The sequence below is a fragment of the Pristis pectinata genome, chromosome 4, assembly GCF_009764475.1.
Source record: "Pristis pectinata isolate sPriPec2 chromosome 4, sPriPec2.1.pri, whole genome shotgun sequence".
In the NCBI taxonomy this organism is placed as follows: Eukaryota; Metazoa; Chordata; class Chondrichthyes; order Rhinopristiformes; family Pristidae; genus Pristis; species Pristis pectinata.
Window position 1 is genome coordinate 92,101,379 of NC_067408.1, and position 64,250 is coordinate 92,165,628.

Below are 64,250 nucleotides of genomic sequence, written 5' to 3' on the forward strand. Positions count from 1 at the left end.
GCAGCGGCTCTAGTAGCTGCACCTCTGTTCCAACCACCAACTGCCTGGGGTAGTACATTTAAATTCATAAGCTATGGGAAATCATGTGCACTAACCAACACTCCATCACTTTGTCATGTGGTGTGTTGAAACATTCCTGAGATAGACCCTTGAGCAAGACACTGCTCAGTACGACAGTCCTTTATACAAACATTGCTGTATGCTTGATATTTTTGAGACATTTGAGAACTATGTGAAGACACATCACAATTCTTCCAGCAGTTTGTTTTTTGCTCCAGATTCCAGCATCTTCAGTCTCGCGTGTCTTAATTCACAATATTCTTTGAAAACTCATTTAAAACTGAAGCAGTGATATATTTTACATTGTGCACAAAACTGCTCCTTCAGAGAACTTCTGAAAAGGTTACCATGCCTGAATCTATTAAGGAAAGTCATAGCAATGGAGCAAGTTACATACTTTCCATGATTTAATTTGAAACTCTTTCAGAAACTATGGCAAGCATTGTGCAATGTTGATAGTCACCCAGCCATGTCAAAACTATTGCCTAATGCAGTGCACATTTTATATTATTACGTTATTAGATAATATGTTTACATACATGTAACAATTAATTGGCTACCACTCAATGTGCTTTTTTACTGACATCTGTATCAAAACAATATGAAAGCTGTGATTTTCTTTTCAATTCATGTTGGACATGAAATAGTTTTCAAAGTATTACATATTTATTTATGAGACGTCAGTTGTAGCTCAGTTGGTGAGGCTTCCTCCTCTGGGTCAAAAGGTTCTGTGTTGAAGACACATTCATGAGGTTTCAGAGTCACCACTCCAACACAGTATTGCAAAGGTACTGCAGGTGACCCCCACATTATGACTGTTCAGGTAACAGAAATTCGCCCTTACAGGATTCACAAATCACTGCCCAAAAATTTGAGATACGGAATAACATTTGCTCTTACAGAATTTACGTGCACAAAAACTAAATAAATAAATACAAAACTTTATTTTTTATTTCAACTAGCGTTTCTTTAGGGAATGCCAGATGATCCAGCTCTGCTTTGTGGAAAATCACGATATGGACAGCTTTCTAGGAATGCAATGCCCCCCGCCCACCTTCCCTTGTAAAGCAGAGGTCACCTGTACACTCTTGGATGTACTTGTACTGTTTGTACTGTCTTTCAGGTGGAACACCAAACTGATGTCCAACATGACCTAATATATGGATTTACAGGTCTATGACACTATTTTAAGAAGAATTGATGGACATTCTCCTGTTGGGAACATTTTTTCCTTCAAGCAAAAGGTTATCTAATTATAATCAGATTGGTATCCTGAAGTCATGTATGGTAGTAAAGTATTTCCATTTAATTTTTGCTGTTGCTATCTGTAACACAATTCAAATCCACTAATTGTGCTAAAGTGTTATATTGCATTCCTGGTTTGTTCCTGTTTGTAAAGAGATTTCAGAGTATTTCTTCCCACATTTTTAATCATGTTCAAATATTTCTTTTGATTCAGTGTTTATTGCTTTTGTTTAATTTAATTTCTTCAGGTCCAGTGCAGCTCAGTGAGTTAAGTAATTTCAGAACAAATAACTTTCCAACAGCACTGCTGACAGGAAACATTGCCGTTGGCAGTACATATTGGAAATTCTGGTGCACAGAGTATATAATGTTCCAATCATTCCAATTAAGAGCTTGTGTTTCTATAAAGCCCTCTGCACTCCACCAAAGTTGAATTTCATACTCAAACCAGCTTATTCACCAGTGCATAATATCTAGGTGATAAAGATAAAAATGTACTCCTTTCGCCATGAGCACCACAGGATGCAATAATGTTGCAAAGAGGTTTATTTTTGTGCTCCTGTATTGATATCTTAATTAAATAAGTCAATCGAATTAATTGCAAAAGCAAAGTACAAAGCAGGGCATAACTATATAGTATGTTTAGTGCTACTATTGGGATGAATTTCAAGCCAAAGAACTATATTTTCCCGAGCTTGCTGCTCAATAATGGAAAAAAGATCTTTGAGAGTGTTAAAAATACAATGTCTTAGTTTTGTGTGTATAAGAAAGTTAGAGCAACAGGCCCTTGCACAAAACTTGAGTTGACCTGCTACACGCTATACTAAGACACATTTCCAACCCAAAGAATTTCAAGGCCTAGTTGTCTGCCTAACCCAGATGCCTGTATTTTTACTTTTATTGATATTCAGCTTTCCTTGCATGAAATAATATTCCTGCATAACTACAGTCAACATTCTCCAAAAATAATTCTCTATAGAAAACATATTGAGATGCTTCCATACAATAAAATGCTGTACAATTGTTAGTAATATTATTATTAACAAATTAAATGGATAGCAAAAGTATGCCAACTTTCTTTGTTCAATATTGTTTAGGTTGATTGAACATTGAGCCATATGTAGAACTACCCCAAGGGCGAAGTCTTTAACTGAGATCCTACTGTATTATATCTATAATAAAGACTCTCACAAAGTATTCCAAACCTCTGGTGATCTCCCAGGGTGGCTTCAGCCTCCCAGTTCCAGCCAGATGTCTGTCAATCAGGCCCACCCTGTCAACCCAAGAGTAAAGCTCAAGCTTTAGATATTGTCTGGCACAAGATGGTGTCAGGTCTGTTGTGCATTAAGCGCATGCACAAGGGTATCAGATGCCTCTATTGGACGTCTGACTCCGTCAAATGGTTATGTTTGTGCAGGTGGTCGCTCCCCACCAGATTCTGAATAATTTAGATGGCGAAGACAGCAAGGTTCAAAAACTGTGCACCAAGGAAGGTCAGATTGGTGAGTGACATGTTTGTTTAGATATTAATCCCTTTATCCAGAACTAACCCTTTGAGAACTAAATAGCTGGCACAAACTCTCTCTTAAACCCTTTATCAAGTAACATATGAAAAAAAATGGAATTACAAATATTTTAAAATAAAGACGAACGGATACATATTAATGTGATTTAAAAACAATCACTGTGGCCCATTGTGGTACATGTAATGTATGAGGGCAGTGCAGTAGAGTAAAATGACCAACTTTGTATTTTGTAGCCTTTGTAAATTTAAGGTCTGCACAGCTGATTCCAACAAGTTGGGTATTACATCTTTTGTCTTATTACTAGTTGATTCAAACAAGATGTGCAATGTACAGTGCCATACAAGATCATCTATCTTCGTAATAGCTTTCATGTCAGCCTCAAGCAGAGACACAGATGGAAGGCTGTGCGCTTCCCAACATAGAGATATAAATAAAGAGAAACATTTTGCTTTGTCTTTTTCTCCTTTATTTCCCTCCCTTTCAGGCATTGAAAGAAAAGAGGGCAATGACAATTGGGAAACCTCTGTAAAGCTACATAAGGTAAGCACTGACCTTTATTTGTGCAATCATTCTGTTGAACACAACTTTACCTCCGCAATTATTTTTCCCTTTTATAAATTTCATCCTGTCTTCTGCAGACAGCAACTTATAATGATCAGAAATTTATGGTTGCTAGTATGTCAAGTGTATCTCTCAAGTAGTCGTTATTTTAATGTAGATGTGGATAATAAACTATTTGGACTATTTCATTATTGAATCCAATGACTTCCCTCAATCACTGTCTACACACATGTACTTTCCAAGGAAGAAGTCATCATAGTAATAATGAATCTTGACAGACTCTATCCTCTAACTGCTAGGAATTATCGACCAAGGTAGCATAGTGTTCCACAGGTCATGATGACTAGTTGGCACATTCAGCACATTCTATAACTGAATTTGGATATTCTCACTTAGTTAAACAGCCTAGTTAGTGCAGGAGTTCTGAAAACTTAGTTGGCTAATCTGCTCCCAGATTTCTGTAACTGGCTTTTATGGGTGTGGCCTCACCAAGGGTCTCTATTTGCCATTCTGCCCTTCCAGTGACACAGCTTTAAATAAGAATTCAATCATGTGGAGGATAGAATCCCCATACTGGTTTCTTAAATGATGCAGTGTAATGTGTTGCAGTTTCAGGGCACCATTAGACCAGCACTCTTTTGTATTTGCAAGGTAAACATTCATCATCTCAACAGTCTAAAGTACAGTATAACAAACTCATTCACAAGATATATAAATGTAAGTATGTAGTAAGGGTTCATACTGCACAAGGCCCCTTGTTATTCCTTACCACTTTCCTTTCCTTTGAAATGGGTTTGTAAATGTCTTCTACATCTTGAATTTTGTTTTGAAGTCTTGGGTTTATATTCTACATTGGTTTCATCACCACCAAGTAGGGTCGACTAATTAACTTCTTCCAAATCATCTAGCATTTTAGTCAAAATTCCACTCTGGTGAAATCAGGTACAGGCTGTAGTGGTTTAGTATCTTTGGTCAAATGCTGGTCTGTTGGCCAGGATTTCCCTCATGTGGAGATACAATCTTAGATTCACGAGGCAACTGGCTTGCACTTCCACACCTTAAAATGAAGAGAGCAACAAAAATGTTACAGTGAACCAATCTACTTGGTTGGAATAAGATCATCCTCCAAGAGTTGTCACCAAGGTATTGGTATTAATACTGTCACTTGTACCAAGGTACAGTGAAAAACTCGTCTTGCATACTGATCGTACAGGTCAATTCATTACATAGTGCATTTACATTGAGTTGGTACAGAGTGAATTGAGGTAGTACAGGTAAAAACAATTACAGTACAGAGTAAAGTGTCACAGCTACAGAGGAAGTGCAGTGCAGGTAGACAATAAGGTCACAACAAGGTAGATTGTGAGGTCAAGAGTCCATCTCGTCGTATAAGGGAACTGTTCAATAGTCTTATCACAGTGGGATAAAAACTGTCCTTGAGCCTGGTGGTATGTGCCCTTAACCTCCTGTATCTTCTGTCTGATGGGAGAGAAGAGAGAATGACACAGGTGGGTGGGGTCTTTGATTATGCTGGCTGCTTCACCAAGGCAGCGAGAGGTAAAGACAGAGTCCATGGAGGGGAGGCTAGTTTCCATGATGCCCTGAACTATGTCCACATCTCTCTGCAGTTTCTTGCGGTCCTGGGCAGAGCAGTTGCCGTACTAAGCTGTGATGCATCCAGATAGGATGCTTTCTATGGTGCATCGATAAAAGTTGGTGAGCGTCAAAGTGGACATACTGAATTTCTTATAACATGAACATATAAAAATGTTTTCTAATGGAAAATTAATTAGTTTCAGATCCTGCCCTTGTGATTATATAAAAAAAGGTATGTTGCATAACATGAGCAGGCATTGCAGTTCTGTAAACATGAGTGAATAGTTTTTAATCACTTAAGAAAGTTGGCAGTTTAAGAAGACTTGGGTCATGTAGAACAGATCCAGCATTAGCTACACTGAGCAGAGATTAAATTTTATTTATTCATTTCATCTTTAGCTCTCTGGTACTGTACATCATTACCAGCCATGTTGTGTGTGAATGTAGCCCCTGTTCTGTAAGGTAGTTTCTAGGTATCTGGGATTTTCCTTACAATCTACAGGCACCCAAAGGGTTGTTTTTAAGTAGGCTGGCACAGTGAATCACTGGATATTTGTGCAGTTATTGTGTAATTGCAGTTAAATGTTGAAAGTTAAGGAAGTTCTATAAAAATAATCTTATTAATTAGGGTGGAAATCCAATTAAAGCAAGTTTATACCATTTCTAGATATTTAAAGAGGCTCCTAGATTTCTAACAACTCAGAATTAGCAGCAAATGAACCAATTTAGTGCTGAAAATAGCCATCAGATTTTCAACACAGGAATTGTATTAACCTTATAATTGAGAAGTATCAGTAATGATGGATAGGTAGATGACCAACCAGAGGTCCAAGCTGGATATGGTAATTCTGGCTGCCTGCATTCTTCCATGATTTATACCATGTCTCAGTGACTGAAGAAGAATTATCCTGTGACCATTGAATGCAGGAGGCCCTCAATGTCCAGAAGGAACTACATACAAAAAACTATGGTACATTGTGTGCACTTTATATATTACTTAGTTTAATGCTTCCCTTCATAGTTAAGTTCTTTAAAAAGTGAGACAGATTTATTATTGATTGATTGAAGTCGCTGTGGTGACCTGGTGCAACTTATAAATTATTTGGACAAAAGCACGAGGCTAGAAGTTTAAAGTGATGAAATATCAGTTAGCTTTAAGGTTAGGAATTTTTTTCAAGTAGTGAGTACTTGTCAAATATATAAATGCAAAGCAAACAGATGCTGTGGGAATTCCTCTTTGATGAATAGGGTCAGAATGGTTTTTCTTGCTTCAATTTTGTGATTTTAAAATAACTCAGGCTGATATTACAGTTTTCACATATTGAAACTGAAACAGTGAAAGATCTTCTGGAGGAATTCGGGTCAAGCAGCATCCGTGGGAGGAAAGGGATTGCCGACGTTTCGGGTCTAAACCCTGCATCAGGATTGACAGTGGAGAGTCCATCTCATCTCCACTCTCAGTCCTGATGCAGGGTTTCGACCCGAAACGCCGACAATTCCTTCCCTCCCACAGATGCTGCTCGGCTCACTGAGTTCCTCCAGCAGATTGTTTCTTGTTCCAGCTTCCAGCATCTGCAGTCTCCGTGAAAGATCTCTGTTTTAAAGCGAGAGCCTGTTCAATGTGCACAGACACCAGTGACAGTCGTGCCATCAGTCCTGGCACCAGAGGAGTGTTTAACCGCGGTGGTGCAGCAGCAGCCAGTCTCCAGCGCAGCTCCCCACCCGGATCCGACGGACGAGCGAACAGGGGCAGCGGCCGGGCCCGGGGCCGCGCCCTGACAACCAGCAGCCTCGGCCGCCGGCTGTAAGTTAAACTCGGCCGCTGCCCTTACAGTTTTCCACCAGGCTCACCTCACCCGTGAGGAGACGCGGCAGACGGGCTCTCCGAGGCGTCCCCTCACGTTGCGTCCGCCGCTGCCGTGCCGACGTCATCCGATCCCGGGCGACCTTTCACCTCCAAGATGGCGGCGCCGGTAGTGAGGAGGATCCTCAGGTTGCCAGCGTTTACCCCTGGGTACCGGTCCTGTAGCGGGGAGACCGGCCCCAAGGTAACTAACTGCCCCCGGGCACCGGTCCTGTAGCGGGGAGACCGGCCCCAAGGTAACTAACTGCCCCCGGGCACCGGTCCTGTAGCGGGGAGACCGGCCCCAAGGTAACCAACTGCCCCCGGGCCCCGGCCTCAAGGTAACTAACTGCGCCCCCCCCCCCCCCGGCTCCGGTTCTACAGCGGGGAGACCGGCCCCGGCCTCGGCCCCAAGGTAACTAACTGGCCCCGGTCCCCGGTCCTACAGCAGGGAGACCGGCCTTGGCCCCAATGTAACTAACTGCCCCCGGGCCCCGGTCCTACAGCGGGGAGACCGGCCCCAAGGTAACCAACTGCCCCCGGGCCCCGGCCTCAAGGTAACTAACTGCCCCCAGGCTCCGGTCCTACAGCAGGGAGACCAGCCCTGGCCTCAAGGTAACTAACTGGCCCCGGTCCTGTAGCAGGAGACCGGCCACGGCCCCCGGTCTGGCTCCAAGGTAACCAACTGCCCCCGGGCCCCGGCCCCAAGGTAACTAACTGCCCCCCAGGCTCCGGTCCTACAGCGGGGAGACCGGCCCCAAGGTAACCAACTGCCCCCGGGCCCCGGCCTCAAGGTAACTAACTGCCCCCGGGCCCCGGTCCTACAGTGGGGAGACCGGCCCCAAGGTAACTAACTGCCCCCGGGCCCAGATCCTGCAGCGGGGAGACCGGCCCCAAGGTTATTACACCCGCGACTTCTGGTCCGAAGGTGTTTAAACCCTCGCCCCCGCAGCGATGCCTCCCTCAAGCCCCTCTGTGTCCACTCCCCCCAACCCCTGGTAACCTCCGGCGCGGACGCCGTCCTCCTGGTCTCAGTGGGAGACGCCCGAGCGCTGCCCAACAGGCGGTTGCGCTGCTCTGGATCCACAGGCTGATTTCTTAAATTATAAAGTCTCAGATGGTTGAATCGTTTTGCTGAAATCCCTGTAAGTCTCAATGGGTTCATAAATTGCAGGGGGTTTGTTATCTATATAATCTGGTCCAAAGCTGCCACCAAAACGCGCGTTAAGGATTCACAATGACATGAATGTAAATGGCATGGACTGGATGGTCAGCATGCCATTTTTACTGCAGCAATTCTAGCGTCCTGTGTGGCTCCTGTTTTGAACTTGCGTGGAGTGTGATGGATTAACTTGAGGTTTCTTAAAATTAATATTGGAGATCCGACTTTGGCTTTGTTGATAAATATTAAGGTCTGTGTTGCTCTGATTTTCCTTGGTGAAATTGATGTAGTACAAGAGGGCTAGCAATTAAACAGATGACATGGTGATACCTTTTTTTTAAAAAAAGGCACTTTACAAAACTCATGCAGAGTAGAGATTTCAACCACTTCTAATAAACACAATCTTATGTACAATACCAACCCTTTTCAGTTAAAGCAAACATGCTCTAAGACTTTGTGTACATCGCAAAGGATTGACCTTATTGACATGTATAAAATCATGATGGATGTGGATAAGGTGAATGCCCACAGTTGTCTTCCCAGGGAAAGGGAATCAAAAAGTAGAGGGCATGGGTTTAAGGTGAGAGGAGAAGATTTAAAAGGGAGCCAAGGAGCAACTTCACACTGAAGATAGTGTGTATATAGAATGAGCTGCCAGAGGAAGTGGGTGAGGCAGGTACGTTAACAATATTTAAAGGACATTTGGACAAGTACATGGATAGAAGAGATTTAAAAGGAAATGCCGAATGTGGGCAAATGGCATTAGCTTAGATGGTCATCTTGGTTGGCCTGGAGGAGTTGGGCCAAAGGACCTGTTTCTGTGCTCTGACTGACTCCATGATTAGATGGTTGGTTTACTTGGTTGCCTTATCGTATTTAGTCCTTCCTGTAAGGTATTCCTTAAAGAGAATATTTCTGGTTGTGCTTCTGGCCCTTGGAGTATACCTGTTTGTAATACTCAAGTCTTGGACAGCTCCTTCAGCTGAATTGGACTGTCAAATTGGATTACTTGTAGGTGCTGTTTGAGGATGCTGACACTTGCATCCAAAGTTGGTGTGGATGGGAGTGTTCCTTCACTGCAGTCCAAAAAAGCCCAGTGATGAAGTAGGTGATGCACGTTTACTGTATGTAAACCCTTTTGCATGTTCCCCATAACACTGTTGTTATTAACCTTTTGTTTGGGGGTCCAGTATCGTGTATATTCACAAGAACACTACGTGCATGCCCCCAGACAAAATGTTACTGCACGATATTCTACCTCTCCCCTACTGTGAAATCTGGGTCTGGCTGCAGTGGATAAGCAGTTGCAGAATGTTCAGTCAAGCTGGACCAACCTTCTCATCTCTTAATTGGATAATCTTTTTACAAGGAACACATTTGACCACAATGCTGTCAGGCAGCTGTCAACCTGAAAAGTGCTTGGAGTCTTGAGGAAATGGGAAAGATCAGATCCCACCAGACATTTGTTGCCATTTGACAAAATGTTTCCACTGGAACTGCCCAACAGGCATGAGGATATAGTCTGGACTGTGGTGAGGAAACGCAGGCATGGTGCGGTTTGTTCAACACGCTCTGCAGCACTGCATGCTGACCTTGAGGCAATGGTGGGAGAGAAATGCATCGGCATCGATTTATCCCTACAACTCAGTAACTCAGGATTCTGTGGACTGTTCCCTGGAACAAACACCAAGCTTTCCTATCCAGCTGGATGAAGATCAAGTCAGTCAGAAAGGCTTTAGTCTGCTTAAAGAAAAGCAAAAAAAATGAACAGTTTGTTATGTTAAATTATTAAAGTTAGTCAGTTTGCACATGACACCAAAATTGATGGTGTGGTGGACAGCAAAGAGGGTCGTCTAAGGTTACAGCAGGATCTAGATCAACTGGCAAAGTGTGCAAAGGAATCGCAGATGGAGTTCAACTCAGACGAGTGAAGTGATGCATTTTGGGAAGTTAAACCAGCATAGGATATGCATGGTGAATGACAGGACTCTGGGGAGTGTCGTAGAACGTAGATGGTGGTGGTAAAGAAGGCATATGGCACGCTTGCCTTAATTGGACTGGGCATTGAGTATAGTAGTTGGGACATCATGTTACAGCTGTATAAGACATTGGTGAGACCACATCGGGAGCACCGTGTGCAGTTCTGGTCACCATACTATAAGAAGGATGTCATTAAGCCAGAGAGGGCACAGAAGAGATTTAAAAAGGTGTTGCCGGGACTGGAGGGCTTGAGTTATAAGGGAGAGACTGGATAGGCAGGGACTGTTTTCCCTGGAGCGAATGAGGCCAAGGGCTGACCTTATAGAAGATTATAAATGCAAGAGGGGCATAGATGAGGTGGATGGCTATTTTCTTTTTCCCAGGGTAGGGGAGTCTAAAACTAAAGGGCATAGGTTTAAGGTGAGAGGGGAAAGATTTAAAGGGGACCTGAGGATCCACTTTTTCTCACAAGGGTGGTCAGTATATGGAACAAGCTGCCAGAGAAGGTGATAGAGGCAGGTACAATTCCAATGTTTAAAAGACACTTGGACAGGTTTAGGATAGGAAAGGTTTAGAGGGAAACACGAGATTGCTGAAGCTGGAATCTGGTTCGGCAGAGATGCAAGAGACTGCAGATGCTGGAATCTGGAGTAGCAAAGGATCTGCTGGAGAAACTTGGAAAGTTGAGCAGCATCTGTGGGAGGCAGAGGAATTGTTGACGTTTGTGGTTGAAACCATACATCAGGGATACGGGCCCAATGCAGAAAATGGAACTAGCTCAGGAAGGTACCTTGGTGGGCAAGGACAAGTTGGGCCAAAGATGGACAAAGGAATAGCAGTATAACTCTAAATTAAGGTGTTGATTGAAGGTGTAACATTAGAATATAAAAATAGAAGCAGGAATAGACCATTTGGCCTCTTATTGCCAGCTGTTCTCTTAAATAAGATCAGGGTTGATCTTTCCTGCACCAATCCCATATCCCTTGATTCCATTAATATCCAAAACCTCAAGAGGGCAACTTTTTAAAAAGAAACACACAAGCAGTCATTCACATTTTGTTTGCTAAATTGCAAAATATTCCATAAACACTTCAATGCAGATGAATATTTTCTGTAAGTATATTACAGTTGTGACAGTTGTATTAATATTACTTGTTAAATTTAAGCCCTTTTCTCTGATTGTAATTTGAATAGTAGCTGATTCTCGTAAATCTTTTCTGCAACCTCTCCAAGGCCTCTGCACCCTTCCTATAGTGTAATGACCAGCTGTGGTTGAACCAGTGCTTTATAAAAAATCATCATAACTTCTTGCTTTTGCAATCAATGTCTTTACGTATAAAGCCCAGGATCTCGTGTGTTTCTTCGATCATTTTCTCAACCTGTCCTGCTACCTTCAAAACTTGATGTCTATTTGGACCCAGGTGTCTATTCATATATTCTTCCCAACAAAATGCATCATTTCAGACTTTTCTGTGTTGTCTCATTTGCCACATCTGCATCCATTCCACCATCGTTGTCACGTGAAGGCTATCACTTTTCTCATCATAATGTTCTCATCATGCTAAAGCCATTTTGTGCTATCTGCATATTTTGAAATTGTTTCCTCAAATGTACATTCAAATCCAGATCATATTGGATAGAGCAGTAGTTCTACCACCAATCACTGGGAAACACCACTGTATATTTTCCTCAAGTTCAAAAATCAATATTTCACCACAGCAATTCATTTTTTGTCCCTTATCCAATACATCTGTCCCTTCTATTTAACAAGCTTCAGTCCTTCTGACAAGCTTGTTATGTGGCATTTTCTTAAAATATATTTAAGTGACTTATAGATGTACTTCTGATTTAAAAGCTGTCTAATATTTGTACAGCTAGTGAAATCTGACATTTCTTTAAATTACTAATTTTTAAATAAAACTAGATAAGACTTTAAAACAAATAGTTTGTTGGGAGGGTTCAGAGGCGGGGAAATTTGTAAAGTTAAAGAGAGAACAAGGCAATAGTGCAGGGTACTGAAATGGGTAATGAAAATTCAAGTCTGTCAGGGAGAGTCAGAGCATACAAACAAAAGTCTATCTCCAAGTAGAGTCAGAGCATGGAAAAATCCGTAACAAGAAAGGCGTGTATAGAATCAAATGGCTACAATTTAATAGCCACTACAAAGACATAATTGCAAGGTGGCCAAGGCTGGAAATTCTAGGATACTTAAAATTTAGAAGAGACATGAAAAATAAAACAATGCAAAGGGTAGTCCAGATAAAGATGATAAAGAAAAAAAAATCAAAGCATGTAAAAGTCAAATGGAATCAGTTTGGATAGGACTAAGATACATCAAGGGGCATAAACATTGGGAATTGTCTTTAGGCCCCCATACAGTGGTGATGTAGGGTATGCTGTAAGTGGAGAAACTGGAGGTGTATGAAATGGGTAATAGAATAATCAAGGAGACTTTATATAAAGAAAGTGGTTTTATTCAATCTGAATCCAGGTTCTTCAAACTAAACTGAACAAAGCAAACTACAAAAGTATGAGCTGAAAGTTGGCAATAGTATATTGGGAAACTAAATTTAAAGGTATGACAGTGAAAAAGCAGTGAAAAAGTGAAAAAAATAGCACATCGTGTAAAACAAACATATTCCTTTAAAGCATAAAGACCTAACAAGCTCCAGCTAACAAGGAAAGTTAAAGCTAGTGTTAGATCAAAGGAAAGGCTGATAATGTTGCCAACATGAGCAATAAGCCTGAGGAATGGGGTGATTTCAGAATTCAGCAGAGGAGGAGGATGGTATTGGTAAGGAAAGTAAAAGCAAAATACAAGAAGGATCAGAAGCAGATTGTAAAAGCTTCTACAGATCTATAAAAAGAAAAAGATCAATAAAAGTTAATGCAGGTCCCTTACAAACTGAGACAAGAAAAATTATAATGGGGAATTAGTAAGGAGCAGATAAATTCAATACTTTGTGCTTCATGAAAGAAAACATAAAATACCACTCAGAAATAGTGCAGAACAACAAAGGTAACAGGCTTAGATTTTTATTGTATGGTAGAATTACCATGTGCATTAGAATGCACAATTCCTGCTTCTGTTTGTTTTCACATTCTTGTGAATATCCCTGAATAGCATTTAGCTGTCTTCTCTTGGAGAACCACTGGCTTATTTCTGTTTCTGAAGCTGATTTTTTTTTGAAAAATGATTGAAGATTAATCTGTAATGGAAGTGAAGGAATGCAATTTCAATGAGTACATATGGAAATATTTTTAAGGGCAAACAATCAATGGAAAATATAATAAAGATTTGCATTTTTCAAAAGTCCATAGTATCCACGAAAACTGAAAATTGGCTCAAATTTATATTGCATTAAAACAAATAAGCAATAATTCCTATTCAATATCCATTTTAAAATGAGGAACCGATTGTATCCCCGATGGTCCTATTGGGAAGTTGGTGTATTACCACATATTACAATCTGTACAAATTTAAAACAAAAACACACACATTTGTAAAATAAGTGTGTTTAAAAATATTAATTTAGACATGGAGGAATCAACTTGCCTCTAATTACATAATCCACTATGTCCAGCAACACTTTCTAACCCCATCATACATACCCCTAACAATATTCTCAATCATGAGGTCATATGAAGACTTAGTTATCTGTTGCTTTTCTGTCCCTCAATTATACTTTATGTTTTCCCATATTCCTAGAGTCCAGAAGTAACTGAGTATAAGTGAAAAGAGTGAAAGAAAAGAAATAAGATCAAAATCAAAACATGCAAACTGAGTACTATACCAGAAAACCATGAGGGTGGAAACAAGGCAGGGTTGAGAAAAAGCTTTGAGAATAGAGTCATGCTTTTATTTGTGCTGCAGAATATATGAACTAGATGCAACTTTGCACTTAAGCCTTGATTCTTTAATTAGGCCCTCCTATGCTACTGTCTCTGTACTACGTGCTATCCTCTTACCATTTTAGTTTTGCTGTCAACTTTCAAATTTAAGAAAAATGGTCAGCAACATTGCATGAAATGTACAGATAATTGTCAAAACTGCTAAATACAGTGCCTGAACTTGCTCTAAAAGAATTAAGGCAGACTGATGACAAATAGAGTAGGCACAGAAGGTGTATGTGTTCCAAAATACTTAAGCTTCACCGTTATAATTCTGCAGGGAATTTGCCATAGACTGTCTTTGCTCTACAGATTTAAGTTTAACATAAAGCCTGATATTCTGTGTGTAAGAAAGTCAACCTCTGTCAAATTTATATGGATAATGGTTTTAGCATTACCAACATTTTGAATAAAATGTTAGGATTTTTAAAAAAAAAACTAAAATCTAAAACAAGAAATACATTTGCACGGAGTGAAAGTCCACTGTTCAAATTTGTTCAGAGTAAGCATTTCAAAGTCCCAGCTTTGGTCTTTTCAGAACTATGATTTTAAAAAAACTACAGTAACAGATTGAAGAAATACTGCTACCATATTGAATAGACTTTCTCATCTGTCTTGTATTCTGTGGGGGGAGGGGGCGTGGAGGAAAGAGCTTTCTGTTTCCAACAACCAATGATTGTAATGAACTGCAAAACAATATTCAAGTATTTACTGATTTCAAAATTGACCGTATGTTTTACTGGGATATATTTGTATATTAGTAACTGGGTTTGTATAAGGATAGCAGGTTATTTTTAAACTTAAGTATTTGAAAATGTGTACAATATGTGTTTGATCACAGTGGGACACTGCTATTAACTAGCCACTATTGAAAGAGTTATATATACTTTGAGTATTGGACTGTACTCTTGCTAAATGCCGTTGAGACTAGTTCAACTTCGGTTTTGTGCATATGATACTTTCAGTCCTCCACATTCATCTTTTTTGTTGTGCATCTCTTTTTATTTTGTATTTCTGCCTGGAATGTTTTTTTTCTGTCATTTCCTTTTTGTTATTTAACAATTGTCATTTTGCTTGCCAAAATAATTTAAAGAGCCTGTCTTTGCCCTCTCTCCCTCCCTCCTTTCCCAGAATTATTTATATGAACATTTAATTACAGCCAGATCTTAAGGTTAAAATAAAAAGTGGGTCTCCCCAACACTATAACAAGTACCAAATAAAACATCAACCCTAACATTACCAGGCTTTTCAATTTTGAGACCTTTTATTTATTTACTGTAAATTTGACTTAAGAATGAAAAAATGTATGTTTACTTGTAACTTAAAATCTGTTAGGCTAGTGATATTGCTTGACATTAGCTTTCAGGAACCATGTGTTGTACAGATACTTTTGAGGACAATATGGGAAGTATTGTACATCCCACAAAAAGGAATGTCTTACAGTTCACCAGCCATAAACAGTGGGTATTTTCCTCATAGACTGAAGAAGTTGTACATCCAGAAAATTGGACATGTACAAGTTATCTTTCTACTTATAGCAGGCAGTCTTTTTTTTAAGGTTTTCTAAACTACCTGAACACACATTCCAAAGGTATAAGGTTGTTCAGGGTGCTTGCTCTCCCGGTTATGGATATAATAAATAGACAACAAGCAATTATTTGTCTTGAGTAAATAATTTATGTTATTGCAAGGATTCTTAGTAGATGAGCATTAGGAGACCCATATGATTGATCCAGAAACAAGTCTGGATCCCACCATCTAGGCAGTTTAATTCAAGTAATAAACTCAATCTGAAATAAAAAGCTAGTGCCAATAGTAGTAATCCTGAAACTCCCAGACTATCGTAAAAACTCATCTGGTTCATAAATAGTCTTCAGGGAAAGAAATCTGACATCCTTGCCCACTCAGGCTTGTGTGTGGTTGATTCTTAACCGCAGCCTGAAATGGCTGAGCAAGCCATTCAGTTCAGGGGGCCATGAGGGACTATTAGTTCTTCAGTTAATTGTTGTTCAAACAGCCAAGAGATTGGACTTCAGTGTTATACAAGGATTACACCTCTAATAGAATGAATGTGTTGTGCACACACTGGTAAGCATCTTTTTGTATTTGAATGGAGTTTACAATTTGCACTGAAATAATAACTAATTTTGTTAAATTTCTTATCGCATGTAAAAGTAGTATTTTACTGCTGTAATTATTATATTAAAGTTCAATAGCTCAGAAGCAATAGTGTTTGTAAATGAATAATCTACAAAATATGTTTTCCCTCTGGTATTTATGTTATGCTCAGTTTTCTGTACCAAACTACTTTTAAAACAAAAACATTTATTTCCTCTCTCTCTCTCATTAAAAAAAAATTCTAGAATGTTGAATCATGAAACAACACAGGATCAAACCATGAACTGTAACTCAATGTAATATTAGAAACACCAGGAGAGCTGTCCCAAGTGTCTTGGCATAATGGGAGGAAAATCTGGTAATAGGTATAAAATGAATATGGTATTGTTTAGGAGCATGCTATAATATTGTAAATTCAATAATTGGACCACTCTCTGTCCTTCACAAATCAAATGAAATTCAGTTGGAACAGGAAAAAATATGCTCTTGACAATAAGATTTAGAAACAAATATTTCTAATAAATGGGAAACTGATGCTGAGGAATGCTTGCTCCTTCATGAGACCAGACCTGCCAGTGCAGAATCAAAGGTGAGGTTGGAACTGATGGTACAACTTCAGATTTAACTTGTGACATTTTAGCTATTGGTTGAATTGTAAAGCTCTAAGAAGTAGTTAAAACATTGATATTGCCTGGTCAGGATATGAGTTAATTGTGTATCTTAAATGTACTTTATTCTCTGTTACTGGAGTATTACTTAAAGTTCTGTCCCGTTCCATAATTGTACTGAATCTGGTGCTGTATTTAGAAGCTGAATGAGTATCTCACAAGTGCCTTAAAATGTTATAGATGCCTATGTCTCATTAGCTTCCAATAGAGGGGTTATTTCGTTAAAAAGACAGATATTTCAAGTGCCACAGCTGTTTTTGGAATATTTCAATACCTCGTTTATGTGAATGAACTCACAGAGACAACTATAAAATTAATAAAAAATCAAGATTATTTAAATAGGCTAGCTAAATTTTGATGTTTTTTAAACTTGAATTTGGGTAAAAATCTCTTGCAACATGTACTTCGTCAGTTTAATGCTAACGTCAGATATTTATTATTATAAAAGTAATCAGCTATTAATTGTTAAAAAAGCAAACAAAAATGCTGAGTAATGATGTAGAATTTGCTGGAACAGAGGCTCTCTCATCGCGGTAGTTCAACTTGTTCTTTCATCCTTCAGTTCAATTTTTATTAAGTATAATGTGGTGAGGAGAGCACACCTCCTGGGACTTTGGTGAATGACAGAGTCAACCCTCCTCCTCCTTAAGCAATAAAATTCAAGAATGGAGAAAAGAAAGCTGGTATCTTGGAGGAGGGTATATGGCAAGTTAGAACATAATTAGGAGTAATGGCTTTCTGGGAAGGAAATCTGCCATCTTTGTCCTATTAAGCCTATAAGCAACTCCATGCATACTAAACTTGACTTTTAACTGCCCTCAGAAGTAGCCAAGATGCCGCTCAGTTAATTGACCTATTAGGAATGGACAATAAATATAGTTGTACTTTTGAACAAATAAGGAGAAAGTGAATTTGAAAGAGGGAAAGACAAAATTGTGTGGAGAGGGGAAAAAAGAACGATTGAAAGAAGTTTAAACATAATGTTAAAAAAACTATGCAAACTATTCATTACCTGCAAGAATGCAATTCCATAATTTCAGTTGTGCCCTTTCTAAGCTGGCAAAGCCAGCACTTATTGCCAATCCCTAGTTATTTTTGAGGAAGTAGGAGTCAGCAACCTTCTTGAACAACTGAAATCCTTCTTGTGAAGGTACTTCCAACAATGCTATTGGGATGAGAATATTGGAACTTAGACCCAGCAATGATGAAAGAACTGCAACATGTTTCCATGTTAGGATGTGTATGACTTGGAGTGGTGTTCCCATGTGCTTGAAGACCTTTTCCTTCCTGATGATAGGGGTCACGGGTATGAAAGCTGCTGTCAGAGTAGCCTTGGTGAGTAACTGCAGTGCATTTTGTAAACAGTATACTCTACAGCCATCGTGTACCAGTGGGGGGAAGCGAATGAATACTTGGAAAGATGAATGGGGTACCAATCAAGCAGGTTGCTTTATCCTGGACAGTGTTGAGCTTTTCCTTGAGTGTTGTTGGAGCTGGAGTCCCATAACACTCCTGACTTGTATATATTGGGAAGTCTTTGGGGTGTCAGGAAGTGAGTCACTTGGTGCAGGGTAACCAGCTTCTGACCTGCTCTTGTAGCCATAGTATTTATATGCTGTTCCTAACATTTTGTATATAAAACAGCATTTTTCTTAACAGTTATTAAAGTCTTGCTTATTGAGGCTAATGGTAAATCAATCAGCAAATTGTGAAGCACAAATTGCAAGCTATCTGTTTCTCTTCACTTTTGATGTATCGCTACACAGTTATAATGACTGCACATGAATTTGCTGTTATTTTTGCCCATGATTTCTGGGCCAATGAATAATGACGATTCACAAAGTATAATGCTAAAAAGATTTTAAGGCATGCTCAACTTCAGTTGGTAGACAAGGGATGTGCTCTTTGTAGAGATGTGCTACAGGATGTAGAGGGACAGGTGCATCAGTTCCTATATCATGTCTGTTACACTAGATTTGCACTATCCTTGTTTTAATGTTTCTGAATGTTATCTGTTTTTGTTTTGCTAACTTTTGAATTTAGCTTCAGGAGGTTAGTGCATAAATTTAACCATAGCTTCAGGAGGACAATTTATAAATGCACATTCACATACATCTACCTTTTCCACATTGTGAATTGCAGTGATCCTGATGGTGCTGAAGTGATTGCAGCTGTTCAGAATGAAATGTGGTATGATGCTGGCTCGAATTGACTTGAACCTACTCTTTCTTCCATTGCTAAATGTAGTTGGACTCTCAAGCCTGTCACTCCCACATTCACACTACTGACCACTTTCAAAGTTAGGAACACTGTCAGCCATTTTCAGATTTTCTCCTGCAAATCCAGTAGCTAATTGTCTCTGAAATATTTCTGCCACACCAGAATGGTCGTGCGTGGGCATGGTGTCAGTGCAAAATAATTTATTTCAGCAATATGATAAAAATGAGTTAAAATCTCTTACCATTTAGAAGAAATAGTTGTAATCATTTATATTTCCTCCTGAATTGTACTGCCACTTCAAGTCTTATTCTGCATTAGTATTCACTTCTTTCTGTCACACAAGATTAGCTCCAGGGTGTAATCCAGAAATGGGTCATGTCAGAAATCTGTTCTGGAGAGGAGCCCATGTTTAAATGGGAAATGCTGGAAATAGATAACAAAGTTTGCCAGCATCTGGAAAGAAATGGCTGGGTTAGTGCTTTGGATGTGAGCCCTTTGTCACAGAAATGAGTTTTACCCAGCCTCTTTAGATTGACCCACTGTACATTGCCAGTATTTCTTGTTCTTGTTTTCTAGTTTGTATAGTCTGGAATTTCTATTGTAATATTGTATAAGGTGGAAGTTAAGTAGGGGCAGAAAATAATAGTATGCTATTTAATTTCTTCGATTGTACCATCGCTGCTTTAGAACTTGCACACTTTCTCCAGATTGTGAATTTTTAAGTTATCCTTTTTTGTAGCATTATAACTAAACTTATCCTGTGAAATTTCATAGCAATCTTTAGATTAACTTCTTTCCTTGATGTTTGAAATTTGTTCAAGACTTTGTGACACTCAATTTGCATTGAGACAACATAAACCAAAAATGTTTGTAAGCCTTTTTTTTGGTGCGTTAAATAAATTAAAGTAGTCCCAGCATCTAAGTAACAAAATCAATCTTGTGTGCTGGAGCAACAAACAAATGATGCAGAGTTTCAACTCGAAACATTGACAATTCCTTTCCTCCCACAGATGCTGCTCGACCTGCTGAGTTCCTCCAGCACATTGTTTGTTGCTCCAGGTTACAGCATCTGCAGTCTCTTGTGTCTCCTGTGTGGTGTATTGCTGAAGGCACATTATAGCTGCTGAGTTTTGTGTCCAGAATTCCAGTGTTATTTTTGTTTTCTCTCTCTCCTCTGTTCTCATTCATCTCCTATTTGCATCTCCTGCAGACATATCAGCTGGGATCAACATGCTTTCACCACCCTCTCAGCAGACACCAGCACGTACATGTGCAGTTGCTGCTGATTCTCTAGGGAAATTATAACACTGAAATACATTAAGAGTATCTTGTGGTTGAATACTGATTGTTATAAGGCAAATATCAATGGTGGGAGCAGTTTGTGGTATTGTTTGCATTATATTGCACATCACTGAACCTATGCCTGCACTATTTAAAAAGTAATTGAACTTTTAATTTTGGTTATAAGTAGTTTCACATCTGCAACAGTTTCTACTGAAGTCAGAAGAGGTCTTTTAACTTCAAGGTCAGATATATTGTGATTTGCTAATATAAACATTAGTACTGAACTTGGCTTTTTCTTTGCATAGAAAAGCTTTCTACAGAATAATCAAGCAATAGTCTGATAAAGTTGTCCTGTTAGTATTATGCATTTTAAATAATGTCTTCCACCATAATCCTTGGGCATGACCTGCACAACTGGCAGTGTGATCTAGAAGAGGTGTTACTGTAGTGGAATAGCATTAGGAGGGGGCAACCCTGGAAATCTTCAACATTGACTCCAGACTCCTTTTTTATTTACGTGTAACATTTCAATATACCTTTATCATACTTTGAATTTTTGTAATGCATGCTCCATAGCTTTCCATTTCTCTACTCTATTATTGTGACTACTGCTATGACACTGAAGTGTTTGGCCTGTGGTCTTGTGGTATGGGCCCACACATTTTCCTTGCAGCATTTTTCCACTCTTGAAAAATGCAAATGAACAGAGGTACTGTTCTAACCAGGTTTTCTAATGTGAGAATGTACAAAGAATAGAGATGAAAAGAAAAATACCAACTGACAAAGTGCTAGCAATGTGAAGCACCTGTGTCAACACTGGAAACAGAAAAGTAGGTGAATATTTTGGGTTGGAATCTTCATCATGTGAAGATCTATCCTAAACTGTTGATGAGCCTGTTCCACTTCAACATGCTTTGAGTTGATAACTTGATCTACCAACCTTGCCTTTTAGTATACTTTCTTTCAACAAATTGGACATTTCATGGATTGTTTTATTTTTTTTTGCTGGTTTATAAATGTTGTCCTGTAATTCTCTGAAGGTTAATGCATTCCAGTGACTCTGCCAGATGAGGCATGTGACGCCAGAAATTTATGGAGTGCTAACTTAAATCACAGTTCCCTAGGTATATATAAAAATGAATGATTTCATTTAAAAAAGCAACTTTGCTAATTGTGAATCAGTCCATTTGTCGTAATGTAATTTGGGGTTTCATCAGCACACAATGCAGAGTTTTAAGCCATTGTCAGAAACTCCATTAGAAATAAGAAAAATTGCAAATAATAGTGGTGCTATTCAGGATTTATTACAGAAGCTTAACCAGGGGACTCTTAAACCTCATTAGAAACTGGTTTGTGAAGATTTTGAGGTAAGTTGTTCTTGTTGGCAGCAGGGTTCCTGGAAGATTGCCAAGCACATTCACTGCAGCACTTCATTACAACAAGAATGACAAAGTCCAATTTGTGATTCTCCTTCCAGTCTAAAGCATGAATCAAGTCGGGGTGCTGATTAATTAAAAAATTTACACATAGTAAAATCTCTTTCTATGCTAGTTGGATCAGTCCAAAGTTCTTTTGGGGTTGATTATCGTCCTATTCATGTCAGTGGTCCACATAAATGCAAGTCTCTGTGGACATAAGATTAGTATTTAGCCACCGGGTGTTATTCTTTTTAATGGGCAGGTCAAATGGTTTCAATGAACTGTAAAAGTCAAGTTTAGTACTAAAATTTATAATAGCAAATCACAGTAATTCTGACTTTAAAGAGTTGAAAATAAGAACAGTTTTGCAGACTTGAATTGAAAATCTGAAATAAAAAATAATGTTGGAAATGTTCTCCAGCAGATTTAACTGGCCATTCATCTCATTGCTATCAAGAACTAATACAATTGGCATCCATGTTGTCACTTGTTTACTAAACGTAAACACTTTGCCCTGTCTACTAATCTCTTCTCAGCCTCATCAAGCCTAACTTTATCCACTTTTGCTTTCCAATATGCTTCCTACTTTCCTTCATCCTGGGCCTTCTGTATGTGGCCCTGTTTCTCTGACCTTTCACTGGCAATACAACCTCATATGGAGCTCCCTTTATAAATCCTTATGACCTGCTTTTCTCTCTCCAGCTTTAAAATTATTTTCTGAACACAATCTAACCCCTTCGGCACGTATTCCCTTCACCGCTTTCTGCCAAGTACTATGGATAGTTTCTCCATTAAATATATTTCTGTCCAGTTGTGCTTTTTAATGAAGGCTACATTTTTATCTGATGTCAGTGTAATTGGTGCAAAAGTTTGCAGAATTTAATGTGCCAATTATGAAATGCATAACTTAGATTTCTTTTGCATTAATTTTTAGACAAAAAATGCACTATAGGCAGACCCAGTCCACAGGTCTGCTATAACAGGTCACACCCCCAAAGTGAATTTGTCACCCCTGACTTTCTGTTAATTGTGGTTAATTGTAGGCCTCTGGAAATTATCTTGGAACTTATAAATTCAAGGATGGTAATGGGTACATTTTGGTTGAAAGAATTTTTTTTAACTTTACAAAGAAACTGTTTATTGTAGCTAGCAAATAGTCTTATACGTATTTTGGAAGCCATTTTCAATCTTTTTAAAATCTCCTTGCTCTTTGGTGACAGATTGACACAAAGATTTACATGATAACCCCATTTTTAGCTCCTTGCCACTTTGAAATATATCAAGGATTTTCTTTTCATAATATGCACTTTCAAACACAGCCCTATTTGTGCTGGTTCATGGCAGATTTTATACTCAGCAATGCGCAAATTAGTTACAGCAGACATTTAGCAAAGAGAAAACAAGCTAATCACACCAAGGTAGAAACCCCATTCCATAAAGTCTGAAGACTCGTGCCACAGGAAAAAAAAGTGCTCCAGATAAATGTTGCTTCTCTTGTGGGGTTTTGAGGGTGCAAGGGCTTAAATGAGCACTTGTAGTGTTATTATGAACTTAGGTCAAAAGCATCCCATAAGGGAGAATTCTACAGTTTCTTATATAGGTAAAATTTGTTAAGATGTATAAACTCAAATATTTCTAGTTTTATTTTAGAAGTAAATTACATGCTGATGGTCTGGTGTACTGCATTAACAATGTACTTACGTTATATAAGTGAGTCTTACCTTAGTGGTGGGCAAATTACTGGAGAAGATTCTTAGAGACAGGATTTATGGGCATTTAGAGAAGCATAGGCTGATTAGGGACAGTCAGCATGACTTTGTGAGGGGCAGGTCGTGCCTCATGAGCCTGATTGAATCCTTTGAGGATGTGACAAAGCACATTGAAAGTAGGGCAGTGGATGTGGTGTACGTGGATTTTAGTAAGGTGTTTGATAAGGATCCTCATGGAAGGCTTATTCAGAAAGTCAGGAGGCATGGGATCCAGGGAAACTTGATTCTGTGGATTCAGAATTGGTTCGCCCTTAGAAGACAGAGGGTGGTGGTAGATGGAGTGTATTCTGCCTGGAGGTCGGTGACCGGTGGTGTTGCGCAGAGGTCTGTTCTGGGACCCCTGCTCTTTGTGATTTTTATAAATGACTTGGATGAGGATGTGGAAGGGTGGGTTAGTAAGTTTGCTGATGATAGAAAGGTTAGTGGTGTTGTGGATAGTATAGAAAGTTGCTGTAGATTACAACAGGATATTGATAGAATGCAGAGCTGGGCTGAGAAGTGGCAGATGGAGTTCAGCCTGGATAAGTGTGAAGTGATACACTTCGGGAGATCGAATTTTAAGGCAGAACTGAAGGTTAATGGCGGGACTCTTTGCAGTGTGGAGGTACAGAGGGATCTTGGGGTCCATGTCCAAAGATCCCTCAAGGTTGCCGTACAGGTCGATAGGGTTGTTAAGAAGGCATATGGAGTGTTGGCCTTCGTTATTCAGGGTATTTTCAAGAGCTGTGAGGTGATGTTGCAACTCTATAGAACTCTGGTCAGACCACACTTGGAGTATTGTGTTCGGTTCTAGTCGCCTCATTATAGAAAGGATGTGGAAGAGGGGGTGCAGAGGAGATTTACCAGGATGCTGCCTGGATTGGAGAGTGTGTCTTATGAGGATAGGTTGAGTGAGCTAGGGCTTTTCTCTAGAGAGAGGGAGGATGAGAGGTGACGATAGAGGTGTACAAGATGATAAGAGGCATAGATCAAGTGGACAGTCAGAGACTTTTTCTCAGGGCGACAATGGCTAACACGAGGGGATGTAATTTTAAGGTGATTGGCGGAAGGTATAAGGGGGATATCAGGGGTAAGTTTTTTACATAGAGAGCGGTGGGTGCGTGGAACGCTCTGTCGGCAGAGGTTGTGGGGGCAGATACATTAGGGACATTTAAGAGACTCTTAGACATATGAATGATAGAGAAATGGAGGGCTATGTTGGAGGGAAGGGTTTGATAGATATTAGAGCAGGACAAAATGTCAGCACAACATCATGGGCTGAAGCGCCTGTACTGTGCTGTAGTGACCTATGTTCATGTTCTATGTAATATTTGCATTTTCTCTTTGCAACAAAATTAATTCCTCAGCTGAGGGCGAGCCTCTCTCAGAATGAGTTGCAATGATGCCCTATTAAAGGAGCTTTGCTGCAGGGCTGCAATATACTCAATACAAACTCAGGTCTAATTTACACAATAACAGTAGTGCGAATGCAAAGCAAAATTCTGCTCCATCACCAATCTTTACTGCAATTGTAAAGAAAAATACATAAAATTATATTTTGGAATGTTACTAGTTTAACATTTTATCAGTTATTGAGTTTTAATTAGTAACATAAAAAAAACTTAATTAGGAACTGTTGTGCACTGTCCTTTTGTGGAGTCATTTCTAGCCTTGTGTACAGCATTCTAGTCTTCACTTTTAAATAGTTCTTGGTTAAGTGAATTTAGTTAGGCCATAGATAACACACGTGCTTACCTTGAGTACTTGTAATGCACAGTAGAATCATTATGACAATGGACTTTAGGGATAGGAATCAATGTTAGAGTTTTTAATCTTTTGGGATGCAGGTATCCCTGGCAGGACAGCAATTATTACCCTTCCTTATTTTGTGGTAAGCCATATTGAACTGCTGTAGTCCTTCTGGTGAAGCTACTCTAACAAAGCTGATGGGTAGGCGAAATTGAGGAATTGCAATACATTTCCAACTCAGTTGGTGTATGACTTGGAAGGAAAATTTACAGGTGGCGGTGTTCCAATGCGGCTGCTGCTGCCCTCCTCCTTCTTGGTAGTGGTGGTTGCAGGTTTGGGGAGTGCCTTTGGAATGGCCCTAGTGAGTAAATACAATTCATTTTTTAGATGGTGAATGCCACTTGCAGCTGCTGTGCACTGGTGGTGGAGGGAGTGAATGTTTAGTGTGATAGATGGATCCTGATTAAATGGTGGTGTTGCCCAGATGGTATTGAACTTCTTGAGTATTGTTGGAGCTGCATTCACCCAGGCACGTTGAGGATATTCCATCATGTTCTTGACCTTTACTTGAAGATAGTGGAAAGGTTTTAGGGTATCAGAAAGAGATCAGTCTTTCACCATGTGATGCCTAGTGTCTGGCCTGTTCTTGCAGCCATAGTTGGTCCAGTTGAGTTTCTCGTTAGTGTGTTCTAGACTGTTGATGGAGGGAGCTTAGCAAAGGTAACACAAGTAAAAGTAGATTCTCTCTTGTTGGACATGGTCATTACAGGGTGAATGTTACTTGATGTTTATTAGGCCATTCCCGAATAACTTGCAGACTGCTTCACTTTCTGAGGACTAATCAGAGATAGCCAACGTGGCTTTGTCGAGGGCAAAACTTGTCTGACCAATTTGATTGATTTTTTTTGAGCTGGTAACTAAGTGTATTGTTGAGGGCACTGCAGTAGATGTGGTTTACATGGACCTCAGTAAGGCCTTTGACCAGATCCCGCTTGTGAGACTGCTCCAAAAGGTTAGCACCTATGGGATTCAGAGCAAGTTTGCAAATTGGATCCAAAATTGACATGGCAATAGGGCAGAGGGTTGTTTTTGAGTGCTACTTTCTCAGAAGGCTAAGGATACTCAGCATGTCCCTGTTGACCCTAACCAATTTCTATAGATACACCATAGCAAGCATCCTATCCAGATGCATCACAGCTTGGTATGGCATCTGCTGTGCCAAAGACTGCAAGAAATTGCAGAGAGTTGTGGGCACAGCTCGGTCCTTCACGGAAACCAGCTTCCCCTCCATGGACTCTATCTACACTTCTCGCTGCATCAGAAAAGCAGCCAGCAGAATCAAAGACCCCTCCCACCCTGACAATTTTCTCTTCTCCCCCCTCCCATTAGGCAGAAGAAACAAAAGCTTGAAAACGCACACTACCAGGCTCAAGAACAGCTTCTATCCCACTGCTATAAGACTCTTGAATGGGCCTCTTGTACGTTAAAGATGAACTCTTGACCTCACACTCTACCTCGTGATGGCCCTTGCACCTTATTGTCTACCTGCACTGCACTTTCTCTGCACCTATAACATTATATTCTGCCTTCTGTTATACTAACTCAATGTATTGATGTGAATTGATCTGTATGGATGGCACGCAAAACTAAGTTTTTCACAGTATTTCAGTATATGTGACAATAATAAGCCAAATCCGATTCCAATTACTGGATGCATGTGATTTTTGGTATTCCACAGTAATTGGTGCTGTGACCCCTGCTTTTTAAAATATATGAAAATAATTTGGATGCCAATGTTGGTGGCATGATCAGTAAATTCACAGATGATATAAATATTGATGAAATTGTTGACAATGCAGAGGGTAGTCCCAGGCTACAGTGTGATATCAGTGTGCTAGTGAAATGGGCTGAGAAATTGTGGATGGAATTTAATCCTGATAAATGTGAGGTGATGTATTTTGGGAGTACTAATATGGTTAGGACGTACACCATGAATGACAGGGTCCTAGGGAGTATTGAGAAACAGAGGGACCTTGGTGTACAAGTCCATAGATCATTGAAGATAGCAGTGCATGAAGATAACATGGTTAAGAAGGCATATGGGATTCTAGCCTTCATTAGTTGGAGAATTGAGTACAAAAGCAGGGAGGTTATGTGGCAACTTTGTAAAATATTAGTCAGGCCACAACTGGAGTACTGCATGAAATTCTGGTCACCATGCTATAGGAAAGATGTGATAGAGCTCGAGTGGGTACAGAGGTGCCTCTGCTAGATCTTTCCTATTGGGAAACAGGGAGGGGTTATAGGAGGGTGGCAGGGTTTGACACATTGTTTGTAAAGTTTATGAGACTGTATGTCAGGCTGCTGCTTGACTAGTTTTTGTGACAGATTTCCCAGTTTAGACATCACTGTTTCATGAACCGGACTTTATAAGGTCAACTGGACTGGAATGACTTTGCCCTGTGCAGATTTGGTATCTTGGTCAATTTCAGATGATTCAACCAGTTTTATCCCTTTCTGCTTCAATTTATAATTATCAGTTATAATAATCAGTTATAATTCAACTAAGTGGCTTACTAGGCCCATTTCAGATGGCAGTTGACTCAGTTACATTGCTGTGGGTCTGGAGTCACATATAGGCCAGACCTGGTAAGGATGGCAGATTTCCTCCCCAAAGGACATTAGAAGGTTAAGAGGGTTTCTTGATCACCATTACTAAGAATAGTTTTTTTTTAAAGTATGGATTATTTTTAACTGAATTTAAATTCCACAGTTGCCACGCAGAGCTCTGAGTTACTTGTCCAGTTACTTAATCAGTGAAAACTAAGTTGCATTTTATAGTGCGCCTCATGGCCTCGAGCTGTCCCAAAAGGCTTTACAGCCAAGAAAGTACTACTGCAATGTAGTGATTGGAGTAATTAAAATATTTAATCTTTCAGCACTGATGTCCTCAACCTTAATGAGTGCCACATCCATTGTCAAAAATTGATGTTGGCTACTAACTACAAAACAAAAATATTTGCATTTTGATTACTTTTATCTTGAATGAGAGTTTAAGACATTGAACTTTTTTTTATTTTAAAGTACCACATTATCCATTTTCGTAAATGTTCCAACTTTTGTCAGGGTCTCTAACACTGCAAGTCTCCCTTCTGTGGATGTCCTATTTCTAGTTATGCCAGTTGCCAGCTTTTGTTGTCAATTACAAAGACTTATAAATGTGTTGACATTGGAAATATTAAAAGAAAAATGAGTTGCCAACTAATCTTCACAAGTAATAGAATGATTTTATGTATTATCATACTTCTAAGACAATAGGTTTTGTATGGCTTCTGGGACAATGTATACTTAGTGAAGTTGACCTTTGTTATCAGCCAAATCCATCCTTTGTTTTTCTTAGTTAACAACTGTCATGTAAATATTTTTACTATGCACAAAACCAAGTTTCTTGCTCAATCAGTTGGAGAAGTCAAAGTTCCATTATGAAAGTGACCTAATAACTTCAGGTATAGAATCTTTAATTTCCATACTCTGAAGAGAAGAATATAGAATACTGTTGTCACCTATTATTTCAACTTCTTGTCATTGCACTGGCTTGCATCATTCTTAATACCACTGCTAGAGTAGTCCTTCTCAGAGTAATGCTCCATCTTAAAGACTGATATGTGCCTCATCAAATCATATATCCTACTGACATTAATGCTGATGTCAGAATTGTGGCACTAGCAGATGCAGAATCCACATGGTTCGTACTGTCTCAACATCAGAACTGTAAGAACAGCAGCATGGAAATGAAGAGGAAAAAAAATTGAACAAAAATTAGTAACCATTTAAAATATTTGTCTTTGATTTGAACCAAAATTAACCAGAAGATCACCTAGCCAAAAATAGGTGCTGTAATCAATAGAAATAAAGCTGTCTTGTTCAGGTATTTTTAATAAATGGATATATTCCATTCAGTTTGGGAAGCTTTCTGTGATCAAACTCAAATTTTATTTGAATTAAATTTGTGTAGAGATTCCTGTAGTATATCATCCCCTAACCATTTGCCAGGACTTTAAGAAACATTGGTTAGGTGACAGCTGGATATCTTTAGCTGGACAAACATAAACAGCTCTATGAAACATTGATTAGATGACAGCTGGAATGTTACGTGCAGTTCTGGTCGCCACACTTTAATGACTATAGACTTGATTGCATTGGAGAGGTTGCGCAGCAGATTCACCAAGATATTTCCCAGACCAGAATGTTTCTATTATGAGGAGTCACTGGATAGGCTGAGGTTGTTTTCCTTGAGCAGAAGAGGCTGAGGGGGAACCTGATAGAGGTATGCAAAATTATGAGAAGGAAAAATAAGATAGAAAGTAAGAGACTCTTCCCCCTTGGCCGAGGTGTCCAAGACCAGAGGGCATAGATGTGAGGAATGAGAGATTTAGAGGGGCATCTGAAGAAGAATTTTTTTTTACCCAGGGGTGTTTGCAATCTGGAACAGTCTGCCTGAGATGGTGGTGGAGGCAGGGACTCTCAAAATTTAGGAAGCATCTGAATGAGCACTTGAATCACCAAGGCATTGTATGCTAGGGGCCAAGTGCTGGTAAATGGGATTAGTGTAGATAAGTACTTGATGGTCCGCATGGACTGTGAGCAGAAGGGCCTGTATGACTATTTTACATCCAGTAATTCTCTCTGTTCCTAACTTTTGCAAAATGTTTTCTACACTTCACTATACTGAAATTGGGGAAATGGAGCCACAAAAAAGTTACATTACCTTTTGTCATTTGTGTACAATTTGGACCCAAGAGCTTTTGAGATAAAATCAGCTTAGTCAATTCATAACTGCAATTGGAACAGTACATTTTTTTGAATTAGGCATTTCATCTTATAACTTGGAGAGCGTCACACTGCGCAGGTGTTAGATGAAGGAGCTGTTACGCGAAGGAAGTATTATCAGTTGAAATCCCAAAGATCATCCAGTGTTCCTGAAATCGAGCCCAAGCAGGCAGTTTAAGTGTTAATGTTTGTTATCATAGAACCCCATGGTGAGCAGCTCCCCCAAACACTCCAGCTTTTACAAGAGGTCTCTGTGCTTGCTCTGCCCTTCACAGTGGGAACTTTGGAGGAAAGCATCAATCTTGCCTGTCTTGACCATGAACCGCAAATTTAATGAACAGATCCTTTCTTTTGCCACATGTGCATTACTCAAACCAACAGCTTGTTTGTAAAGGACAAAAAAAATATGGCATGTAACTTAATGTGATTCGTGACAATGCCACTGCTCACCAAGTATGTTTAAAAATATTCTTTTACGAGGATTTTTCTTCCATAAATTTGCCAAGATGTAGTTCTGCCATGTACTACATTTTTAAAAGTCATGTAACTGCCTCCATGCAATCTGTTGTATAACATTTATTGAATGTGAGGAGTTTTCAGAAACTCAGAAATGGCGCATGTGTCATTTACAATAGCATGTGCATGTTTCCAACATCCAATTCTGTTGGGAACTGCTTGGGTTTTTAGAAAAGTGAGTACCCAATTAAGAAGTGGAAAAATTAACAAATGGCCTAATTGTTCTGCTCTCAGGAGAGTAAATGGAAAGTATGGTGAGCCACTTGATAGTACATAGAATATTTTGGATTAAAGCAGACATTTTTAATCCCACTAATAATCAAAAATAGTTATTTTTGAATGTTAGAAATTGTGCTGATCTGCTATAGCATTGCACATGGAGAGAATATTCAGTGTAGTCTTTAAGTGAAGCAAAGTTCAAAGCTATTTTGAGTAATTGGAACAGGACATACAAGGTGCATTCAATCACCATTCAAAGTTATTCTTCCTTACCTTAATTATAAATTTCCATGACGTAATCTCCCCTGATGTTTTGCATGGGTAATAAAGACCACATCTAGTATTCAGGCCAAGTTGTTTATAGAAAGGGGAAAATAAAGCCATTGTGATTGATCCCAGCCACAAACTCTGCTGTTTAGCTACTGACTCCATCCCATCTGTGCATGAACTTCGTTGTCTTTGCCTAAAGAAGCATTTTTTGAGACTGCCTACTTCCACTTCCATAACATCACCTGACTTTGGCTCAACCCATCTTCTGCTGAAATCCTCATAACAAGCTTTTGTTACTGAAGGACTTGGCAATTCCATGCATTTCCAGCCACTTTCCATCATCCAGCGCATAAAATTCTGCTGATCATATCCTAACTCGCATTCAATTCTCATTGATCTGAATTATCTCAGTCCAACCCTCCAACCAATCTAAAATTCTCATACATTTTGGACCCTTCCATGGCCTTGCCTTCCCCTTTCTTTGTAACCTTACAACCTTCAGAATTCTGCACTCTGCCAATTCTGGCTGCTTATGCATCCCCTATTTTAATAATTTCAACATTGTTGGCCATTCTTTCTGATGACAAGACCTTAAGCTTTGAAATTTTCTCCCTTCCTCTGTACTTCTGTCATCCAACTGCTCTGCTCCTCCCCTCTCACGTTCTTTGATCAAGATTTTGGTCATCTGCCTTTGTGTAAGATTTTATATGATAAAGTTCCTGGGAAGATGCTTGAAATAGTTTACTATAGTAAAGGAGAGTTGTTTTTGATTGGGGCAGCAGATGTGGAGGAAAGGGAGGCTTTTCCAGTGAGTAAAGGAGATTGAACTAGCTATGCATTGCATATACTACTCAGAGAGAGGGGACAAGAATGGACCTAAATTTGTTTCGATGTTCGGGGTTGTTAGCTTGTTGGGGATGTGCTCACTGGATTTATGCTTTCTGGTATGTTATGGGCTCTTATGTTGTGATAGCTATTGGTAAACTAAGGGAACATCCAGAGCATTTTGGTGAGCTTTATGACATAGCTTTGGTGTGTTTTGTTAGAAATTTTCTCAAGTGTTTCCATTCATTTTGTGCATAGTTTTTCAGGTACATACTGAAATTTTGAGAAGCATAAAATCTCAATGAATGAGAATTAATTTTTCATTCAATATGTTCCTGTACACTACATTTACAATTAGAAGTGGTTTGTAAATTCATTACATTTGCCAATATTTGGCTGTGCAGCATCTGTACATGGAGAAACATGACAAGTTGCAGTAGACAGGTTCCATTGTAGGACTTATGAAAGTTGCCACTCTTCACTTGCCAACTTATGGAAGAACTTATGATGAAAGAAATATTGGTGAGTACATGCAGCTACAAAATTTTAAAGAAAAAAAAGAAATAATTGTTTCACATTGCAAATACAGTAGATACAAACTCTTAAGTTTTTACTACTTGTGGCTTTTACCCATTTCAGCATTATGGACTGCAAATGCAAAGGGCACATTGAACCTAAGATCTGCCTAAGATCTACTATTCTTCCTAAATACTATTCTAAGTGCTTTATGCTCTGCTACTCAAAAACTTCACCACAAGTTAACTTAAAATATTTAGCAAATCTGATTTCAGAGCTTGGCTCATAAAATAGTCCATATTCTTATAACTGGGAATCTTACCTCTTAAAATAATAGAGAATTGTTAGTTTTACTCCAGTCTACCCAGAGACAACTACAGAGTTCTTGAATTGTATGTCTATATACATTTTAGGCACATATATTCTTTGCACTTGATATGTTCCATTATTGGTAGTGACAGCCAGTGAGGTTTCACATGTGACAAAATCCAGCCAATCTATGATCTGTTAAACCAATCAGTTGAGAGATACAACCCAAAAAATTGGTCTGGTTGTGACTGATATGAAAAAAAAATTCTGACTTATTTAAAAAAAACTAAGGCTCACCATTTACTTGCTGAGGTCTGATATTTTAAAGTTACTTTACCTTAACATTGTTATGTCTGCTACAAACTTTCAAGTTTTGTCCTGTTCTCAATTGCTTATTCATTTCATTTTCAACTGAAACCAATATTGCACAATCTCAATGTCACACTTGATACTGAGATTTAAACTGCATATCTTATCGATCTCAATGCCACATTTTTCTGAGACTTTAATGACATCTGCTTCCGTGTTAACCTCATTACTGGCACTACTTTGCCTCTCATCTATGGCCTTCATCTCAACCTCTCTTTTTCCAATGCTTTCCTTACCAGCCTCCTGAGTTTCCTATACTAGGTCAGGCATACCTGATTTTTTTTTTCCTGTCTTCTGGCTTGATATTTGATAGAAAATTGATTTCAATGTTTTTACCATTATTTACAGATACTTTCTCCCTACCAATATAGCTATCTCCTGTTCCAGTTTCCATTTCATTCTCCTAACTAAGCCTTTTTAACTATGCAATTCTCTTCCTCAAAGCTTATGTATTATTCCTGATGACATTAGTTGCTCCCATCTTCTGCTGAATGTCTCTTGCTCTGTCCCTTTTTCTCCTTTTGCCTCTTTTAAATTACATTTCATTGTCTTTGTGATGAAGATGCTGCAGCTGCCATGTATGGAAGTCTACTAAAATCAGTGAGATTTTAAAAGAAAATTGTTGTTCAAGGTGTAGAATCATGACTGAAATTCGAGCTGTGTGTGTGGCATTTAATAAATATTAGCTGTTGAGGTATACTTGTTTTACATTTTATTTGAAAGCTTTATTTATGAAAAGTGGCAAGGAAGATTTGCTTTGTATAAATTTTCTGTTTTCTGATGTTAGAATACTTGGCAATGCACTTTTCTTTCAGCAGTGAAGATGGAACAATGCAGGCAAGTAGTGCACATATGCTAGACATTTCTAGAACTGGACAATCAGTTTTTTGGGATAGTTGGGGTCCTGATCTCTCTTCTCTCACCCTGGGCTGATTACAGAATTGAGGAGCAAAAGAACTGAATCTGTTGATTGTTAATTCTCAACTTCCATCCTATATCATTTTATTTTGGGACATTTGTTCTGCTCCTTAAATGGACACACATTGCCAGTCTAATTATATGGAGAGACCATGATACATCTTTTTATTCAGAAGATAAAAGTGTAGCATAAATTTTGGAAGAACCCAAAGGCACACAATCCTGTATTAATTTTTAGCTGCAAACCATGGTATTAAATTGGTGGGACTGATTTGACACTCAGATGATACCAGTAAATTTTCCAGCATTAATCTATTTGTGTGGTAGCTTCCAACATGACTTCTTTCTGCAATTGTGTACGTGGTGGGTTGGTGATGTGAAGCATTGTTGCTCTTGGTGTTCGCAACAGATTAAAGATATAGGCAACTTTGGTTAAACGAAAATAAAACTATCCAAATACAGAAATAGAAACAAAATTCTGGAGACATTCAGCAAATCAAGTACCATTTGTAGAGAGAAAAACATTTTCGTGTTGATGACCATCTGTTTCACTCTCTGCAGATGATACCTACCCTGCTGACTCTTTCCAGCATTTTCTATTTTTATTTCAAATTTCCAGGATCTGCAAGTGTTTTGGATATTGGAGGTAAAAAGCTTCATCACATTTAAAGAGTTCTTGCTGAGCACTCCAGATGCAGTGTAGCTTTTCCATTTTGTGGTGGTGCAGTCTACCAGACATCCTGCCTCTTTGTATTTATCTTTTTATAGTTTTGCTCCACTTCTTTAGCAATGTTGGATGCTTAATTGGATACAGGCATTCTTTATGTCCAGCTACAATGGGAATGATGGAAAAATGACTCTGTTATTACAATTTAGGTGGACACAACTTTTGGGTGGGGGACAATCCCTACCCTTAGCAAGTACTAAGTACAGAAAATCCACCCTAATGAGTTCTCATCCCTGTAGCAGCACTAAAATTGTAGCAAAGAAGAAAATCCATATTAGGATGGACAAAAAGGAACATTTTTTTCTTTTAGTTAGTATTCAGTACTAATCTGCATTACATGCCAATATCCAGATCCAAGTTATCTCCCACTCCCCATTTTCCTTTCTCTACAAAGATGTTTTTCTCACTATCTCTGTACAAGGTATTGCTTCTTTCACACTAGTGCTCTGTTTCTGACCTCTGTTGTCTTAACTTTCAGCAATTGATATTTTGTACACGATTGATTCTGTTACACTTCATGGTCATAAATCTTCTCCTGTTTCTGACTCAACATAACTATTGATTCCATTCTCCTAAGTCTGTTACTTTCAGCAACCAGCTAACAGTGCTATCAACTTCCTTTTTTTGCTATTTTAGTTTATTCAAATACTGAAATATAATCCATTCTTCCTCCTCCTCCTCAAAAGCTGGATAATTGTATACCACACTGTTGCTGTTATCAGGTAGAGTTACTCTCATTTCATCGTGCATTCTTTTGTTCTAAAGCAGTCATTAGTGATAAATTGGGTCTGTGAGCAGCACAAGTGAGTTGGCAGATACTTATATTAACAACAATTACTGTTTAATTTGTATAATTTGATCTTGCTTTTTTTCTGGTATATATCAGTCTGATTTTAAATTGGTAAATTGGTTTATTATTGTCACAAGTACCGAGGTACAGTGGAAAAACTTGTCTTGCATGTCATTCATACAGATCAATTCATTACAACAGTGTATTGAGGTAGTACAAGGTAAAGCAATAACAGAATGCAGAATAAAGTGTTATGTTACAGAGAAAGTGCAGAGCAGGTAGATTATAAAGTGCAAGGTCATAACGAGGTAGATTGTCAGGTCAAGAGTCCATTTTATCGTACAAGGGAACTGTTCAATAGTCTTACAACAGCAGGATAGAAGCTGTTCTTGAGCCTGGTGGTATGTGCTTCCAGGCTTTTGTATCTACTGCCCAATGGGAGGGGGAAAAGAGAGAATGTCTGGGGGGGTGGGGTCTTTGATTATGCTGGCTGCTTTACCAAGGCAACAAGAAGTATTGACAGAGTCCATGGAGGGGAGGCTGGTTTCTGTGATGTACTGAGCTGTGTCCACAACTTTCTGCAGTTTCTTGTGGTTTGCAGAGCAGTTGCTGTACCAAACCATGATGCATCCGTATAGGATGCTTTCTATGGTGCATCGATAAAAATTGGTGAGTTTCAAAGGGAACATATCAAATTTCTTTAACATTTTCTCTGACTCATCGTTACTCGGGATGTGGCCCACCACAGTGGGATCATTTGCAAATTTGTAGATGGAGTTAGAGCAGAATCTGGTTACGCAGTTTTGAGTGTAGGGGGTTGAGGACACAGCCTTGTGGGGCACCAGTGTTGAGAATAATCGTGGTGGAGGTGTTGCTGCCTATCCTCACTGATTCTGGTCTGCTGGTCAGAAAGTCAAGGATCCATTTGCAAGGGGAGGTGTTGAGTACCAGGTCTCAGAGTTTGGAGATGAGTTTGCTTAGAATTATAGTATTGAAGGCGCAGCTGTAGTCAATAAACAATAGTCTAACGTAGGTGTCTTTACTGTCCAGATGCTCTAGAGATGAGTGTAGGGCCAGGAAGATGGCATCTGCTGTAAACCTGTTTCGGCAGTTGGCAAATTGCAATGAGTCGAGGTTTTCTGGGAGGCTAGAGTTAACGTGTGCCATGACCAGCCTCTTGAAGCACTTCATGATGGTGAATGTCAGAGCCAGTAGGCAGTAGTCATTAAGGCATGTAACCTTGTTTTTCTTTGATACAGAAATGATAGTGGTCTTCTTAAAGTGCTGAGAATATCTTTTGCATGATTTATCAAGAGGATCAGCCTCTCACAGTGCCCTTCAGCAGAAGTAATCATCAGCCTCATTAGTTGACCATGTCTTTAGCTAAGATAAGATAGCTTTATTAGTCACATGTACATCAAAACACAGTGAAATGCATCTTTGCGTAGAATATTCTGGTGGCAACCCACAAGTGTCGCCACGCTTCCGGCACCAACATAGCATGCCCACAACTTCCTAACCCATATGTCTTTGAAATGTGGGAGGAAACTGGAGCACCCGGAGGAAACCCTCGCAGACACAGGGAGAACGTACAAACTCCTTACATACAGCAGCCGAAATTGAACTCAGGTTGCTGGCGCTGTAATAGTGTTATGCTAACTGCTACACTACCATGCTGCATTGGCACATGTTCAAAAATGGAGGCAGTGGTGCTCCAGAACAAAGGGCAGAAAAGAGGTGACTGAACAATGCCAGGAAGCAGAGGCCTTTGACACGTAGGGTGAAGACAAAATAGGAGTAGGCCACTCAAGCCAGCCATGTCATTCAATATGATCATGGCTGATCTGCCCAAGGTCTCAACTCCTCTTCTGTGCCACTTCCCCACAGCCCTCTATTTCCAAATCATTCATAAATGTATCTATCTCCTCTTTGAATGCCTCCAATGATCTGACCTCTACAGTCCTCTGGGGTAGAGAATTCCAGAGATTCACTGTTAGAAGAAATCCCTACATGACCACCTCTTGTCTTGTAGCTATGTCCCTTCTTTTAAGCCTCTACCACAAATGGAAATATCTCAACCTCTATCCCATCATACCTCCTTAGGATGTTGTATGTTCCATTAAGGAAAAACTGTCATTCTTCTGAACTCCAAAGAATGGAAATCCAGTTTCTTTAGCTGCTCCCGATAGGATAACACCCTCATCCCGACAATTTGCCTTGTGAATCTCTTTCTGACAGCCTCCAATGCCGGTATATCTTTTCTTAAATAAGGTTACCAAAAATGTGCGCAGTATTTGAGATTTAGCCTCACGAACACCCTGTGCAATTGTAACAATACTTCTCTATTCTAAACTCAAACCCGCTTACCAAATGTTTTCCTAACTACTTTTGCATCTATCTGCTAACTTGTGATTCATGCACATAAACAATGAGATCCCTCATTTGAAGTTTGCAAGAGAAGGGTCCACTCATAGCATGATCTTCACAGAAATTAGGTAAAATAATCATTCGCATAACTACTTACTGCACCAAGAACTCTGGTTTTTGATGTCTTAATATGTGTGCTGACTGTTCATTTGAATTCCAAAAAGCAGTATTGCTGGATACAGTTGGAAGTCTACGTCTCAGCTTTTAACCAATCCCATTGCTTTTGGGAAAGGAAGCCTAGTGGAACAGTTTCTAAAATTTCTTGCAACATGTCTAGAATCCCTCAAAGCTATCTCCTTGAAGGTCTGTAAACTTTATTTTGAGTTGAGTAAATCCTCCTTTAATGTTCTCTGTGGCTTTGTCACCAGTTAATTATTAATGATTGCTCAATAATGGATTAAACTTCATACTCTATCATAGCTCCAGAATACATTTGATACTTGTTAATCACACATGCTGAAGGACTTAACTGTGTCCATGATTGAATGATTACTATTTGTTGTTGACCTGCTCTCAAACTGGCTGTCTAGCACTTTTAAACTCTTCTGAAACTGTCACATTTCCACCTGAAGAACTAATGGTACAACACCAGTATCAAGCTTGGAGCAATTCCAATATGATGCCTACTGATCTGAGGGGGATATCTCTTCAATGCAAGTAAAAACTGGAAAACACTTTGTTCATTCTCAATTTCCCCATAGAGTGATTTCACTATTATTTTTAGAATTACTGAGCGAAATTGGCCTTTAGAAGATTTTAAATAATGGAACCAATCCAAAACATCAATGTAATAATTCAGTCTTGAAGATGGCTTTAAATTTGCAATAAGTAAATGGACTGAATTTTTTTTTGCATGGGAATAGCCACTCACATTTTTCATTTTCCCGATTTTACCTTTTATGGATTCTGAAGGAAGTATGGCACTGACAATCCAGAACTGAGCAGTGCGACTAAGTGGTGACAGGGCCTCCGCTGAGGTAACCAAGTCGTGTGATGGATCAGAACAAGCCCCACCCATGAAATTCAGCTGAAAGCCTGTGCAGATGTCACAGTCATTTGCCCAGTTTTATCTTCCATCAAAGCTGTTGAGGCTTTGGAAGAATTTGAAGTTTTTAAAAGCAAAATACATTTAAAGAAAAATCAACTGAAAATATTTTTGAATCATTTTAAAGGTATTAAACCAAAACCCAAGTAACTAGAAAAGGAGCATTCCAACCTGATGCAAAAAATCTCAGTGCAGACTCTCCAGCAAGACTGTGCTCTGCCATTGAACTCCAGAACATTCCAAAGTTATAAAATCATAGCTTAGGGAGTAGCTCAATGAGGTGGGTAAATGTGCTTTAATAAAATTGGTCTTTTTCCTACACAGTGTACGGAGTAAATCCTACCTGTCTTAAATTTAAACAATGAATTTGCTGAGCCATACAGACCCAGTTTGATCCCTGACAGTTCTCCATTTACAGCTCACAGTCTATGTTGTAGTAGGACATATGATCTGTGCTAGAAAATGGGGAAATTGGAATCGCCCCATGGCAATCCTAATCCCTAATAAAAAGGCTGTATGTAATTCTATTACCAATCACAACTCTCTGAAAAGATAAAATTGTTTCTTGAATAGTGCCTTAAACTGAGCTAAGGCATATTTTGATAGTGTAAGACAGGACGTGGGAGAGGGAGATTGGGAGCAGCTGCTTGGGGGGAAAAAAAAAACACATCTGTTAAGTGGAAGCAAGGTGGTAAGAGTTCAGAGTCAGCACGTCCCTGTCAGGGTAAGAGACAAAGATGGTAAGTTTCAGGAACCCTGGTTAACGAAGGATATTAAAGGTTTGCAGGAAAAGAAGGAAATGTATGTCAGCTACAGGAAATTGGTATCAAACAAGTCATCAAGGTTTCTAGAGAACATCGGAGAAGAACTTAAAGAAATCAGGAGGGCAAAAAAGGGCCCTGACATGACCTTGGCAAGTAGGATTAAGGAGAATCCTAAAACCTTTTAATACATGTATTAGAAGCAAGAGGGTAGCTCAGGAAAGAATAGGTCCTCTCCGGGACCAGAAGAGTAATCTATGCTTGTTCTAAAGGGATATGAGCAAAATCTTAAATACTTCTCATCAGTATTCACCAGGGAGAAGCACGTGAAGGCTGGAGAGTTAAGAGTACACTGATATTCTGGAGCACATCCGTAAAAGAAAGCAGTGCAAGATATATTGGAGCACATTAGGGTGGATAAGTCCTCATACCCTGACAGAATCTATCCCAGGAAGCAGAGGAGGAGAATGCTGGGCTCTGATGGAGATGTTGCTTCTTTTTTAGCCACAGGAGGTACCAGAAGATTGGAGGATATCTAATGTTGTCCCCTTGTTCTAAAAGGGCATTAGGGATAAGTCCAGAAACTACAAGTTGGTGAGCCTTGCATCAGTGGTAGGGAAGTTGTTGGAGAAGATTCTGAGGAACAGAATTTATATTCACTTGGAAAGGCAGGGACTGATTAAGAGGAGTCAGTGCAGGTTTGTGCCAGAGAAATTATGTCTGCAAATCTGGTTATCTGCTCAAAAAAAGAACTGAAGGAGATTGATGAAGGCAGGGCAGTGGATGTAGTCTGTATGGACTTTAGTATGAATTTTGACAAGGTCCCACATGGTAGGGTAGTCCGGAAGGTTAAGCCACAAGGGATCCAAGTGAACTGGATTCAAAATTGGCTGGGTGACAGAGGCAGAGAGTAGTTGTGGATGGGTTGTTTTTTTGACTGGAAACCTGTATCGTGGTATACTGTAGGAATTGATGCTGTAACCTTTGTAATATATATTCTCTCTCCTCCCCTCTCCTGTCGGGCAGAAGATACAAAAGCCTGAAAGCACGTACCACCAGGCTCAAGGATAGCTTCTATCCCACTGTTATAAGACTATTGAACAGTTCTCTAGTATGATAAGATGGACTCTTCCCTTCACAATCTACCTCCTTATGATCTTACACCTTATTGTCTACCTGCACTGCACTTCCTCTGTAGATGTTCCATTTTATTCTGCATTCTGTATTGTTTTTACCTTGTACTGCCTCAATGCACTGTTGTAATGAATTGATTTGTATGAACAGTATGCTAGACAAGTTTTTCACTGTACCTCCGTACAAGTGACAATAATAAACCAATTCCAATACATATAAATGATTTGGATGAGAATGAAGGGGGTATGATTAGTAAGTTTACAAATGACACAAAAATTGGTGGAATAGTAGATAACAAAGAGGTTGTTTAAAGATACAATGGGATATTGAGATATAAGATACCTTTAGTAGTCACATGTACATTGAAGCACACAGTGAAATACATCTTTTTGCGTAGTGTTCTGGGGGCAGCCCGCAAGTGTCGCCATACTTCCGGCGCCAACGTAGCATGCCCACGACTTCCTAACTGTACGTCTTTGGAATGTGGGAGGAAACCAGAGAACCCGGAGGAAACCCACGCAGACACGGAGAATGTACAAACTCCTTACAGACAGCGGAGGGAATTGCACCCGGGTCACTGGCGCTGTACGCTAACCGCTACACTACCATGATCAGCTGGAAAGTTGAGTGGAACAGTGGCAGATGGAATTTTATCCAGACAAGTATAAGGTAATATACTTTGGGATTTCAAATTCTGTTAGGACATATAGAGTAAATGCAGGGACCTTGGGAGCATTGATGTACAGAGACACCTTAGGGTGCAAGTCCATAGCTCCCTGAAAGTGGTGACATAAGTGTATATGTAGTATAAAAGGAATTTCATGTGCATGTCTTCAAAGGCCGAGGCATTGGGTATAAGAGTTGGGATGTCACGTTGCAGTTGTACAAAACAATGGTTAGACTGCACTTAGAGTATTGTGTACAGTTCTGGTCACCACACTACAGGAAGGATGTGGTAACAATAGAGAGAGTGCAGAAGAAATTCACAAGGATGCTGCTGGAATGGAGGGCTCTAGTTACAAAAAGAATTTGGATTGGCTGGGTTTATTCTCACTTGGAATAGAGGAGGCTGAGGGGTGACAAACAGTGAGAATTTTTTTCCCAGGGCAAAGCAGTCTGCAACTAGAGGGCACAAGTTTAGAGTGAGAAGGGAGAAATTTAAAGCTCTTAGGAGTAGCTTTTTCACACACAAGCTGGTGAATATCTGGAATGAGCTGCCAGAAGAGGTGTTGGAGGCAGCTGCAATTACAGTGTTTAGAAGGTGTTTGGACAGGTAGTTGAATAGGAAAGGCATATAGAGATATAGGCCTAATGCGGGTAAAATGTGCTTAGTGTAGCTAGTCATCGAGCTTGGCTTGGACAAGATGGACCGTAAGGGCTCATTTCTATGCTTTATGTTTCTATGAAAGTGATGAATGGTGCATCCTGATGTCCTGGGTTGCAATACATCGAGGTATATTCTGTTGTGTTGATGGAGAGCATGGTTGCTTTGAAGAAGTTAGACACAGTTGCATATAGAAGAGAGTGTTGCAACTTAAGGTTTATTTATTTATCACTGAATCTGTCAGCTTTGCATCTAGTCAAAAGAAAGAATATAAAACAACTTTTGGGAGGATAATCAATAGCAAAATGACCTGATGTTTGTACAATACATTCACAGATGTGAGCACTTGGCAGCAACCTTGCCCATGGCTGAGCTGAATCAGACTATTTGCAACCTTAGCTCACTAGTTAACCCTGAACTAAGCTTCTGACCCAAAATCCACTCTGTCATCTAGACCACTTCCATCTCTGTTACATCATTCATCTCGACTTCTGCCTTCAGTGTATCTGCTGCTGAAACCCTCATCCAAGCCTTTTTTGACCTTTTTCACCTTGAAGCCCCTATAAATTTGAGCACTATCTCATATTTCTTCTCTCTTTCCTGACAATATGAGACTATTCAGCCTGTCTAGCTTATGCTAGCTCTCAAACCAAACCTATCAATCCCATTTCCCCACTGATTTTCCTGTAACCTATTCTCATACATACCCATTAACACCACTCCCTTCCCCCGATTCTCCTGCAACCCATCTACATTTACAGTAGCCAACTAATCTTACAACTTTGGCATGTGGGAGGAAATGAGCATCCAGCATCACAAAGACTGAGGTAGCTTCACCCCCTGCAGTGCCACTGTATCTCTGATGCTCTAACTTGTACCAGGTCCATTTTCCTTGTATGCTGAGCTACATTGTCTTCAATTGTGGAATGCCTCCATTTTACAATTCTCAACCTTTAGTTCATATTCCACTTTCTCAAATCCCCTTTACCCTGCATATTTGTCTCAGTAATCTCCGGTTACACAGGCTTCCAAGATCTCTGTATTCCTCCCAATTTTGACCTATTCCATATGCTCCGTTTTCATCCTTCACTGTTCGTGGTCATGTTTTTAGTCCCTAGGCTCTAGGTTTCACAGTTCATTCCCTAAACCCCTCCATGTTGTTTCCTTTATCCCTTCCTTTAAGGGCTACTTGAAGCCTATGTCCTTCACCATGCTTTTGGTCGCCTTTTTCCAATTTCCCCTTTGTGTGACTGAGTTTCATTGCGTTTGATAATACTTCTTTGGAAGCAGTTTCTCAAAGGATTATCATTTTGCAATTTTGCTATGCCTCAAAGCACTTTACAACCAGTTAAGTACTTTAATGTGTAGTCTTTGTTGTAATGTGGGAATGTAAGGTGATTTTTTTTTTGTTCTGCACAGCAAATTTTCACAAAAAGCAATGTGATAGTGGCTAAATAATCTTTTCAGTGATATTGATTGAGGGGTAAACCATGATCTAGAACCTTTGCGATAACTCTCCTGACCACTTTCAAATAATGCCCGAGGTATCCTCCATATCCACCTACAAGAGTAGTCAGGGCTTAAGTTTAACGCCTCACCCGAAAGAAATCATCTTTGACACTTGATTCGTAAATGGCATTCCAATCAAGACAATGTACCAATTAACTATTAAAGACAATGTAAGTCTCTGTAATCATTTAGCATGAATAGGTTACATAAATAGCAGTTATGACTTGTGGGATGAAAATTGCACATTATTGTTTAAAAAGGCCTGGTAATGTAATACATTAAATTTAGTAGATGTTTAGTAGAAACTTAGTTTTAATTTTCATCCCCCATTTGCATTTTATGGAAAACTGTACAGTATATTTGTAAATTTGAACATTTACAGTGTATAAAATGAGCTGTGGATTACATTACATAATGAAAAAATAATTGCTTTTGATTTCACCACACAATCCCATGGGGACAGATTCTTTCCTATGAAAATAATTATTTCCCACGAAAATAGTATCTGTTAAAATTCTGTAATTGATGTCAGTCTGCAGAAGAGCAACTTGTGTCAATTTGTCATTTTGTGATTGTTTTCCTGTGTATGAAAAAGCACATTAATCTCCCCATTGAAAACCAGAGCTGTCCAATGTAGGGAACCAGGACTACTACCTTTGCCTCACCACTGCAAAGCATGGCATATTTATAACAGGGCTTTTTTTTATGTGGGCCAGAGATGAGATTGAAGATTTGCTTTCTTTTTATATTATAATTTAACTTGTTGCTAAATGGTACATTCATATATGACATAAGAGTCAGTCAATTTGTCACAGAGCATTTAAATGTTTTAATAAATTCTGTTATATTAGGGAAGCGGTTGGAATGCTGGAATTTTTTTTATAGAAAGCTTGGCATTGAAACTGGTGTGCGGTCAGATTTCATCATTAATTCAGTTAGTTGGAAAAGTAGTTATTTGTGGGGTGTATTATTAAAGTTTGAACTTTACTGACTGAAGGAAACCACCTCAGGGAGCAACAAAATGGCTTGTTGTAAGAAGAGGATTGTTTAAGAAAAGTTTGTTCTAATTACATTTGACTGTATCTGAAACAAAAGACACTGTGTTTCAGTTATATGCCATTAAAGTTCCTTCAGCTCTGTTTTCACATTTGTCCTTCACCCTTCCAACTTTGGCCCTTTTGGAACATCTCTCTTAGCTTCGTGCATGATATTCGAAGCATGACATCTCAGCCCCACAGTCTTCCTAAAATCCTCCATCTTCCTACCTACCTCTTGTTTTAGTTTGCTCTTGCACATCATCCCTAACCCTTCTCCCATACTAGTTAGCTTTACTTCATTGAAGTACTTCAGAATAGTTAGCCCATCACAATTCAGCCCGTCATTCCTGTACTGTTAGCTCCTCAATGAAGCGATTAGTTCTTTCTCATAGTCCCATGAGAGTTTTTCCTTCAAATGTTTATCCAATTCCCAACTGAATATTATTATTGAACCAGTTTCCACCATCCTTTCAGGGAGTGGATTCAAGGTCTTAATAAATCACTGCATAATTTGTTTTTCTCTTTGTCCCTCCACATCATTTCTGATTCTTCTGACAAACTTAAATCGATGTCTGATGCTGACACTTCTGCTACTGGAAAAAGAGCCACCTGATTTAGTATGTTAAAATATTCATGATTTTAATTCTATCATCTCTTCATAACAATAAAACATGGTTCCCTCAGTTGGATACACTGCTCCAACTGAAGCTTAACCAGTGTTTTGTTAGGATTAGTTTAACTTTGCTTTTAGATTTCTTTGTCTATTATTAAAGCTAAGGATCCTGTCAGGATTTTTAGTGGTCTTCTCCAAGCACCCCATTACCTTCAAAAAATCTATGTACCAGCATTTTGGTGTTGTAAAGATGTACATTATAGGTGCAACTTGATCTTGTAAAATATCCTTGCCTTTTAGTAGGCAGTGACTTTGATATTTTAATGGCTTGGAACTTGCTGTGAGCAGCAAAGGAGTGACAACCATTCACCTCATTTACAGTTGCACAGGTACTTTGCACAGGCTTGTCCGCATGGACTTTTGTGTTACATGTGGCACCTCCACAGTGTGGAAACTGTTCAACCATTCAGGTTGCAGTATCCCCACAGTCAGGCAGACTACAAAACTCAAAGTAAGGACCAGGAAATATAAATTATATTCAAATAATTGTAGAGGAACCAAATAAAATTCAGGTCTAACACTGGTGTTTAAGGGAGAGACATAAAAGAAAAGTTTACTTTTTAATTTTTAAAATATCTGCAAGTTACAGGGTGTCTTTGCAATTTATGTAAAGTGTTAAGTAAAGGTTGGAGCATACTCAAGCACAGTCGAGAAGCTCAACACTATCCTGGACAAAGCAGCTATTACTTGGCTTCCTATCCACTACTGTAGGCATTCACTTCTTTCACAAGTAGCACATTCTGGCCACAGTATACATGACATCCAAAATGTACTGCAGCCATTCCCCAAGGCTTCTTAGAAACCACCTCCCAAGCCCCCATGCTCTACCACCAAGAAGAACAGCAACAAGCACAAGAGGCCACCATCATTCCAAGTTCCCCTCCGAGTGGCCTACCATTCAGAGATACAAAGCAAAAAGCTGCAGATGCTGGAAATCAGAAATATAAAACAGAAATGCTGGAAATTTTCGGCAGGACATGCAGCATATGTGGGAAGGAAAGCAAAGCTCACGTTTTAGGCTGATGGCAAATGAAGCCAAATGTGCTTTCTTCTGGCCTCAAAGTGAATCCCCTGGGAAGGTCTAGTGATATCTGTGGTGAGAACTTTCTCTTTCCCAGCACCTTGTGTAAGACACCAGGTCAAATGGATCCCCAGCATCCATTAGCTGTGAGGCAGTCAAACTAATTGAACAGCCAATCACATTAGAGAGTTCTCACATAACATACCAAGGAGCAAAAGGTATCATTTTTCATTAGTTTCATAAATATTATGTAGAGTACTCAATAGAGGTTAGAACATATTCATGCAATGAAAAAAAGGCTGAAGTTTTTTGTAATATTTTTAAGGAACAATGGTTTATTTTAAAACTAATATTACAACACAACTTCGATATATTGTGCTTTGTTATATTACTGTTTTGATATACTATGGGTATTGTCATGTCTCCCAAGAGAGAAGTTGGGTAAATCTTTGATTCAGCTGTAACACAGTTGTCTAATTACGTGGGTGTTAAAGTTGCCTCTGAGACCTATATTATATCAAGTTTGCAGTGTATTTTGAAATTTTCACATAACAAAATAATACACAAGTTTTTTTTTAGCTTCTGAGTGTTTTCAAAGCAGTAATTATGATTTGGTACATAATTAAAAATTCTTAGACTGGATTGGATCTGGCTAATTGATGAAATTTGTCAGTTTGAATAATTTCCCAATTGAGTTGGGGGAAAAAAGCTCCAAGCAACACCTCTTGTAGAGGCATGCTACATCAATAATGGCAATTTCATGATTTCCTCTAAGTTACTCCTGCAGAGAAATCCTGAAGTTGCTGTCAGTCTGATGGAGTAAAGGCAGTGACTGCCTGCAGTTTCACAGCCATTGCTATTGCAAATTCCAAGCCAGTCTTTCTGAACCCATTTCATTGCTTGAGACATCAGCCATCACATAACATTTAGTCTGTGCTTCTACATACAGAAATGCTTTAGGGATCCATTCACTCATAAAGAATGCAAACTGATTTTCTACCTCTTCAGTGTTGTAACATACTAACTCAAGAGTTAATGTTTAAATTTTAGAAAGGGAAGCCCGTGTTATGCATGGAACGTGCATTTTAGTACTTCACTGTTTTGATTGGTCCGACACTGGGATTTTGCCAACCAAATCAGTTTGAAAGTTTTTGAAAATTGAGTCCCTAGGGATAACTGGAATGCCAGACACACTCAATCCAGTATTTGTCAGCATTAAACTGAATCATATTTATAAACAGTCTCTCATTTTGATGAGGTGAAGAACGATGTTAGGATTTTAAATGGTGCTTTTAAAGTACCATGGAACTCATCTTTCCATTGCTGCCTTATCTATCTCCAGCCTTCAAAATTCACAACAAACCATGCCCACCCAGTACCAGCAGCTGAACTTCAAACTCAAGCCTGCAACAATTATTTCCTATTGGAGGGCTGAGTTGTGTGTCCACGCCAGCCAGGGTTTTTGTGAGGGTCTTAGCAGGTACAATGTGTTGTTTGATCTGAAACTGGAACTTTTCAGAATCTGTTTTTTTAGATGCTATACATTCCTTTAGTTGTTATTTATACTTTGAAATGCTATAAATAAATTGAACCTTCATGGAAGTCTTCATCAGTAACTATAGACGAGGGGAAATGAGCAACTGTTGGTCCTAGGCTATCCAAAAAAAATGTTTCTTTTGCAGGGGTACAAGTTGTTTCTATTTTAATTAAGTGTATTGAATCTAAAACCCACTGTGAATCCAGTTGATTTATGCATTGCACAGTATGGTACTGAGGTGTGCAGTCAAGAAAGATCTCAAATTTCAGCAGAAACATTAGTAGAATTGAACTTTGGACTCTGAACCAGAGTTACGGCTCCTTATTGCTTCTTGGTGACCCCACCTGGAAAATAGATGCCAAGAACTGGAGTGGGCTTGGATGTTATGGATGTACCCTATAGTTAACTACTCTGAAAATACTCTACCAAAGCTCCCACTTGATTTTTGGTGGAAAGTTTGATGGACAACAAGAACTGTGGAACTACGTTAGTGTTAGCCAGTCACCTTTGAAAGTGAATAGAGTTAATTAGAGAAATAAATGTACAATATAACAATAACCTAAATCTGAATTATTGAATAATCAGAATTTACAGGTCCATTTAATATACTGAAATAATTGATCCAGTGAGAGATTTGTTCACCGAGTGCACTCAACACTCTTTAGTAAGTGATGCATTGTAAGAAAATATTATTTACTTTTAAAATGCAGGTTGCTAACAGAGTCTTCTCTGGAATTCAGCCAACTGGGGTCCCTCACCTGGGAAACTATCTTGGAGCAATTGAGAGCTGGGTGAGGCTGCAGGATGAATACAGCTCCGTTCTGTACAGTATTGTGGATCTGCACTCCATCACTGTTCCTCAGGATGCTGGCACACTCAGGCAAAACATTCTCGACATGACAGCCAGTCTCTTGGCATGTGGTATTAACCCTGAGCAATCAGTCCTATTTCAACAATCCAAGGTCAGTTCCAGCTAACTTTCTAAACTTTTTTTATTTCCCACTCCCCTTTAATTTTGGCAGAGCTGTGGACCTCCTGAAGATTATTGAACATTTTATATTCCTCATGTACAAATAACACATTCATCCAAAGAAAATACTTAGCTGGACTGGAAGATCCAAGCAGACTCAGCAACACTGAACAAGCTTTTTGCAGTTGAACACACAGGTGGCTGCTACAGTGCGTCTTGAATTGTAAAAATAACTTCATGCCGTTAATTGAATGTTTTCATAGGGATTGCCACAAAGTTCTGTGTCTCTTTTTCCCCTTTCTACTTCAGAAAATGTTATTGTTTAAATCTGCTTCCCAAGGCTCCTGATCTTGTTCCCTCTGGCCTTAATTGAGGCTTTAAGCTGTGTCACTGTGTCTCCACTTTCTGGCATGGGATCTTTTCAAAGCAGTGAAGTCGTATTTTTTACATTACAAAATTACATTATTGTAGTAAATTTACTTCATTGTGGTTTATGGTATGAGTTCATATTTGTTGTCATTATCCTGTAAAGTCCAACACAGTTCATGTGTTATTGTAATGAGAAGCCACAATTTCTTTCTTTAATAAATATTGGATTCTGGATTATCTGGAATGTTCGTCATAAGGTTCCTGTAGAAGTTTAATCTTTATTTTGTGCCTCTAAAGATCCTGCTAATTTTGCTTCCTGCTCATACCTGATACAAAAACAATTTGTAAGAATCTGGAAGATGAAGGGTAATTTTACTTTCAGGAAGCCACAAGGGAATAGTACACAGAAGAAACTGGATCCATTTCTAATTAAGTAAAAACAGAAAATACAGTAGAGACTCAGCAGGTCAGGCAGCATCTGTGAAAAGAGAATCGGAGTCAAAACTTCAAGTCGTAGGCCCTTCATTAGAACTGATAAGCTGGCATAGCATGTGAGTGAAGCATTCAGTTTTGATGAATGGTCTCCAACTTGAGACATTAACTCTGTTTCTGTTTCCACAGATTCTGCTCGACCTGCTGAGTGTTTCCTCAGTTTTCTGTTTTTATTTTAGATTTCCAATATCTGTACTTTTTTCTATTTCCAATTTCAATTTCTGTTTTATTCAAGAGGGTAAATAACTATAACTAGCCCAGAAGCTGGTTATTATCAATGAATATATCTACCTTGAACATTTATTCAGAATAATTAGGATTAATGGAAATTTCTCGTTAACAGAGACAGCCAATTATTAGGTTCTATCAACAACAAAGATTATGCACTCCATACAAAATACATGATGGTGTAAACTACATTAAAACACTGAAATCAATCTTCGAGTTAACTCCTTTACAGATAGGGCAGTTGGAGACAAGATGCAACCTTAAAATCCGAGATAACCTATTCACAAAAGAAAATTTTTCAAACAAAAGGTGATACAAGTGTGGCACTTCCCCCGAAGTAGATGATAGTTCAATTGACTAAATAAAATGACCACTAAGTAAAGATTTAAACATAACATATTAAAGTAGAAACTTAAAATCATCTTGTTTTAAAAGTAACATTGCCTATATTCTATTTCAGTTTACCTGAGGGAAGTACTATCCACATATACAGTATATGTAAAATGGTTTTTTTTGGAAGAGGCAAATGTTTCAGACTGAGGAATGCATTAAGACTTCTTTCAGCAAAGTAGCAGCTTTACAACAAATTTAGTTTGTCGAAATGTTTTTAAATTAATGAGAATTCAAGTGATGGAGCTGAAGCAGACCGCACATAGTGCAGCCTCTGGAGGGGCACTGAATCACTAAGAGCAAGTTTAGGATTTCTACATTAAAGTATTCATGCATGAAAATTCTGAACTTGCTATTGGTTTCACATTGCAAAGACTGTGATCATAGTTATTTTTTCATCATAACTACTACAAAATTAAGGCTGTATAAATTGGTTGAATTATAATTAAATTTGGAAGAGCCATCCAAATACAAGTGGGATTCATCAAGAAAGAGAAAATTAACCAGTTTTGATACCACACTTACTGAATTGGTAAATCAAAGCATAGTATGTAGAAAGGAGATTTTTTTTTACTGTCATCTGTCAACCTGCATGGCAAAAAATAAAAATTATTTGAATTTTGAAGAATAAAATATAAGAGGAGAGAATTTGTGGTGAAGTATTTGTAAAGTTACGTTGTAAGTGACGTGGCAGTGGGAGGTTCTTATTGTCATAGTACAAATATTTATTAATTGAAACTTCAGATGCTCATGTGTCTGGCAGCTTCTCAAGCTATATGTTTCCTCATCAGCTGACCTATTTGTATGTATTATTTGTTTTTAAGATCTTGGAACACACTGAATTAGCTTGGATTTTGGGTTGTCTGACGAGTATGCCACGGTTACGTCATTTACCTCAGTGGAAGGTACCCTCTTTCTTGTTGAAACTTTTATACTAAAGTCTGTACGAAGTCTACTACAACTGCTGATGTCTGTCCATGGTGTTGGATCTGGAGATAACATTGTCCAGAAGGTTCTTCAGAAGTCAAGAATGAGGCGCAAATCTTGTGGTCACAGCCGTTTTATTAGATGGTCATAACAAAGAAATAGCAGTAAAGAACTGCGAGCAAATAACACTAACTCTAACTGTAACTAACGCACTCTCACTCTAACAAACAACTAACAGTAACTAACTGAACAACAAACCTGCCTTGTAGTCTTTCTTTATACTGAAAACTGGTTCAAGCTGGATAGATAAGGGAGTCTTCCCTGATAAGAACAGCATGTGAGACAACAAGGACAGATTTGATTTGCGCTGCCATGACATCTCAGGCTTACAGACAAAGAAATTACAGAAGTACAGAACCAACTATACTACAAATTACTGAAAATCCACTGAACATTTACAGACAAACAGGTGACTATACAAACATATAGGCGAGCATAAAGAAAAGTTAAACTACAAGAAAAATAACAATTTAAACTCTAATCCAACGATGGTGAGGCGAGGACATCTGAAAATACAGATAGCAGATCTAAATATTTCTCTTGTATTGATTTAATTTTGAGGGGTTTTTTTCCAAATAACTTAAATGTTATTAATTTATGCATGATTAGTGACAATCAAGAGTCCAAGAAACATAGAATGAAATGCAGACTCGATGGCAAGGAATTACATTTATCATTTTAGTAACCCTTTGTTTCAAGTATGTTTCCTTACCATAGAATATGGAAAAACTTTGCATAACGGCCAATCTCTGAGCTGGCGCAGCACTCATTACTTGGATTATAGAACCACAAAGGATAAACTCATGGCCTTGTGAACTATGTATTTAACCCACAATGTAATAGCTTGATTATATTGTTGCACATTCTGAGATGAGCAAATAAATTGATGCTTCTGTGCCATAACTAAGCATATCATGTTTCCACAGGTGCAGTATTTCATTTAAAATGTTAAAGCTAGACCATGTCTTGTTTATTCAGCTCTATATAAAAATTCCAATGGAATAATGAGGAAGGTGGTATGAGGGTGGGGAAAGTCATCCAGTCATTTGTCCAACAGATTTCAATTATCCATTACCAGTAGCAGCAAAGTTTGCATGTGGGATGCCACTGTGTTTCTCTACATGAGAGTAATTGTATTTGAAATCAAATCAATTCTGAGGATGTGAAAAGTGTGACACAAATGTAACTATGCTCTTTCTTTTGGATCATCTTTCCTTTAACATTTTGGAAGAGCATCTGTTTTATCTATTTTAACACAAAGCAAAAATCAACGTGATAACGTCCTCATATGCAAGACATATATGCTGAACAAGATCAGCTTTGTAAATCTAACCATTATATAATAACTGAAGGTTTTAAAAACAGAAAGCGAGAACTGAAACCATGAAAGGAATGGTACTTCTACTGTATTTTTTTTGCAGATGAAAACCTCTGGTCAGAAGGAAGAAGGCAGTTTGGGTCTGTTTACCTATCCAGTCCTGCAGTCTGCAGATATTCTGTTATACAAGTAAGAGATACGATTCTGTAGGTTTGCAAGTCAATTACTTAGTGTATGCATGGACATGTATTTGAATACTACTTGTGTATTTTTATTTTAAAATCTGTGAAGCAAATTAACAGGCTTTATTTGTCCAGTCAGCATCTGCATATTGTTGGACATTCAGCACACCCTTAACTTGCCTCAACTGCAGTTCATAGATGTATTGTGCCCTTCATTCATTGCCTTATTGATTCCTCTCCATATGTGTATTCAACATGGTTGGCGTATATAATCACTCCATGCAGAAGAGTCTGTTCCACCTTTAATGGAGCTTAGCCTGCCTTTCCACGAGTACTTGAGAGCCATTTAGCTCTCCACAAGGGTTATTGTAACTTTGTGATTAAATTACTGGACTAGTAATCCAGAAACCTATGTTACTGATCCAAGGACATGAGTCTAAATTCTGCCACAGTAGCTGGGAAATTTAAATTCAGTTAATAAATAGATTCTCAATTAAAGAAGCTGGTATCTGTAACTGGATTACCATAAAATCCTTCTTTCTCAGTGCCATCTTTACCCAGGTCTGGCCTATTTGTGTAGTTGCCTCTTCATTTCCTTTGAAACGGGTAACAAAACACTCAATTTCAAGGATATTGAGTTATGTGCACGAAATGTTGGCATTGCCAGCAATGCCTAAATCCTATAAATGAATACATAATTTTAAAAGTTCTTTTTTAGATCATCTGATCAGTACCTGGACATTGCCATTACCTTTGATGTGGCTGAATTTAACAATTTATCCAAATAAATACGACATTAAACAATACTCTCAGCTGCCCACCCTCAGACAGGTATAAATGCTTAAAGAGATTTGAATATAGAATGAGAAACTCAAGGAATCATGTGAACAATGAACCCACCTCCTCTTCACTTTGGGATTGTGATATTGAATTGGCGTGAGATTACCTGTTCCAGGCAGTTATTGTGTCACTTTCCTTGCGCTGCAACTTTAACCTCTGCACTTTACAGCATCAAAACATTTGGGAATTTAGACCTCCATCCAAAATAGGTGCAGATGCTGGAGAGTGCCTGAACCAGCAGCCCAAAAATGGACTGGCACCTGTAGCTGTGGAACAAAGTCAGCACCTCGCCATTTGTGGGAGGACAAGGATTGGTAGTTTCTGAAGTTGTATTTGGCATCCTCCTTGTGAAGGTTCTGTGCTCCCTCTTACAGACCCACCACAACCCAACCCCCCACCCTGCCACAATCATCGGCAGCTGTATATTTTTCTGGTAAGGAATGTATGGCTGGCAGTTTACCATTTCCCAAACACATCCAGCAATTACCCTAACAGGCCAACTTTGTTCAAGGAATTGATTGCAGTTTTTGATCAGTGAGTAACAAGGTATTAAGATAAAGCACCCATCAACATCATTTTGTAAAACAAAGTCATGCATCTGCTGAGAGCTGTCAGTCACTCATATTTTATATTTCCATATAACTTTCCAGAGACTTGAAACATAACCCCAGGCTAACACATCAGCATAGTATTGAGGGGAGTGTTAAAAGTACCCTCTTTTATGAGATATTAAAGCAAGATTCATCTGCCCATGAGGTGGAAGTTGAATGTGCTATTGTACTTAAGAAGGGCAGGGGGAATTCTGCCCAATCTCATAGCCAACATGCATCACTCAACCAGCATTGTTCAAAAGTTTATCTGGTTGTTACAGTACTTTAATTTGTGATTCCTTGCTATCTGTAAATGTCCACTGCATTTTTCTCCATGACAAATGACTACAATTCAAAACTACTGATGAGATCTAAATTGCTCTGGGTGATGGGAGGTCATGAAAGGTTCTTTTTTAAATGTGTTCCAGATACAGTTAACTGAGGTATTTGTTGCTGTGATTTCTTTATAAATGGTGCTTTTTCCTTTTTGGTCAAATTTCTTAGCAGTGAACTTTTCTTGTTTCCTATAAGGTCAACCCATGTACCTGTTGGAGAGGATCAGATACAACACCTGGAACTGGCACAGGATTTGGCCCGAATCTTCAATAACCAATATGGCTGTTTTTTCCCGATACCAAAAGCTATTCTAAGTGAGTAGAGTAATCACTACTAGCACTTATGGTTTTTTTTTGTGTGTTGCACATCCCAAATATTTCATAGATGGCTGCAGAAAACTAAACAAGAAGTGAAGAGACCAACACTCAGCTCAAGGAATGACTTGCATTCATTTAGTGCCTGAGGGTGTCCCAAAGTACTACTTAGAAAAGACATGTTTTTGAAATAGTCAGTTGTGATATATAAAATGCAGCAATCAGTTTTCCCACAGCAAGGTCCTACAAATGACAATGTTGTAATGACTAGATAATCTGGTTTGATGATGTTGTTTGAGAGATAAATACTGTCCAGGACACACAATGTAACTCCCATGTTCTTCAAAACAATGCCACAGGGTTGCTTACATTCATCTGAAAAGGCAGATGAACCCTTGGTTTGACTTCTCAGCAGATTTTGAGAAGCTGTTAGAAAGTGAGATGAAAGGTTACAAGGAAGAGGTGTTTAGGAGACCAATTTTTGTTTTGAGTGCAGATACATGATAGCAGGGCCACTAGTTGTGGAATAAATAGAGATTAAAAACCGGTGTTTCAGAATGAGAACAAAGAATGAAGGTGGAGCTTGGTAGCCGTTGGAGGAAAGGAAGACTGTGTGACTGAACAGTTTAGGACAGGAGAGGATCAGTTAAATTACCCTTGAGGAAGCAACCATTTGAAAGGTTAGAAGAATGAATGAAGTTTTCAGGAGCAGTGTAGAGTTGAACTAGGAATGGAAGTAAAATGTAGGAATGTAAGTATGCCAGTTGAACAATTAGATATGGTTATAACTCAGGACAAGCTGCTGGAGGAACTGAGTAGGTCAGGCAGCATCTGTGGAGAGAAAGGGATAGTTGGTGTTTCGGGCTGAGACACTGCATCAGGACTGAGAGTGTGAAGGGAAGATAGCCAGTATAAAGGGGTGAGGCAGGAGCTCCTAAATGCAAGCCATTTCAACTTCCTCCCCACTCCCACACCACCCTGTCCATCCTCTGCCTCCTCCACTGCAAGGGTGAGGTCAAACACAAACTAGAGAACAGCACCTTGTATTCTGCCTGGGTAGTCTACAACCTGACGGCATGAACATTGAATTCTGCAATTTCAGGTAACCTGCTGTTACCTCTGTACCTTTCTCTCTCCTGCTGATCCACCCTGGTCCTCTCTCACACTCGCTTCTTTCCAAACCCCCACCCCTTACCCCTACCTTCTATCTGCCTGTCACCCACACACTCTACCCACTCAGTCCCCTATCCCCTCCACTCCCCTCACTGTTTGCCTTCTGCCCAGCATCCCTCCCTCATCCAGTTCCACTCACCTCCTTCCTTTCTTATCAGATTCCATCATCTGTGGTCCTTTGTTGTCTCCATCACCTCCCGGCCTCTGTCGCTATCCCTACCCCTCCCTCCCCCACCTGGCTCCATCTGCCCATCAATCCCTCCTCACCTGGATCCACCTATCTCTTGCCAGCTCCTGCCTCACCCCTTTCCATCGCCTCTACATATTGCCCCTTTTCATATTCCTACATTTCCCCTTTACACTCTCAGTCCTGATTCAGGGTCTCGACCTGAAACGTCAGATATCCCTTTGCCTCCACAGATGCTGCCTCATCCACTGGGATTTTCCAACAGCTTGTTTTTTTTTGCTCCAGATGGCAGCATCTGCAGTTTCGTGTGTGTCTCCATCTTGGTCATAGCTCAAGTCAGGATAGTACAAGCCAGTGAGATTGTTTATTCTTTATAAACAATCTTTATTCAGTCCAAGTAAGGATTCAGGAAGAGCTGAAACCATTCTGGATCATGAAATTTCTAATAGGAAGTGAAAAATTTTGGGTTTGAAGTGAAGCAAGTTCAGGTCTCACCAATGTTGGACTAGTTTTGCACAACATCCAGATTTCAGTGCACGGTAGTGTAGCAGTTAGCGTAACACTATTACAGCACCAGCGACCCGGGTTCAATTCCTGCTGCTGTCTGTAAGGAGCTTGTACGTTCTCCCCGTATCTGTGTGGGTTTCCTCTCGCATTCCAAAGACGTACGGGATAGGAAGTTGTGGGCATGTTATGTTGGCGCTAGAAGCGTGACGACACTTGCAGGCTGCCCCCAGAACACTTGCGCAAAAGATGTATTTTACTGTGTGTTTCGATGTACGTGTTACTGAAAAAGATATCTTCTCTTGTCTTAACTGAATATTAGCTTATTATTGTAGTTTTGCTTTCCAAATAAGTATTTTCCTTTTATTCCTTTTTCCTACAGGTGAAGCTAAAAAAATTAAATCACTGAGAAACCCTGCCACAAAGATGTCAAAGTCAGACCCTCAAAAGTTAGCAACTGTGTACATCACTGATTCAGCAGAGGACATATTACTGAAGTTTCGCAAAGCAGTAACAGACTTCACCTCTGAGGTGACATATGACCCAGAGACACGCCCAGGAGTATCAAATCTGATAGCAGTGCACACAGCAGTGACTGGAAATACCATCGAGGAGGTTGTGCAACATAGCAAAGGGTTGGACACTGCACGCTACAAGTACATGGTTGCTGAGGCAGTCATCGAGAAATTTGCACCAATTAAGAGTGAAATTGAAAGACTTAGAACAGAGCAAGGTTTCCTGGAACAGGTTTTGCATCATGGAGCTGAAAAGGCAAAAGAGCTGGCTCGCCCATTTTACCGTGAAATCCAAAAGCTGGTTGGCTTTAGCTAACCATCTTCTAATTGTGAACTGCTGTAGCATTGTGGCAAATACAATTTGAACTGAGAGTCTGGTAGAAGATATAATCAGGATGTACTTGCTGGGTGCTCAGCACTTATTTAAGGTACATCATTCAGACATTCCATTTGTTCTCTTCACCCCTCCCTTTTCAACTTTTAATTTCTAACTTTTACTGGTTCTCACAAGAGGTCATCAACCTGAAATTGTGTTTCTCTCTCCACAGGTGCTACCTGATGACCTGCTGAGAATTTCCTGCATTTTCTGTTTTTATTATATCAATATTCAGAATGTGCTCAGATTACCACTAAATGACTATTAATTTGATCCTAAACTATACATTAAAAAAACCAAACCAAAGAAAAGCTTGTCTTAGTTGAAGGGAAGTGTCATGTCAAAGTTGACATAACACTTCAGAATAAGATAACAATTTTTAACATGTCCTTCAAAGCCAAACTGGATTCAAATTAGTTTCCAGAGCAAACAAGATGTTTGCAACCAAACTGTGTTATCTAGTATATTTTCCATTGAACATTCAATATTCTAATAGGCATTGCCACCTGTTTTCTAAGAGAGATAAATATTTTACCTTGGTTGGATTTGATCCTGAGTTAAGAGGAAAAGTTTCATACCTAGCTCCCTTACTAACATTCCTGAGCGCTTGTGTTAATGTATGGTACCTTAAGTGTTCTCATAGTTTTGCCCTGACTTTGGGAGATGGTGTGGAGTGGAACCTAGTGCAGATGGAAGAAACTTTGAGGGGGCCATGTGAGAATCCTGTTTTGCACTTTCCAGCTAACTGAAGACTAACAGAGGCCAAGAAGCAAGTTGCCTGCCCTCAGTTAGAAAAGCAGTTGAACCTAAAATGTGGGAAGAAAACCAGATTAAAATTTGAACCTACTCTGAAGTTGAATTGTACTGTCAATTAAATGGGAAAATATTACTGCTGAATGTGCATGTGATTATTGCAAAATAGAGTCAATATCTGAGGTGAAAATTAGTGAAATCAGAAGACTTAAATGCACATCAGTATACCTGTGATATATATGGAACTGTGTCTTGTAATTTCAATACTGGTCTCATTTCTCTGCTGATTGAAGTGAAACCACAAGGAGTTCAGCATTGCTCATGATTATGTTTACATAAATGTTGAAAACAGTCTGATGAAGCAGGAAAAAGTAAATAGAAGAACTGTGGATTTGATGTAAATCATTCATCTAGGTTTAAAAAAATCAAATCTGATGATGATTGTAAAATATTCTTCACGATCTCCCCAGCATACGGCACTGGGTGCTAACTGCCATACCTTCAAGGTCTCATGCTTGGTGAAGAAAGCTAATGATATCTTGGCAGTGAAATCTGCGGTGTGTAGTGGAGGAGCAATTTAGTCTAATCTGACACTGCCTCTCCCAATGTCCACAATAATTAACAATAAAGCTGAATGAATCCTAATCAATTCCCTCCGCCTCTCTTCCCTTTCACCCTTCTCATGGTTGATGACTGTCCCATGCTTACAACTGAGATCTGCTCTGTCAGTAAACACTGGGCCTGATGTTTTTTTAAAATCCTGGGCACTATTATTACTTCTCAGATATGTTGATGCCGGTATATCATTTCTCTTGCATAACCAAGGCATTTAATTAATCTTTGGGCAATGATGCATCTAATCTAACAATTTTGATACAAACATCAATCACTTGTGTTACAATGTAAAGACTTGCATATTATTGATGGACAAATTTCAAATAAGAAATGTTATTAGTGCCTTAAACTTAGGCTATTTGTAAGTAATGGTAGTATATAATGTTTGTATTTGTCCCAGTATGCTCCCTGATATGAACCAAGTCACCCATGAAGACAAACAGACTTGATCTGACATACTTAAGTAAATGTTGTATGATTCCGCAGAAGAGACGTTGATTACATTTTCCTATGTATTAAGTAATATTTCTCTCACTCACTTTCCCCATTGTTGATGAGAAATCTGTACCCACTAGTGATTTAGTATGTTCTGTTTTGGAGCAGGGTGGAATTGTCTATTTCTGCAAAATTCTCTGCATGTTTAGTCATTTCCTTAGCTTCAACCAAGCTTACTACTGAATTCAAGTCAAGAAAGCCAACTAGGGACAAATGGTTAATTATGGAACTTAGTTTTTCAACATCAGCCAAATTGCATCTGCAGTACAAGATCATTGATATGGTAAATATAATTGTGTACTGTAACTTATTATAATTGCACCACATAACTGCACAGCTCACACAATAAACATTTTATTATATTAATAAATTGAATCTATAAGAAAATCTACCCCTCTTGAATTGCTGCCATGGTCATTGCATGTCATATTAAATCCCAACGTAATATATTCCAACCAAACTGCAGATCCACAAAGCTTGAAAATATCTGGGGCATATTGAATACAAAAATAATAAAAAGTAGTGATTTCTCAGTGAACCAGCAAAATTACTTGAGAAAAACACGTCCCACTCTGTTCACTAGACTCAGCCAGCTTCATTACAGGCACATCCCTTCCCACTATTGAGGACATCTTCAAGAGGTGGCACTTCAAGAAGGTGGCATCCATCACGAAGGGCCCTCACCATCAGAACAGTACATGAATCCATGAGCACTACCTCATAATTCCTTTTTTTTTATATGCACTATTTATTTTTTCTGATTTGTCTTTTCACTGTACTGCTGTCGTAAAAACAATAAATTTCACGTTATATAAGTCAGTGATAATTCTGATCAGAAATCACTTGATTGATTTTCAGGGATTAAGAAAAAATGTATTAGAAGTATATATACACATCACTGCAAATGATTCAAGTGAAATTGTAATTAAAAATCATTTCCCAGTGCAAGTACAACCACTGATCCAGAAACCACATCTGAGTCTACATATGGACAGCTTATACAATGTGAAATCTTTTCCATGAATCATCTCTTGTTTGTGGAGCTTGAGCCCATGTGTGAAAGTGTTACTTGTACCACAGGCAAATGGTATGTGCTGCTTCTACTCTGTACCTGCTTTCATTTAAATGCATCATTTAGTAATTCACTTTTTTAAGCATTTCAAAGCTAAAGTGTTTTACTAATTGCAGAACATTTTAATCTGCTTTCTGCTGTCACTGTTGGGTTTATGGACTGTTTTATGAACCCATCCCCCACATGCCATAGAAACAAAGTTAGACTGGACAATGCTAACCACAACTTTTATTTGGGTGTTTGACTTCTCTGGCTGATTCACTTTTTGGTTATCAGGCACCATATATTTATCATTGGGCCCTTATTCCTTAAGATATTTGCAGACATCTAAGTTTAGTCTCTTGCACTTGCTTACTGACCCATGCTATGTTAGTGGTTGGAGAAGTCTGTGAAGCTGCTCCCCTATTTGTAATGTGTCATGACTAGGCTTTTACACAGCCACTATGATGTCTTCTATCTTAAGAAACAAAGCCACCTGGAGATTAGTGATCTTTTGCGTGCTCAATACAACAATTCATTAATTTTTATTACTTCACCTATAATCAATCTGGCTGGTGCAACATGCATTTCTTTACGGTTGTATAGTTGTATATAACAAATTAGAGCAGAATTCTTTAGTAGAGAGAATGGTGATGGGCAAGGAGTGAACATTCTCATCCTCTACCATGGTAGAAACTCAACAATTTATTAGAAGTGACTCAAGTATCATCAACCAAAATGGCTAAGTAACATAATAAATTGCAATAATTTTCTATTTTTTATTTTAACATCTTCAACACGTCAAACGATGTAATGACGTAACTAATTGAATTGTCATAGCCCTAACTTATTCCTTTGGGGTGGCTTTCCAACTGGTTCTGTTTTTTTAATTTATTATTTTTATGTATTTATTTTATCATTCCTGTTGGTCATCACGTGGGAAGTTCATGTAGATTGCAATGTAAAAACACAAAAGAGTCACCAGTGTGCATTCAACTCCACTGCACCTGACACTTAAGTGCATAAGGTCCAAGAAAGACACACCTTGGACAATATGCTACTGTGGCTAAGCACCTGTGCAGCAGAGCTGGGCACTTGCCTTGCCACGTTTTCGCATTTTATAACCGTGATTATGGCACCTACCCAACAGCATGGAAAATGTTCACCATTTCTCAAGGGTGTCCCAATCTTCTGTTGTGATTACAGTGGGGGATTAAAAGAACCCCTGCAGAAATTCCAGATGTGCAATTCCGAGCCAAACTAAGTATTTATAGAAAACTTTTTAAAAGCATACAGAGTTACTCTTCCAGCAAAACCTAGCTAGCCTTTTCAAATAGCTGACAATTGTTCCTCTAACCTTTTTTTAAAAACTTGTCTTTCTTTCTGGTCTTTATTTAATAGCCTATGAAGAAATATAAGATTATACCTGTAAAAGAAAGAATTGTGTTTTCTTGGGCATGTAACAGTGACTGCCCATTTTGCATTGTATTTTTCTTGAGCCCAAAGAATAGATTTTTGAAAAAGCATTAAAATTTTTTAAATATATCAGTGACTTGGAGTATAACTCAATTACAAAGCCTATATGTAAATGAAAACTCTGTCTTCAGCTTCTTTTCAACCTCATTACCAGAACAATCAGAACATTCTATTGGGACACCCCAGCATATACCTGTGTTTAGTTAGTTGTTAAATTGTACCTTTGATAAGTTTACAGAGGCAACACTTACCCCAAGATTAGAACAACATAATTCAATTTTGTCATAGTAATATTCCAATCAGTTATAATGCTTTTAATAATCTTGAACTTGAGAAAAATAATATCATTTCAGCAAGTTTTACACAGCAGGGGAGATATTCAGCTCACTGCCCATAGCGTGATCCAATCTATGCATCTGGAACTGTCTAATCCAATTTCCCTCCCATATCCTTTTATATTCTTCCTTTGCAAGTATTTAACCTATTTCCTTTTAAATTATGTTATATTTTCTGCCTCTAGGGTTATTTACGGTAAAACATTCCATATTCTAACAGTCCTCTGTAGAGAAACAATTCTTCGAGCTTCCACCTTTGTTTTTTCTGGTGATAGTCCAATTTGGCTGTTCCTTGGCTAATAATTTGCCACTCCGTGCAAATAATCATTCTTTGCCCTCTCAAAACCCTTCACAATTTAAGACAGCACCATTTTCAATACCCAGCACACACGCACACACACACAAAACACCACAACAATGTCAGGAAGATGGGGAGGAATCATTTTTTTCAAGCACTTTTTACAGCAACGATCTTTCTTTCCTGGTATTCTAATGAATATTCAGGATGTTACAAGCTTCCAATATCTTTCCTATATAATGGGGTCCTCAGAAAGAGATATCCTACACACAGCAAACATGTTTTATATTCAATCTCTTTCTGTAAATACCCCAATGTACCATTTGTTCCCTTAAAGTCTTCTATCTGCACTCACACTTTAGATTCTATGCTCAGAAGTGGCCTACTCCCACTCCTATTTTCTTGTGTCTGCAATGCAATGTTTTGCAGAACTTTCTACTTATCTCCTTGAAATGAACATAGCTTGGAGAATCATTTTTATTGTATAAATACAATCCTAACATACAGTTTTATAGTTGTCAAGGTAGTGCCAGTCTCCTCCAAGAAAATTTACAAGTAGACGTTTGAACTGTGAATGTTTCCTTGAGGAGCTTGTGCAGTGGTTTATTGCACTGATTGATTTCTGAAAAGTGTTTAATGACCAGTTTATCAGATTTGAATTTATGACTGGGGAGTATTATCATTGCATCTGCACTGACCATGCTTTTGTTAAGGTTTCTTGGTGTAATACAAAAATGGTAGACAGGTAAAGATCAAGTTACATCAAATGCACTCTTATTGAACCTCATGGCACACATTGTCCTAAATCTAACAACAGCCCAATTTTTCGGTCGTGCAAAGGAAAAATGCCAAAGAAGAGAAAGAAAATCCCGAGAGTTCTTTCATGATCCTCAAGCATGAGCAAAATATTTCCCAAAGAATGTAATCAAACCATGATGCACATTGCCCAATAATTCATCAACTTTCTGTAAGGTGCAATATTGTTTATAGATCAACCAGATCCCTTTAAATACTTGCCATGAGTGCATGCTCTCCTAGATTGAATTACCTTCTTGGCATCCTGGTTCTATGCTTGGAAAACATACATACCTATCCCTTGGTCAAGCACTGCTTTGACATTGAGAACAATGCACTTAATTGTTGTGTCCATATCAGTGATAAGGTCAATTCTGTGTGAAAGCTAAATTAATCAATGCCAGTAAAGTCATTGAAGTATGTATTGTAAGGTGTATTATTGATTATTTCTTTAGCTGCTTTGTCAGTGATTGGAATTAACCAATGTCAGGGTGGGGATTGGGCTGGTGATTCATGGGGTATGTTTGTCATGCTTCTGGTCCATGGAACCTTACTGGAAGCTTCTTCCATATCAGACTCATAGCTACACAGGAACAGCTTTGCCAAAGATCAGCATTTGCAGCTGGGATCTCACGACAGTCCATGGCTTCTGCATTTTCCACTGTCCTCAACAATCTGAAAATGAGAAGGATTGAACCAAATTTTTTGACTGATGGTTTCGGTGATAAGGGGGTCCTAGAGAACAGAATGCAACAACTGAACAGAATACTGTTCACACACCTATATATTCCAGCCAGCACCAGTTTCTTCCAGCACCAGCCTTTGGAATATTTTG

The 64,250-nt window shown here is 38.9% G+C and overlaps 1 protein-coding gene across 8 annotated transcripts; it reads left to right on the forward strand.

The window, feature by feature from the left end:
• The first annotated feature begins 6,720 nt into the window (after window positions 1-6,720).
• On the forward strand, window positions 6,721-59,811 carry wars2 (tryptophanyl tRNA synthetase 2, mitochondrial). 8 transcript variants are annotated; one of them, XR_007956196.1, is made up of 7 exons: window positions 6,721-6,792; window positions 48,537-48,788; window positions 51,100-51,180; window positions 52,684-52,769; window positions 54,724-54,842; window positions 57,089-57,649; window positions 57,770-59,811. XR_007956196.1 is itself a non-coding variant. In XM_052014033.1 (6 exons), exons 1-6 carry the CDS (start codon window positions 6,950-6,952, stop codon window positions 57,535-57,537), a joined length of 1,074 nt encoding a protein of 357 aa, XP_051869993.1. In that variant the 5' UTR covers window positions 6,937-6,949; the 3' UTR covers window positions 57,538-59,811. The 8 variants fall into 8 exon arrangements, 1 of the variants encoding a protein (XP_051869993.1); XR_007956191.1 differs by lacking the exon at window positions 6,721-6,792 and adding an exon at window positions 6,937-7,036; XR_007956193.1 differs by lacking the exon at window positions 6,721-6,792 and adding an exon at window positions 7,026-7,088.
• The last annotated feature ends 4,439 nt before the right edge of the window (window positions 59,812-64,250 follow it).

Coding starts and splice junctions, on each gene's coding strand:
- wars2 (XM_052014033.1), top strand. CDS start 6,950: ATGGCGGCGCCGGTAGTGAGGAGGATCCTCAGGTTGCCAGCGTTTACC. Junction 52,770..54,723: donor GCAGATATTCTGTTATACAA/GTAAGAGATACG, acceptor GTTTCCTATAAG/GTCAACCCATGTACCTGTTG. Junction 54,843..57,088: donor GATACCAAAAGCTATTCTAA/GTGAGTAGAGTA, acceptor TTTTTCCTACAG/GTGAAGCTAAAAAAATTAAA.